This window comes from Megalopta genalis, unplaced genomic scaffold (assembly GCF_051020955.1).
Source record: "Megalopta genalis isolate 19385.01 unplaced genomic scaffold, iyMegGena1_principal scaffold0064, whole genome shotgun sequence".
NCBI classification, from domain to species: domain Eukaryota; kingdom Metazoa; phylum Arthropoda; class Insecta; order Hymenoptera; family Halictidae; genus Megalopta; species Megalopta genalis.
The window spans coordinates 753,790-825,878 of record NW_027476133.1 but is presented as its reverse complement, the minus strand read 5'-3'; the positions used below and the strand labels follow the sequence as shown (position 1 = coordinate 825,878).

General features: G+C 38.2%; 1 long non-coding RNA gene across 1 annotated transcript; it reads left to right on the top strand.

Moving 5' to 3' along the window:
* The first annotated feature begins 22,647 nt into the window (after nt 1-22,647).
* LOC143261731 (uncharacterized) lies at nt 22,648-33,637 on the top strand. Its single transcript, XR_013035795.1, has 2 exons — nt 22,648-22,931; nt 27,735-33,637. It is a non-coding gene; the product is annotated as an uncharacterized LOC143261731 (long non-coding RNA).
* Nucleotides 33,638-72,089: the final 38,452 nt, after the last annotated feature.

Here is a 72,089-nt window from a genome sequence, read left to right as displayed (position 1 = left end):
GCGGCCCAGCAGTGCCCACCGGTGTTAACCGCTGTACCCTCCAGATAGGGGGCGCACGCGGACACGAGGGAGTCCCCTCAAGACTCCCGGTCATTCCCTCCCCCGACGATCACTGCACCGCACTCCCAGACAGCAACCCTTCGAACTCGGAGACACATACATATTCCAGTGTACCTATTGACCAGGTACCCGGCCCATTCATAACCCGCCGGGGCATTCCCGTTTATAGGTAGGCCCCCTTCACTCAAGAGTAAACCCGTTTATAGAGTTCCTCAATTCACCCACTAGCTCCCCGGAAAAAGGGGAAAGCCTCCCATACATACACCCCGAGACGAAGGGCGCCCGGAAGCACGCGTAGAAAAGTGTGTGTAAGATGAGTATGAGTGGTTGTGCCCGTCGACAGCTACCACTATAGCTGCGTCATTCGAGAGCCTGAACCCCTTCGGCGAAAACAGCCGGTACCACGTGAAGGTGGGGAAGACTTGAACTGCAGAGGCAATGGCCAAAAAAGGCCTTAGTTGCGCATGACAGTCCCTTATCCGGCCGAAATAACCTTGAGATAACCTTGACATAACCTTGATATGTCCTTAACGTAACCTTAATATGTCAAGGTTACACACAAGGTGTCATGCACACTAGAAAATTAAAACGGCTAGACGTTCTAAAGTAAAGGTGAACAGCGTTTTTCTTAAAAATATCACTGTTACGTAGTAAGAGAAAATCCGGAATGTTCTCGCTTCGTGATTTGTTCAATACTTCGAACGCGGTTCGAGTCCGTCCCGACCATCTATCAAAGCCTCGTGCTCTGGGCTCTCGAACTTCGCACCGTCACCTCTCATTGGTCAGTGTTTTCCGTTAATAACTCGTAAACAAAGCCGCAGATTGCATTTTCGCAAAGGAAAAAGTTACTTCAAATGACCTCATCTACCCCTCATTTTCGGCTGTTAAAATAATTGTGGAACACCCTGTATACATAAATGTATAGTAGATACATATACACACACATATATATATATATATATATATATATATATATATATATATATATATATATATATATACCAATGTCATATTTACGAGACAAGGAATTAATTGTTCAATTAATTTCTTCTCAAGCGTCTATTAATTACAAATTTTTCGTCAATACAAAGCACTTACTTTTTCTTTTTCGTTTGATTTGTGAGAAGTCATACTGAGAATATAGTTTCTGGATGAATCAAACAGATACGAATAACTTAATTAAATCGTTACTTATCTCACATTCTTCGCAGGAAGACTATGCTAGAATTTTTAAGTAAGAAGCAAAAACAGTGCGTCGTATAATCGATATGTCGCGTAGACTAGAGTTGGATAAGAGGGGCATCGTTCCTGACATCCACTTGTCGGTAAACATGTTACTATGTCGGATAAACAGAGTCCCGATAAACGGAGGTCTACTGTAATAGCAAAATTGTATCGAAGTAATTTAGTTATTGTCTAGTATAGTAGTCTTTCTATCATCTAGAAAAAATTCAAACCGTTTGATCCAGTTTTAAAGAAGTTGTAGTAGTTTCTCTCGTCCTGGCATAATTTTAGTGTGTCATCACTATATTGCTATGTCCTTGTAATTTATCAATTTTCTCGCTACGCGAATACTAAGGTTCGACGGAGTCTGTGAATAATGTGTGTTGCGGCACGCGCTGCGCCTCCTTTGACTCGAATTCCCGGAAGACAACTCATAATACAATGACATAACTTCTTTTTAATTTTAACATTTTAATACTTATTTTTTAAACATATTCCTGATACTTATCTGATTAAAATGACACCAACCATGATATAGTTTGGACAAATATTTCTGTTTACAATAAAATCAAAGACGACATAATTTCGATCACATTTATTTATCAAATACTTAATGTGTAATTCATTTTATTTTATTATCGTTGTAGTTATCTAAGTAAAATGCATTGTTATACTTATTTTTAAAAACTGTACTTGAAAAGTTGCATTGATATCATGCATAATTAGATGAGTGCAAAATTATATTCTACGTTAAATTGTTTTGTTGCATGTCGTCCTTGAAACTGTCAAGTATCGTGGCCAAAGGTGATGGTTTCCCTCTATTCTTTAATAACACATAATGTAACAGAAAATTAATTTGTAAATAATTCATATTCAAATTGGCTGCGAATTTTTACCATTGTATGAATACGTATGTACTTACTTATTTGATGCTCCTTGCTGAAGAGATATGATTTTAATGCCTGCACGCGAGATATTTTATGTAAGATGGTGTTGCTGCAGTTTCAAATGTTATTCTCTCGATTAGAATACGTAATTTCTGTTCACAATTTCGTTACTGTGAAAGATCATTTCTTGCGGTTCTTCTTGAAGTTCTTTCGTTTCTTCATTTACGTTTCTTCTTTCTTCCTCCTGAGAGCCTAATAAAAATTGTGTGACATGTGTCGGGGTGCATCGTTCTCCTGTAATCGTACTTATAATGTCTAGTTAATCATGTTCAAGCTTTCTCGTGTCTGATTGAATGGGATGAGCATTTTTATATAATGATCCTTCCATTCCGAAAAGCGATGAAACGTATAAAAGAGCCTTAGAAATAGTAAGGAATTTAAAATTAGTTAATGACAGTGTAAGACGAGGCTTGAAGTTTATCACGGAATGTAATAACTTATTAACGAAAAATGAATATAATAAACAATTTATTTTACAAGTATTAGAAGATTACCGGTGACGTCATCCAGATGCCAGCAAATCAATCTGAATAAAAGCCGTATATTGACCAGTATTTGTAACATTTTATAAGATATTTCAATTAATTTTATTATAACGTATAATTTTAAATTAAGTCTCGATAATATTATATACATGTAAGATTATATTTTCATTATAAAAAATATTTAGTACTGCCTCTAAAACAGTGGTACACATTTATATTAAAATTAACGTAAATAATAGAAATTTGGAATCTTTGATCCCGATGCGACACGGGTTACCGTTGTTCAGTCCCTTTGAAATTTTGCGCACATTATTTTATCATCCTCAGAAATCATTTTTTACACCTGTAACTAAGGACCATCCTTGTGGTTACTTTTTCTTGTACCTCTGCCCTGTTTGGCGGGGGAAATGGCCATCGCTTTACCATATTTTTCTAATGCTAATTTTTGGGATTTTACGAGGCCGCGCTGACCGTGCGGCCGGGCAGCCCCGTAGCGGTACGCGGTTGGCGATGTTTTCATCAGCGAAATCTGCCGTGTACGTGAAAGTAGTAAAAGAATAAAATCATTTCCGGACTTGCAAACATTAATCCCTTCCCGTGCCATTTAGCTCGACAAAACTCGACTACCCAAGCGGTAGCCGTTAAAGCGCGCTAAACAGACCAGACCAGACTGATGCTCGAGGACAGTCGCAATACGAGCCGAAATGTAAATACTAGTAGTAGTATTGATGTAAATACTAGAAGTAAACTCTAATCCTTTTACTTTTATAGATATCATAATTTCATCATATTTTGTAATAGATAGCAGTTTCAAAATTATATTGCATAAATAAACAATACTTCAATGGAAATTCAAGCGTCTTTAAATGTAATTTCGTCCTGAGGAATGTGATAATACTACGCCTAAAAATGAATAGCATATTATAAACAAAAAAAAATCAATCATAAAAAATGTTTACCTTCAATGAATATCTAATAAGAAAATACGTACAACTCTAAAAATCCTCCACGGTGTGATATTTCTTAAAACATTCCGGCAGAAGCTATTTTACCTTTCGCGCATTCTCACTTCGTTTCGCTTCGTATTTTATGTTTATAACAAACTTTACACGTCCTTGTCGGATGCTTATTCCGAGGCGTCGGATCGATATTTTTTGTGAAATGAGCCCAATATTGAGCTTGGTGTCAAAGAGGTGTTTCAACTGATCTAGATTTTCCACGCATTTTGTAATCCGGTAATTCGACAATTTGTGAAATTGCTTCTGCTATATTTATATCGCAATCAACATAAGTTTCCCTCTTTCAACTGTGAATACCTTTATGCATAATGTAGGTATTGAACAGAGCCATATCTGACATGTAAAAGAAAAGTTTTCAGTATCCTTCGATGACTTTTTTCATGATTCGGAAACATCTGATCTTGATGATCAACTGCACCCATAACCTTGTTATATTCCAGGATACATTTAGGCTTCATTAGTTTCTGTAATTCTTTGTTTGATTGCTGGACCATCTCTGCAGTTTCGTGTTTCATTGATATCATATACACGTCGCGCTTGTCCTTCCATCTCACAGCTATCAAATTATTGCAACATCTCCATATACATTCTCCTTTCTTCAAAATATGCTTTTGATTGGCGTTTGGCATATTTTTCCTGTTCTTGCGTACTGTCCCGGTTACGTTTGTCTTTTTCTGGTGTAATTTTTAAAAAAAGATTTGGTGAAGAGTACCAGTTGTCCAGAGACAAAGTATATTCCTTGTTTATTATAAATTTTGACAGCTCTATCACAACGTTCTCTAACGCACTATCATTTCGATCAATTTTGTACTGGCCAGTATATATTTCAAATCCGTGACAGAAACCGGTACTTGCCTCGTACAATTTGTAAATTTTTAATACAAATCAGGCTCTTTTGGACGGATTGAATTGTTTGTACGCTAAACATTCATTAACATTCATTCATTTCATTCAGGATTCGTCTATACTGACATATTCATTGGGTGTGTAAATTTCTTTAAATTTTTCATTCCAAAGGTTGACGACAGCTTTTATCTTTCGAAGTCGGTCATTACTATCAGCAGTTTCATTATCAGAAAAATGTAAAAATCTCGAAATTTGCCGAAATCTCTTAAAAGGCATCGTTTGTCTAAATATTGGCGTTTCTACTACAGCTCTTCTAGTCCAATACAGTTGAATATTTGATTTTTTTCACTTGACCCATCAAAATACACAGTGCATAATGGGCCTTTATTTCATCTAAGGTAACAGGATACCAAGTGTCGTCCACATGCCGTCTTTTCGCTCGTCGTGAATTGTCTGATGTGCGAAGCGATTTGTTTTCATGGCCAGCATTTCCCAAAACTTGTTATCAAATGTAATAAAAAATAGGTCTAACATTGTTGGATTCTCGCTTAAATTATTTAAAATAGACGCTTTTATTCCATGATGTTCAGAATACTTCCAAACTATTGGTGTGTTTTTTACTTTCTGCCAAATCCATGATTGTCGTACCTTTCCCTTCACTACTCCCAACTATAATCATACGCCTTACACGCTTTGTGATTGGCGCCAACACGTTACTGTCACTGGATTCGTTATCATTGCTTTTATCTAACACTTTTGTATTTTGCATTTTGTAGGGATTTCTTAAATGTTAATAACTAAACTGCTTTGTAACAACAATTATAAGAATCGCGACTAACTCTCGTGGCATACTGATAGGAACTAACATTCATTTACTATCTTTTCGCGAGCCTGGCTCGTGATATTCATTTTTGATAAGTGATGGTAATATACAACGAATTTGTACAAGAAAACTGTTGTGAAAAAGACCAAGAATCTTTTTTTCAGGTTTAACGTCGCATCGACCTTCATGTTATTAGCGATGGTTTATTGTCCTGTTTCTTGTTTGTATTTCTTGGTAGATGTTGGTTTCCTCTAGGAATTTTACGACGGGTAGTATCTTGCATTTTTGTCTTGATATTTCATATTTTCTGCATTCGAAAAGGACGTGGTTGGTCGATATAGTTTGGTTGCACGTGTTGCAAAAGGGTGGTTCTGTTCGTTTGATTAATCTTTTTTAATGTTATTGGAGCAGAGATCTTGAAATTCAAGTCGCTAATTTTATTGGGTTGATATGGCTTTCTTCTGATGTTATATAGTAGATAGCGGTCTCTCTTATTCTCCGTTTTGTTTGTGTTGGATTCTTCTGTCTCTATTTCCATTGTATTTGTCCTGCCTTCTTGATATTCGACAATACGTTGACCGATATGAATATATCATTGATGATTGATACGTTAAAGCGTTCGGGGGGGGGGGGGGGGTATATTCGGATCGGTCTGGGAACCGTTTTCGTTCGTGTTTGTATTGTTAGGACATTGCTTATAGCCTGATTGATTACGATTGAAGCAGATCTGTTTCTCTGAAGTGGTGAATATTCAGAGACTTGTTATAAACAAGTTCGTAGATACTTGTCTTCTTCTGAAACTTAATATGTTTGCAAAATCTGGGTCTGTGATTACTGCTTTCAAGTACAGTGACTCGCATTAATATTCGGACACGATATTATTAGAAAAATTATTACTCCCTTTTATTGTTTATGGTAGTATTATTGAATCAATTGTTTTCTCATATAATAAAGCACTCCTTATAGTAATTTTGTTTATTTATTGCGCATATTCTTTTGTATAATAAGCAAATCTGTTTGTCGGTAGAGGCAAAAATTCTGTGTAGGGTATCGTCAAAATTAATTAAGAATGTGCTTGGAAATTTGTTCAGGACGTCGATATCGACGTATACTTGACGTCTGAAGCTGCACAAATTCAGGGTCGGATATCTCTGCTCTCAGGTGGGTTATTCTAGAGCAGAGTTTGATGTTATTGGTTCGAAATGCATTTTCAATTACTGAATTTGGGATGATCGGTGCTATATTTGACAGCTCGATATGTTGGGTCGGCGAAATCATAGGACGGATTTCAATATTTGTGTTGCTGATGGTAATTGATTTGAATTTTGCTGTTATGTTGCTGACAGTTTCTTTGTTATCTAGGTATGTGCATACCCTACCGTTTGAAATTCTCGATATGTATTTGATAGATCTGGGGCCTATTATCTTTCCTATGGCTAATGCATAGTCCCTGACGGTAATACCATTTACAGTATGCAGTATTATGGCTTGGTCCTTGGTTGGGGCGTATTCTCGTTTGGCATTTTCTTAGGAGGTGACTGATACAGTTTTGTTGTTGGCTCGGTTTCTTGGACTATTGGGGAGTTGGGAAGGATTCCTGTAGTCAGGATCTCGTCCCAGATCTGGTCGCTCTACATTTGTATCATGATACTGTAGGAAATGAATCGGCAAATTTATTATTCTGAGTTGAAGTTTTAAATTGTTTATTTCACAAAGGCTTGGCTCGAATAAACATCGTAATGTATTAAACAATCTTCTTATCGAAATTGTCTCTCTCATGACGTAGCCTAATAATATTATTTTCTAAACACGCGGGTACGTAAAATAACAATTTATCATTATTAATTTGAGTCGCTCGAGCGTCCCGGTGAAATGTCGGGTCGCACATTGTTGCTTTTAATCCTGAGCTCCTTAAACCGGTGGTACACGCAAACGTTCTTGAGTAATATCCTATCACTAAGCTTGTTCGACTACGGACCGTAAGTACACAATGTTGAATCCTTCGGCGATGATGGGTCGTGCACGTGATTTCTTCTGCATCCCTGCCTCGATGGTGAAATGCTTTCTGACGATGAATATGGGTTTGAGATTTTTCGGGCATTTCTTGCATAATCTTCATTTCGTCGACTCCTGCGTTGCGCATCATTTTTGCTCCTACAGCTTGTTTACTTCTGAAAAAATACAAACATGCAAAATATATAAACATGTATAATAAGAAAAGAACGATGGTGGTGGATTGTTGATATACTAATTGACCGCGAACTAATTCATAGCACACGATCCAGTTTTTTATTCGATTGGATTTCACACCTCGTACCCAATTCATAATCGATTCGATTTCATCAAAATTCAATTCATGGCCGATATAGGTGTACTCTATTATTATCACTTTTCTTTTACTCACTATATCATTACCAAGTGTATTCAGTTAATAGTACATATATTTATTAAAAGGACAACCAATAGTAGTAGTAGTTGTAATAGTTGTAATCTAAAATTGTTGAAAAAGTAACTGTAGCCTCGGACAAAAATTAATTTATAGTTTACTTGGGACTGAAGTTCGAAATTATCAGATTTCATTGCGCCGATGTCTTAAGCGCGCACAGGCGATAATATAAACTGTAACTTATAAATACACACCGCGATACACACATTATCGCCGGTGGTCGCTCAGTCGTTCGCGCATAACGTACATATATATCTTCTTTAAAATAAAAATTATAATAAAAGTTTTTGTAAAACTTTGTACAGTTTACTTTGTACGTTGTACAGTTTATTTGATAAATAATCCAAGCCATAATCCCAATAAAAATAAATAATTAAATAATGATTTTTTAAAAACAAAGTTGCAATTTTCTTCCTCTGTCATAATTCTTCGTCATCCTTATTATACAATAAATAATCATCTTTTCAAAAAATTTGTGTTTCCTTCTCTAACATAATCCTGCTTCATCCCTTGCATGTGTTATTCGTTTCTGTTCAGGGCTGGAACTATCCCAGAATGGGAGACTGTTAATCGAAATGGTTGAACCTAAATAAACGATTAAATACATGTAAACACGTCGAGTCTTTATTACAGAATCGCAGTCGCGATCAACAAATAAATGGTTTTAAGTATACTTGATGAGAAAAATTCTCGGTCTACGTGGATGGCACGAGGTGGAAAAGAATAATTGATCCCAAATGGTAGTCGCTACTTTAGCATAAACGAAGTACATATGGGGGGGGGATACTGGCCTAATTATTGGTACACGATTGGTACACAATCAGCGAATTATGCCTTGTATTTGCATGTTATTTGCGCTAATCGCGACGTCGCTATTGTCACGAGGAAATTATCCGTGTATATTTTAAAAAATAAAAATGCCGCACTTAAATAGGAACTTCGATTTAATTTATAAGACGGTTTTATTTAGTAATTTACGTATGTTAGCCGTGGCGTAATAATACGGAGTTGACAAGTAAGGTAAGAAATGTATTATGCTTGATTACCAATGAACGATTGTTTTATTACTCTTTTATACCTTTTGTCATTGTGGCGTACGTGATAGAATGCATGTACAATTATAACGGCGTACATGATAGCGCAGGTAAAAGGGATCGGATGATAGTTACACCCTCATCGCAAATAATTCAATCGATCGTAATTAGATCGTGTGACACTCTACCCGAACGAATTTTCCTGCGTCACGAATCGAATTCCCGAATATCGTGCATTATGTCGGGTGGTCTGCCTAGGAGCCTGTAAAATCCCGGAGTTGGCCTTATTTTCCAGCTTGACCACCGGTCAAAACGGGGACAACATCAAAGCATTTTTGTTTCATATTTAAAGTGCCTTATCATTTCGTCCACACAAAATTTCACTTTTTTGCATAAATAACAAATGAATCGAACGATTTATTTAATTTCATCATGTATTACGTCAAAAATACTACCATATTTTGTCGCGTATTCATTTTCCATGTATATGAACAAATAGATGTTCATACTCAAAAATCTTGAGGTTCCTTATCATTTTGTGCGCCAGAGTATTTGTAGGATTGGGATCGGCGTATTCGAAGTATGACTTTAATGACGAAATAATTTAATAAAAATGTAAAAATGTAAAGATATAAAAATGGTACAATGGTCATGTGTACATTCACGATCGAAACTGATACATACCTGCGGTGCCTCCGCGATCTTCTTTTATTCCTTCCTCGACACGTTTCTGGAATGCTGGAGAATGATCGCGGCGTTCTGTTTCTTTCGGTTCAATATTTCGAAAGCGCTCGATCCTCCGGAATGCTTCGTTGCAGCATCGGTATCGCCGGTCTCGTTAGCCAATATCGCCCGATTACGATGCATCTGAAACAATAGTGTAACAATAGCGTGAGGATGCCAAATGAAAGGTAACGTAACGACCGTTGAGGTCCATTTATACAAACGTCACCGCGGGAACATCGTAAAACTCACACCAACAGATCAGTACGGTCCACAGACATGGCCTCACCGTAAGACGGCCGGGCTGACGGAGAAGTGTTGTTCTGAACTACATCTGACCGTTACCAGACCGGATGACAAAGTCCTAACCTCGCTATTAAACTAAAAGAAGAATAGATTCTACTCAGCTACATCGGAAGCTAGGCTAACCCTCACGGCTTGTTTTTATAGTTGTTGACAATCGACGACTATAACTCCGTATCGGTACGCGGCTGGCGACGTTTTCATCAGCGAAGTTTGCTTTACACGTGAAAATAGTAAAAGAATAAAGTCATTTCCAGGCTTATGAACATCAGGGAAGATATTTCTCGCCTAATCCATGACATCTAAAAGCGCACAGTTCGAATGGATATTTGATCGCCGACCGTGTGTCGCTGCAAGGCATTCCTGTTTCTTATAAGTTTCTTGGTAAACTATTTTTCGCTTGGAGACATTTAAATTACAGACAGGCTGTGGATATTATTTCTCACAAACCAGGTATGTATTGTGAAAGGGATGACTGATATGCTATTTTTGAATGTATTACTTTACGAATGAAGTGGAGCCGTTCTTCATTGAATAAGAATTTCATTGGCAGAAGTTGACCTTCCCCATTACGACAGTTCTAGGTACTATGTACTTTTTTACAATAGCAGTTAATGGTTGCTGTATCATATGATTCTAGGTAACTCATATTTAACAGACAGTTATTTTTATATTTTTAGGTCAATAACTCGCGATGAATGCTCAGTCAAGTGTTTCAGTGCATCGTGTAACAATTAAATGTAGAGCTCGAAATGTCGACTGAAAAGTCGCTTATATGCTAAATGGCTACGACATTTTGAAGTCGGAAACGATTGTCCTCGATACTGCAACATAGCTACTTTGGGGTACTGCCGATCTTACGATAATTTCTTATGTTTAGTTTCAATTGATCTAATATATTCAAGATATAAAATAATGCTTCAGAAAACATAGTGTCACAGAACAAAGACCATTTTATTTGGCTAGGTCCCTTCACCTGTAATTTTCATAACCGGATCAAAAGTTTAACTTCTTAAGATTTATGAAATGCGGAAACTAGCTTCTTAAATTTTTAATAATGGTTTGATGTCATTTTGCCCTATGAATCAGGTTGCAAATAAAGACGAAAAAGATACAAAAATCATGCTTTCCAAAACAAAAGCATAAACTATTATATCTATAAAACTCGACAAAATTACAGAAAAATAATAAATAATCCACTGCCTAGATATATTTACGTCTTGTTTTAAGTTTTCATGTCTTTTTTTATATGTGCGTTGATTACAGAGCCCTCTTATGACAAACTGCGTATTGCATTTAACGTTATTTTCTTGATCTGTGAAATGTATGGACACTGCACGTAATTTTCTTTCCTTTTTTAAAATAATATTGCAAGTACTGAAATATGTATAATAAGTTATGATACCTAAAGCTCATACAATTTTCGAAATTTAGTATTTACCTAGAACTGATTACATCAAATTAGATCTAATTAGATCAGTGCACAGAAATCGACACACAGTAACTAGATGAGTGATCAGAAATTGGCACATGGTAATTAGGAAAGGCTCAGTAACTGACACATAGTAATGAACTTTTCATTTTTTAAGAGCGCAGTAATTCGATCGAAAACTGTTTTTTATATTAGATTTTGTTAATTATTTTGTGTTCTTTATATATTTCGGTTATCATACAATTTGTATTTATATTATATAATAGACATCAATGTTAGAGGTGTGCGAGTACGGATCAGGACGGGATCTTGAAACTTTCGGGTTTTCCGAAAATGTTTAGGACTTCTTAAAATACTGGGATTCAAGAGCGCGTCGTTTTTTTAATACGGTCCCAGTTACAAATTTTTGATTTCCATTGTTGCAGTTTACTTTGCAAAATTTTATATTTTTTAACAAACCAGAAAAGTAAGATATGTATAGTTTGATTTAAAATTCTCTACGTATGACAGTATGTAATAGCTTGGTTCTCTCGATTGCAACGATATTTCCAATTGTTGAAAACATCTTTTCGCTAGTCAATTTTGTACTAGGTACGGCGATGTGTCGTTTTGTAATAATTGGTAGCATAGGAAATTGAATGTTTTCAGGAATCTTGAATATTGTCGTCCCGATCTCGTCCCGACCCGATACACATCTACTCATACCGTTCCAAGCATCGGGTTTCGGGAATATATTTTAAATATTTTAAGAATTGCGATATAGGTTAAAAAAACTATTTAATTTGTCGAAAACTTCGGACGACACTTTAATGAACACAGTAAATAACCCACTTACTCTAGTAAATAAATATAGAAAAGAAAGAATATTGCACCGAGTGGCAGACCAAAAGAATTAACAGTACAAAAACATGAAATTCTTAGGATTATTAAAAAGAAGCCAGATATAAGTGCGTCTGAGATTGTATCAAAAGTCCAGGAACGAAATAAAAATCAAATGCATACAAGAACGATTCAAATTACATTGGGCAGGATTTAAAAGCAAAATTGTGTGAGGAAGAAACCGTACATCAGTGAAGTGAATAAAACAAAGAGAGTGGAATTTGCGAAGCAAATCTCTCTCTGAGTCGGAGCATTAGTGTTTATAGACGAAATAATGGGCAAACACTTGAATTTTGACATATGAAAAGAAAATTAGCAAAAAAGTGTGGATTAATTAGGAATGGGAATGACATACTATTTTTAATGGGATAACGATTCGAAACTTGCGGCTGATATGGTACGTCAATGACTTTTATGTAATACTATATGACTCCTATCGCGATCCATCCATGTAAATCAGGGATTGAAATTATCGAGCATGCAGCATTGTTAGTAGGCGTAGCCTCGCGCTACACTTGCGTCTACTTGAACATACTCGAACGACAGTGCTCGACAAGACATTCTGCAAGTCAGACGTTTGTTTCATGTCACCACACTCCTATATATGTACTTGTTGTTTGTAAGGAATTTATATGTTACGACCAACCTATTCACGAAAAAGGCTACGCAAGGAGTGAGGACAAGCGACGCATGTACGAGAGTCCCGCACAGCGACGTGGCGCGTCTAGCAGGTGAAAAAGTTATAATGTTCAAAATTATAATGTTCACGCGGTGGACGCGCCACACCGCTGTGCGGGACTCTCTTTCTTCGTCACGACCCTTACAGCATAATTGTATAGCTTTGGAAGTTGAGTTGAGAAAGTTAAGGAACCAACCTACAGCGGGCTTTCTTCAGATGGAAAAGTACTTGAGCGATTTGTGGAATGCTTTTTAGAAATTGCGGTCTTTTGCCTTATCGGTTAAGGATAAGGATCTGGCGAACATTTGAATTTCTCAAGGAATTATAATTACAAAGTAATTCAATTACAATGTAATTCGAAATTTAGATCGCCATTAAAATACAAGGTGATTTGTAATTCAATAGGAGTATAATGACAAAATACTAAGTAATTCAATTACATTAATTACGAATTACAATGTACTTAATAAATAAATTAAAATATTATTAATAACTACGACGTGTTTATTATTTATTGGACACGGTATACCGCATGAATAATAAATACTTAACAATTAAATGATAATTACTAAGTAACAATTGAAATCGTATTCGTAATTAATAAACAAATTCTATTATTTCAAATAATTTGTTTATATCTATATAAATAATAAGTAATTATTTTTCTCTTTCATTTAAACTTTCAAACAACAAATAATTATACATATATATATATATATATTGTATTTCAATTACACTCGTGATTAAAATAATTCGTAATTGAATCAACATTCTAAATACATTCGAGGCCAATCATTCCCACGTTGTCGCGATTGTGAACACTCTCCACTCATACAGGATTGTATACGCCTATCTTGAAATGTGATTGGTTTCTTGAAAATTCGTTCAATTCCTTCTTGAGTGGTACCACTTATTACGTTTGCATAGGTCATTTTGCTTAGAACACGTAATTTTTGTTTGCATAAGTGCATGGTATAGTTCTAGGTAGCTTTTCACTTACTACTGAGCGGGGTTGGGGGCTCCCCTTGACATACCGAAAAAATTCAAAGTCGAACGAGTCACATGGATCGTAATCTAATCCGGGCTTGAATATGGGACAACAGGTACAAAATACATAATGCAAAGACGAAACATCCTTCTTTTTGTTTATTTTTAAATAAAATTTGCATAAATGTGTTTGTAAGATTTTTCTGATTAAAATAAGAACAAACATGATATGTATAAATCGGCTCATCTCAATACTAATTTTTTACCTTAAATTACAAAAACAAAAATGTTTATGTTGTCGTTTCATTGGTTGGAATAAAAAAAATTAAGTAAGTATTAATATGAAAAGTATATTTATATTTTTTATAAAATTTGTAATTTTATAAGATATAATCTTACAAAAATTATATTGTATTTGATCTTAATTTAATCACAAAAACCTCACAATTACAGTGGGAAAAATCTTACAATTACCGTTAAGAAAAGATAAGAAATAAAAAAGTGTCGCATTACATTATAATTATATCCATCCTTTATTTGCTGTCTACTTTTGCGTTTGTCGAAGTTGTATTAATATTTTTATTAATAATAAGGTAAAATAACTGTGGAAAATGATTAAATTAATCGATTAATCATAAACACGTCATTCGGTGCAAACCGAGCCACATTAGAGAGCAGACGAAAAATACGTCGACGTAGTATGCAGTGATTTAACCTAAAAATTTTTAACTTCTTAACAACAGATTGCTAACCTCAAAATATGTAATTAAATATAATTACTTAAAACAGATTCAAAGTTTTGTTCATATTTACCAACTGATGAACGATGGCATTTTAAAATTTTTAAAAAGATTTGATCCATTTTGTATAACAGGCCACATGTTAGAGAATTTTTTCAGATTTTTCGATCGTAAAATGTGATCACAAAAAATAGAGAACGTAAAAACAAAACGGAAAGTTGCAAATTTTTCGGAAATGACAAATCTTGTCTTCGCCATTTTAATTCTATCGGAGGATATTGCCAAAAGCAGCAATCTCTGATGTTGTCAGCAATCTTTGCCAGATTTTTTGTGGGGGTGAAACAATGTTATAAAAAATAAAAACCAAACTTTCGACATTTTTTCCATACTTAACTTGGTTAAGTATAATATTGTCCACTTAATAAGTATATTATGCAGTATTAAACGGTTTTACATTTAAAGAAACCATTATTTAACTAGGAACACGAAATTCAAGATATGAAACTATGATATGCGTGATATACAAAATCTTCGTTATGATTACAACGTCGTTGGTTGATGGAGCGAGCGAGATACGAGTCTTTTGAACGTTGTGCGAGCGCCGATGAGGCTAATTTTTTTCATAAGTATTGCTCTTTCTCGATTTTTTTCAAAATTAAGTTCTTAATGTTTTAAATATATTTCGGATAAAGATATAGGCAAAAGTAATTTTTGAGCATTTTTTATTCCATCGTTTACCCGAATGTATATACTTCTTATTACAGTTTTATTTCACATTCTTTATATTAAATAGATACACGTGACTCCCATTAATATTCGGACACGATATTATTAGAAAAATTATTGCTCCCTTTTATTGTTTATGTTCTTTTGCATAATAAGCGATAAACAAGATTGTGACAAAATGTAACGTCGCAAAAATATTCGGACACAACATCTTAGATGCCAGAGTAAAATATTGTATTACATTGACGACGTCGCTAACACATATTGTTTATAAATAAATAAAAATTCGTTGTAAGAACTCGGTACCACAGAAATTATTGGTGATATCAGACGCTTTACTTGTGAAAATGGGATGAAAAGGAAGAAATACGTCTTTTGAAATCCGACAATTGGTTATTTATCACAAGGGAATGGGATCTTTTAACAATAAAGCAAAATTAATGGAAACAATCACGAAAATATGGTCAGAAATTCCGACTGAGTTTTGTGTTCGATTAATTGAATTTATGCCACACACAGATGCAATGCAGTCCTCAAATCCAAGGGTTATCCAACATCTTATTAGACTGTTATGAAAACTACAGTCAATGTTTTTCATTAAAAGTGATTATATAACTTAAGCGGCGTATGTTTCTATGCATTCGTAGGTACCGAACAATTCTATCAGAAGCTTATACTATTTCTTTCGTCCTTTCCTAATTCGATGGGATCTCGATGTTGCGAGCCATCCTTGTCCTGCTCGCCTCTAGCGTTCACATGTTCGTATCTATTGTCTCGAGTCATGTGTAAGTCATTCCTCTGACGGCTTGATTCTTCTCGTCGGAGACCCTAAACGAGAAAGCCACTTGAAGGTGCCATAAAATAGTATTCCCTGCAATTGCTGTCAAGGACGGAAGGACTGTCCTGAAACTATGCTTATCGTAAACGAGAATTTCGAAGCATTGCACAGCATATGGTGTATCTCGACGTATTTCGTTTCTTTTTTATGAAACCATTTCTAAATAAACCATAGACCTTTCCTAATATATTAAAGAATTTTGTCAGCTTCTTCTTTGTTGAAAATTGTGGTTCAAAATAATGAGGAAGAAAAATAATTGATATATTTCTTTTTCGCAGGAATAGAGAAAAGACTGTCCCTCAATACATAATCTATTGCAATCAGTGTTTAAAATTTTTCAGATTTTCTGGTAGGGTTTGATCGTATATTTATTAGTCTACTTGGACTAAATGATATTAACGAAACTAAGGGAATCGTGAAAATAATATAAAATTTCGAGTTACTGCAGTAGCTGTGTGTGTGTGCAATGTAATTTAAGTTATAATTTTTTCCATAATTTAAATATTTAATCTTTTTAACTTACTTCTAATAAACGAATTTTATTATGTCTGACGGTGCATTATTTTTTTATACAATATTAATCGATCTCGTAGTAATATGACTGAAACTTTTGGAACGATTAAATATATGTACTACTCGATTAAAAACATCTAGCATTTAACATTTTCAACTATTTCATCATAAATACTGTACGATATTTTTGCAGTATAATTTATGCTGAAATTCATTTGCATCTTGTAATTGCGAAACAAATGACAACCTAGCAGAGTTGTACATTATTTAGATAATAAATTATAGAAACGTTACGAACAAAAGATACTTCTTCATCTTTATGCAATATTGGAGGGTCCTAATAAAATAAGTATCTTTATTCGATGTGTTTGAAATAAATAATTTTATTAGTCGAGAATTTGTCCGACAAATAAAAATACCACTTAATTATCAACACGTAACTACATTGTTCCAGAACAAAAACAAATCAATATTCATAGAATCGTTTTTCAAATAAAGATAGGAAAGTGTCGAATATGTGGATGCTTGGTCTCAAGTCTCCGATTATGCTCTCTAGTTTTCATTTCGGGATAATACAGTATCTAACAAAAAGATAGCATACTTTAAAACTAATGTAATTTTTATTTATGTAACATTACAACTAAAATACTGTTTCTATATAAATTTGCAAAATACCACTATAAACATACACAAATGAAATAAAATTGCATTTCGCAAGTGTAAACAATTTTATTTAAAAAAAGAGAATTTTTATGGAAATACAGTCGGACAAAATGTTAGCACACTTAACTAAAAATTATGTATGTCAATAAATCAAGCAATACTATTGAATGCCTAATGTTTTGCGGCTTCATCTTTCCACTTATTAACAGTCGTCATTATCTACGAAGTTTCTTTATTAGTTTTTTGTTCTAATTGTTTCTTATCATCTTAAATACATTTTTATCATTCGGCAATCTTTTGAAATTATCTGCCATTTGCATAATGCATGGTTATGATTTTCGCAACAATTTTCAACGATATGATCTTGCTGATTAATCCTCGAGAAAAAAATTCGCGGCATCACCCTGTTGAAAAATATGTACAGGGTATTCCTGAAACTATATACAAGCGGTCACCGGGTTATTCTTCATAAAAAAGAAATGAAAAAGATATAGAGTGACTTCTTTTTTTTTAGGATTTCGTTTTTGAGAAAACCAGGTTTGAATCCTTGCTTCGTACATACGCTTTTCCGGCTATAAGCGATGTACAGCGCTTAGCAAATTTTCAATCTCGATTTTCTCGAAAACTAAATCCTAAACAAAAAAATATTATTTTACACTTTTTTCATGTTTTTTTTTATTTGGAATTACATGGAGTCGCAACATAATTCTTAGTGAAATATGCCATCATTATTTTCCACCGTATTTCCATAAAAATTCTTTTTTTCTAAGTAAAATTGTTTAAACTGGCGTAACGTAATTTTATTTTATTTGTGTATGTTCATAACAGTAATTTACAAATCTGGATAGTATTAGAATCTCGGTTATTACCTTAAATAAATCTAAATTACGTTAATTTTAAAGTGTGCTATCTATTCGTCCGGCACTGTAGCTCGTTGAGTTTCTTCTTCTTTGAGCTTCTTCACATGTCGCGAAGTAAAGATATTTTTCTACCAGAAAGTATCAGTGCACATTTCTTTTTACATCCATTTCCAATACATACATTTTTTATTCAAAGCGTATTTATTCGTGGCGTTGAATATAATTTTCATCTTTTATCTTTATCTTTATATGAAGGCTACGAATAGATTTGCGGATAACTTTTGCCAGAATTTTGAAGATTCAAACTTTTACATTCTTGAATATACCTTCATAAAGCAGAGATTGAAAACAATTATGACATCGGTTTCAGTTCGTGAAAGAATTATGGAGAATCCAAAAATTCTCATCAAACAGTTTCCATTGTTTAATGATGAAAATAAACAAAAAGCAATACCGCGTATCCAATTAAATAATGATATTTTATTCGAAGTATGCACACGTGCTATTTTATGTCCTTTATATCCGTTTATGTAACTGCGACAGGCTGACTAGAACGCGCTGTTTGACCCATCAATTGAAACAAAAAACTCAACGCACACAAAATAACTGCCGAGTAGCGACGATGTCTTCGAGCACCAAGGAGAAATGTGATAGTTGAATGCCGACATTTGAAATCGATATTATGTATATAGGTCCATAACTGTTAATTTTCAGTTCTGTATGATAGCCAGATAGGATTAGTATGTCACTTACTGTGCCCATTAAAGTGGCGTCTGAAGTTTTCGATAAATTATATGGTTTTCTATGTTGATGTCTTTTATGTTGTTGATGTCATATATGTTGATGTCTTTTACATAACTACTAATTTTATTATGATTGAAATATATAAGGAACATAAAATATTTAACAAAATATAAATAGTAGTTTTCGATCGAGTTACTGTGCCTTGTAAGAATGAAAAGTTTACTACTGCGTGCTATTTGAGCCGTTCAGTGCATACATCGATTAACTCCACTTTTTGAAAAATCTTAAATTTATGTGTCAAAGCACTTGCTATAGTCATAACTTTTTATATTTATAATAACTTCCCTGAATAATAAAAATTAACACCATTAAACGGCAACATTTTTTAGGCCATTGAAAAATAAGTAATTTATTTCAGAAGTCATTTTGATTAACTCCATACCCTAATGTAATCGTTGCTTTATTGTCATGCATCAACGCTTTGTTTTAAACAGCCGAAGATGCTTTCCCCCCTCTCAATAATATTGGTAATAAAATCGCATCGACAAACAGATTAAAAAAAAGCGCAACGCAATCGGTAGTTAGTATAACAGTGATTTCGCACGCTGAATGTTACTGTCTACTTCACCATTATTGCACGGCCTACATATTTTCTTGGTCTTTTCATCATTACTCCCAGATTGTTTTTAAAGAAATAAATATTATACCGTTATAACCAAGATGGGTGAGGCTAATAACAATGTGGATGACGAAAACAGTGATGGTTCTTCAATACGATTTATTAACAGAAAGTGTGGTTCAAGAAGACGTTTATCGTTTTCCTCGGATTCATCTGATTGCAACAGTACAAATTTTGCAACAAACACGTTGATTGGGAGGAAAAGAAGTTGTAATCCTGATAAATGGACACGAAATTTACAAAAGCATAACAGAACAAAAGGTTTGGCATATAGGAATAGGGGAGGAAATTTAATACCTGCAAAAACATTTGTCGATATAAAATGCAGATGCCGCCAAAAGTGCAACCAAAAAATTTTTTCAAATGAGAGAAAGACTGCCATGAAGGCATTTTATAGTTTACATAGTCAGCTTGACCAAAATATTTTCTTAAGAGGTTGTATTAAAGTCAACGAAATAAAAAGAATATATTACTTTCGAAAAGACACACGTGATATTCCCGTTTGCAAAAAATATTTTAGAGACACTTATCAGGTGAGCGATGGGCGGATATACAAATGTTGTCCTAAAGAACAAGTTACATCTTTGGTTGATCTGCGCAAAGGCCATGTTGCAAGCAATAAAATAGATGACACAAGTGTTATAAAACATATAAAGTTATTTCCAGCCTACCGTAGTCACTACACTAGAGCTCATAATCCAAGATGACAATATTTAGATCTTGACTTAAATATTAAGAAGATGTATGAACTATATGTCACAGAATGTGAAAAGGAAAATGTAGTACCAGTGAAAGAAAAGTATTACTATAATGTGTTCTCCACAAAATTTAATTTACATTTTAAACAACCATCAAAGGATACGTGTCAAAATTGTGATGCTTTGCAAATAAAAATTCAATCCTCAGACGGTGAGGGAAAGAAGATGGCAGAAATTGAAAAGGAAACTCACTTAGAAGAGGCTGAACGGGCTCGCAGTCAAATGGCTGCCGACCGAATGGCAACATCAGAAAAAGTTTTCTTATTTTCTTTCGACTTGGAAGAAGCTTTGGCCTTTCCCAAGCTGACCACATCCGTAGCTTATTATAAGCGTAATTTATATGTTTATAATTTCGGATATCATGAATTCAGTAAAAATATAAGCCACATGTTTGTTTGGCCAGAAACTGAAGGATCTCGTGGGTCTCAAGAAATTTCATCTTGTCTAATAAAGTACATAAAGACTTACGCTACAAACTTTGAAAAAATAATAACATATTCGGATTCGTGTACCGGGCAAAACAGAAATATTAAAACTGTCTTAAGTTTATTGAAACTTGTTCAGAGTATGGAAATAAGAGCTGAGTCAATTGAAATGAAATTTTTGGTAAGTGGGCACAGCTATTTGCCTAATGACTCAGATTTTGCCATTATTGAGTCACGTGCGAAAAAAAATCAAAACATTTTTTCACCAGATGATTGGTACAATATAATCAAAACATGTAAAAAGAAAGCTCCATTTCATCTAATCCAAATGACCCACCAAGATATTTTTTCAACAAAACCATTAACAGAAAAGTAACCGTCACAGGCTTTCCAGTAAATTGGCTTAAAATACGCTGGATAAAATTAGAAAGGTCCAAACCCCATCTTATACAATTCAAATGTGATTATAATGAAGATACAGAATTTAAAGCCATTAATTTAAGAAAATCTGTATCAGGTAGACCGCAAAGTTTGAAAAATATATATCAGCCTTTATTATATCCTAAAGGCAGAACTGTGACAAGGGAAAAATGGAGAGACATGATGGACCTGCTAAAATACATTCCTCCTGTTGAACATGATTACTATAAAAACTTGACAACAAATCGAAATGACGAATCCTCACATCCAGCTGATGAAGAAGACATTATTTATAATATTTCTGATGAATTAATTACAAATAATATAATATAACAGAACTGTGAACATTCATTTTTATGCAAAAGCTGTAATAAAAATATATAATAACTAACTTTTTCTGTAATAAAAAACTTAAAAATTTAAAGACTGAATTTAACTTTACTACTTTTTTTCAGTTGCCAAATTGATTAACTCCACCAGTCACATAAAAGCTGTAACATTACTGACGATTATTTTTTGGCTATTCTTTCTTATTAATTTTATACAGCGTCAGATGAAAGCTATATCTGTATTTATGCATTCTACATTATATGTGTGAATCTATATTATGACAGGAATTTTAGAAAACAATGTACATCGTTTCATCGCGTTTCTCAACTTTTTCTTTTATGGAGTTAAGCGATGTGTGCACTGAACGGCTCATTTACTGAGCCTTTTCTAGTTATCATCTGCACACTCATCTAATTACTATGTGTCAATCTCTGTGCACTGATCTAATCACTATAAAGAGTGATAGGTAAATACTAAACTTCGAAAATTGTATGAGCTTTGGGTATCATAATTTATTACACATGTTCAGTACAATCACGTATAGCGTATACACATTTCACGGACAAAAAAAGTAATCTTAAATGTAACACGTAGTTTGCTATAAGAGGGCTCAGTCTAGACTGTTTTTCTGCAATTTGGTAGAGTTTTTTGAATATAATAATTTATTTTTTTGTTTTGTGGAAAGCATGATTTTTGTATTTTTTTTATCTTTATTTGCAAAGTGATTCGTAAATCTTTTAACAAAATCAGGAAAGAAGGAAATTCTGCGGCTGGAAGAAAAAACACTGCATGTCACATGTTTTCACTTTCGAGATGTTTGTCCTTTAAAGTTCTGGCCACCAATTCCTTTCTTGGTTTTCCATTTATTGAGCTTATCGTATTTGCATAAACTGAAATTTCTTGAAATTGTAACATGTTGCGGATTCTCTACAGTCACTGAATTATGCCGCGAGATCTAGGACGCTCGGAGCGTGGGCTGAGTCGAATGGTGCCGGCCCTGAGCAACGGCGAGTGCGCGTAGGGTTTGTGCGTCGTGCCGAGCCGTGAGTCTGGGGAGTGGGGAATGCCTCGTTTCTGGCTGAGGAAGCGATCTGCCGAGAACGAGGATCTTTGTCGTGTAGACCGTAGCGTTGGGTGTTTGGAAGAAATAAGTATAACTGTGACAATTCGAGCCGAGATTAATTCATATGAAATGAAGGAAGATAGCCGCTAAAGACCATAGAGCAGCAGGCGAAATAATAAAGGACAGTGCTGGCAACAACTGGCAGCGACCGTTCCAATGATATGTCAAGACTAGTGACCGGTCAGAAGCCGCATTCGTAACTTGGAATTTCTGATCGGTTTTTCGGTAAGTCTCATTATCAGTACGAATTTCTTCATTTACATTTCGATGGCTCGGACACCTTCTCTCGGCTGGGCTAATTATTCGCCAGTGCGAATTATTACACGCCACGTGCGTTACGCATATGGCGTCTCGAGAAAGCTTGTGAAACTGAAAGCACGTGTCTTCCACGTGGGCAATCGGTTCTTGCGGATATATGGCGTCGCGGCCATATTTATTTATATTAATATTCGGACAACTTTTAAAACGCCATAACTTGCTTAGAACTGGACTGAACAACTTGAATTTTGTTATTGCTTAGAATGATTAAAGAAAATAATATATGACGAAATATATATAACGAAGATTTAAGAAATGCATTTCATAGATCTCGGTAATTTATATGCATGTTGAAAATTTCAGTGGAATCGGTTGACTTTGGTATAAGCGGTAAACAGTTAAAGATCGCAAAAATCGCAGTTTTGTCCTGATTTTTAATATTTCTGTCCAATAATTGTGAGAAAGTTGCTGTTTTAAAATTTGTTTAATGCTCGTAACTATGACCTTGCGTTAACTGATTTCGATGAAATTTTCGGCATGCATGTAACTTATCGAGATCTACAATACGTATTTTTTAAAATTTTCGTTATTATTTTCGTCTTAAAACTTAGATAGAAAAGTTAAAAACTAGAGTTTTTCAGTTTGTAACTGGTAGGTTTATTTGAAGTGCTCACCTTTTCCCACCTCTTTATACACTACGTTCCACTCTCTTTTCTTACGATGTTCCTAATATATTTTCTTTGCAATATGTAAGCTTATTTTCTAATAAAATGTCGCTTTATGGGCATGTCTTGTATTTATTTCTTTATTTCTAGATATCTGAAACTGTTTCTTAAGTTGTTTAACGTAAGTATTGTATAACATACTGTATAGCGTACCTGATTATACATTCACTTCAGATTGATCCTCTATAACTTGAGATATTATTTTATTGTCGTTAAGAATATGAAATCCTTTATCATTTCCATCATTTTTAATCACATTTTCTACATCGTACTCTACGCAGTGCGAAATGCACCTTGCGACATTATACATATAACTTTGTGATTACGGTTTGTTCGCTATCTGATCTTTCATGCAAAGATGAATTACTTTCACCCACTTTTAGAAGCTGTTATTCATTTTTATTCCTCTATTCGTGTTTGCTGCATCATCTTCTTTGCATTTTAATATGTTATCTTTATAATTTTTTTATGATGTATACAGTAAATCTACCAATGTTATATTTACGAGACAAGAAATTAATTGTTTCTGAAGCGTCTATTAATTTCAAATTTTTCTTCAATACAAAGCACCACTCATTTTCTCTTTTCGTTTGATTTGTGTGAAGACGTAATGAGAATATAGTTTCTGGACGAATCACATACATACAAGTAACTGAATTAAATCGTTACTTATCTTACATTCTATGCAGGAAGACTATGTTAGAATTTCTAACTAAGAAACAAAAACAGTGTGTTGTATAATGGGTATGTCGCGTAGACTGAAGTTGGATAAGAGGAGCATCGTTCCTGACATCCAATTGTTGGTAACGGGTTACTATGTTGGATAAACACAGTCCAGATAAACGGTGTTTTACTAGTTCTTGTACTAGTTGTTCTATCATTAGTATTTATTTAAGATTGATGTCGTTTTTAAATCTCTATTTTATACGATTTTAAGATTTGTTTATAGTATGTATTTTTTTTTGTTGCAACTTGAATGTCCGAATTATATATAATATATATTATATATTATCAAATATTTCAAGATTTAATGAAAAGTATTTGTTTAATATAATGTTTTACAAGTAGTGTATAAACAAGGATTCGGACCTGGTCAAACTAATCTAAATTGGAATCGAAATTGCGTAGGAACCGTATTTTATTAGGCTTCCCTCAATTTATTTTCTTTATTACATCACCGCCCAATGCTTCATCCTGTAAAAAATGATAAAATGTCATGGTTAATAATAAATCAAAGACCTATACGTATAAACTATGAATCATTTAATAGAGTTCGATGATGTACCTGCGCTGTTGTCTGTTTTTGAGTTGAAGTAAATTACCTCTCAGATGTTATACCAACAGAACTTTTATGATTTTCATTATTTTTATCGGTTTCTTTGCTTTTGTTACATGCTCCACTGCCATTAGCTTTATCTGTTTTTTCCGCTTCTTCTTCATCGTTACTACTACTGACAATAACTATTATCTCGTCATTATTGAAGGGTTTTACCGGTCTATTAGCAAATAATATTTGCATCTATAAAATAGCATGCGATTATCCAATCTGTCAAATCTGATAGTATATTATCATTTTTAAATGAGTTTGTTTGCAAGTATACATATACTTCTGTCTTTTCTTTTTGTGCTTCCTCCTTTCTCTTATCACAATAATTTTTAATTTCTTTCCTGATATTTCCAATATCTGCAGTTGTTTCAGTAGTTTCCAAACATAGCACAAGTTCTTTTATTTCACGACTATATGTAAAGAATTAATAGTAACAATACAATCGAGCTTATAATGGCAAATCAATATTTTGAAATATTACATTGTATATGCTTGACCTCTGTAGGTTATTAAAAGCGTTAGTGTTATTTTTGTTAACAAATTTACCTAATGCTTTATTTAGATCATTCACTGTTAGTATTGTTCATAGGTTTTTATTTTCAACCAAACTGGTGTCCTTTTAGTTTTGCTTGTATGTGGTTTCCACAAAACCTTAATTCTCCTAGTTAAAAAACCAAACACAAATTTTACCTTCGAGCACCTTGTAGAATATCGCAATTTTTGTTTACCTCAGTATAGCTCATGTCAGTCGTATCCTGGAGTACTTACCGGAACTTCTTGTTTTACAGAATACAATTGAGAATTAGCAACTTTATCACAATATTTCTGTGCCAATCTAAAATACACATATTATTTATTTCCATTTATTACTTGTATTCGTTAATATACTAATAGAATCTTACCTGGTCGAATCGAACCGTTCTTTATCTTTCAAGTAAATTACTTTCAATCGAAAGTCGGTCGACGATATTAAAAACTGATTCTGATAGCAATCTATCATTGTTACTTTTTATATTTGTATCATTAAGGACCAGAGTGTCAAACACAAATGGTCTAACGGTTTTTAATTTCAATTTTTTCAACTTAAACTTATTACCGTTTACGCTAAGTATGACAATGTGTTTGGCATTTGATTCGCCTTCGCATAAAGAAATCGCAATCTGTAAGTGCGTTTCTTAAGCAGTAGTTTCTTATTTTTCATGCATCATAATTAATAAATAAATCTAAAAATATACCTGTTTGAGAAATGTAGTATTGTCTTTTAGAGTTAAACACGTGTGTGATACAACATTCCTGTTCCCCTCCCCACACGACAAAGTCAACAAAAGAGGGAAGGTGGGCTTCCGAAGTATATCCACGTTTAAGACATGGTGCACGTTTTTTATGTAAAACAAACAAATTAAAGCATTTCACCTATGAATGAAAATCATGTGCAATAAAAAAAAATGGAAAGACCTCTCAATACATATATGGATCTCATAAGTTCACCTTAAAATCGTTCAACATCCGTATTAATTTATCATCGTTCATGCAGCTTAAACCAAAAATTGCAACATGGGTATTACCCATTTTTATCATCAGTGGAGGAATGATCATTTTAGGGGTGGCTGTCCATTTTCCAAAATAATTTATGAAACCAGACACAGACAACAAGTCCATTTGGCCCATTTATTCCACAACCTATAATTTTGATTATAATTACTAATGGCTGAATCAATGTTGAAAAATCACTGTACTTAAACTATTGATATTATATTTCTTACTTGGATGGTCATTTTTCCCGTGAATGGAAAATATTAGCATGTCAATATTAAAATTTGGATCCTAAAAATTTACAGTTTTAAAAGTACAGTGTGGGAATGTTAATTCTGGCTCGCTCAAAAATTGGATGTTAATTGCTCTGATGAAAAGACAATAATTAATATTTGTCGTGTTGGGACCCATATAGTATTTATTTAACAATTCCATACATTTTAATTCATCAGAAGTTGTTGGTTTCGCATCGTAAAATGAATCTCCACAATGAAGTATAAGGTCGACATTTTTTTCCTTGCTACACACATTGAAGTATTTCTTCAAAAGTATTAAAGCTTTCATCCGATGACTCTCCTGCTTGTATAAATTAATTATTTGCAGTATATATGTGCGTGTGTTGCTGTCAATGGTCATGATGCTACCACTGAGTAACCACATCAATGGCCTTGCCATTTTTTAATTACTGTAATGTCTCCAGTTACATTTCGAAATATGTATTCTTCGATGCATTCTCGGCATCGACTAGCATTTGATGTTTCCAGGATTACAGAACCATATCCTTCACAATGACAATCTGCCTTACTTCTGTGGTTTCCTGCGATGGTATGCCAGCAGCCTTCAGGAAATAATTCTCTTTCTTCTGCTGCCACTCGAGACCAACATTTTTCACACAATTTGTATTCTTCAGCTTCAAACACGAGTTGCATTTTCTTTATACATTGGCATATTAAGAGATCCTCGTGCACCTCTGGATAATCAGCGGGATTTACTTCATCCTGAAAGTGATTCCAATTTTTAATTTGTGTCGGACGAACTATCGAAGACGAAGGAGTGTTTTAATTTATCCTGATGTTTCGCGATTAGGTGTCCGGTCGCATCTGTTTTTAAAATTGCATTATTTATATCTGACATCTATTATCTCGTATGGCCCGATGTAACGTGGATCGAATTTACTTGTTTCAGGTTCTTTTTACACATGGACGTATTACTCCACCATAAGTTATGTCGGATTAGCTCACTTATCGTAATTCCCGAAGATTAATTCGTGGGGTGTGAAATTCGTAGCTTCGTGGACGGAGGTATTTATATGAAATCATGGCAAATGGTAAGTAGAGGTCCCATTCTTCATATGACTCGATGTATTGTTTTAGATGTTCTGTTAATACAATATATGGCTCCTTTTTAACGATCCATCTCGGCAACATGTAGCATTAGTTTCCCAAGAAACTAGTGTTTTCATCTATCAGGCATGGCGCTTAACGTTTTAAAATCATATCTTTTTCTTTACAGTACATTAATTAAAGTAAGTGGCATTGATATAAATAATATGGTCCAATATTACAAAATTAAAATAAATAACAAAATTAATAGTGTAACATAATAAATAATAAAACTAATAGTGAAATATAATCAACGACAAAACTAATAGTGTAACTTGGTGTGATAGTTTTCGAAACAAGGGGAAACGCGCAAGCCCACATTACATTGTTCGCACTGATACTTGGATTCACGTCTCACACCACCAGCCGCACATACAACACATCTTCGTTTTCGATCTTTTTTCCCCGACTGATATATCGAAGGAAAATGTCCCCCTGTGAGCCTTGTGGGATAATGAATTCCAGACTTGCTGCACCGATGATATTCATGATTCTTGTGTTATTTTTCTAATATTTCCTTAATCAACTGAAGGTGAAATTTCGCCATTGAGATTTGTTTTTTTGTGGTGTGCTTATATAGGCAGTATGCATTCCACACGCAAATGTCGATCAAGTGGAAAAAGAGAGAGAGTATTTGCGATACCACTTTAAACTTTTGCGAGTTGCATCGATAGTAATTATCACCATATCTGATTTATCGATTGTACCCATTGAAGAGGGACAGAATGATTCGCTAAATGCTTTTCGGAGCATATCAATGATGTTCCTTATTTTATATATCCGATCATTGGTGGCTCTAACATCATGGCTGAAATGTAGCATCTCTAACAGTTTCAAATATCGATCTCTAGCCATAATTTCTCCGAAGACATCATTACGCAGAAGTATGTCTTTACTCCAATATTCCACCAGGGATAATTTCTTATTACGTGTCATAAGAAATGAAAGAGCGAAAAAACAGTACAATTCGGATACTGTTGTTCCGTTTACATCCTTCATATCGTTGTTTTCTTTTTTTGACCAATAATCATTCGTTTCATGTGCAATATATTGTACGAATTCTTCTGAGACGAAAAGTTCAAAATAATCAATGATTTTTGCCGATCTGCTGATATATGGTATAATTCCTGCATGTTTTGCCGTAAACGGATGTATGAGGAGTGTGAGGTATCACATATAGTCCTTTTTTTTCTCTGTACAATGAAATTGTTTTCGTTTTCATTTTCGGAATCGTACTCTGTATCAGTCAATCCATTGAAAAATAGATTTCTCTTTGAATTCCACCGTGACATTCTAACAAGGGCGCAAAAAACATATAAAACAAATTTTTAACAAAGCTTCAAACAAAATGTTCAAATATGATCAAATGTTTATCGAATGTTTCTAACTTGAAAATTGACCTCAAAACTGTAAAATTAGATACTAATCTTTCCAATTTCTCTCGCTTTCTTTCAATTACTTATAACGGTTCAAGAGGGATTTTGTACTATAATCCTGGTTTCATATAGTCGCGTCTTGTATCGTACAAATATTCCAGTATCCAGTAGAAAAAAACAAAAGCTTCTTTCGTATGTAGAATATATTTCTATTAGGATTTAATCCAATATGGGTCAATAGAATCAAGAGATACTCTATCGGTATAGTACATTTCTTTTTACCAGCGTGAGTCGGCACAGGTGGTCTCATACACGTCGATTATAGTCAACAGCCGTACACACAGATCGTCGCGCGGTCGTCGCATATAGTCGGCACCCGTACACACAGGTCGCCGCGCGGCCGCCGCCTATAGGCGGCACCCGTAATGAAAGGGTTAAAGCTACTATGTACAATATTTACAATGATGTAGGTTGATCGGAAGGTTGCGTCGTCGTCGTCGCGTTCGTCGTCGGGGTCACCAGTTTGGCGGCGGTTCGATTGTGTCTTGTTCGTGAGTGGAAAGGAGAGGGGAGACGTTTCGTTCGGGGCCCGCTAGAGGACTCATCAGTAAGGCTATCCTAGCGGGTCCTTGCCTTAGACGTGGGGGTAGGAAAGGACGAAGTCTCCGTATATATAGGGATCGAGGCGGATCGGCTACTAGCGGGAAGAGGAGCCCTCTGCTGGCGCGTCTGGAGGTAGTCGCCACAGGGCTTTAGAATAATTTCATTTTTTCTTGACTTCTTAGGTACTTCTGCAGATTCTGCGGTATGAATAGTGAAAAGCATATAAAATTTCTTTCTATCAAACCATTTCATTGCAAACAGATTTTCAGATGAGCGGAACACTGCCTCTCCTTTTTTCAATTTATCAGTTATTTTAAGCATCTCTTTCTGTCTTCTTTGCACAGTGCCACAAGCGTTCGTACTTTTTTCGTGAAGTAGGTTGAATAATATGGGGCTGGAAAACCAGTTGTCCAAATAATTAGTATGACCTTTGTTTAGAAAAGGTTGCAAAAACGACATTACAATGTTCCCTGGCTTTCCAATATATTGATATTCGGTAGCTACAGTAGTACTAGCCCCACAATAAATTATTATATCTTGGATATAACCCGTCGTGCAGTCACAAAGTAGGAATGATTTTATACCAAACCTACTTCTTTTCGAGGGAATATATTGTTTAAACAAGAGACGGCCTTTGTAGAGGAGTAGACTTTCGTCTATACACATAACCGCTGGTATGGCTGAAATGCATTGATAAAAAGATGTTCGTAGCATTTCCACTACTTCATTTATTTTGTGTAAACGATCAGCAGTGTGGCCGACTATGTCCGTAAAATGCAACATTTTCAATCATGAAAAGTAGCGATCTCTACTCATAATTTTACTGAAAATATCGCTTCGGAGAATCTTATCTTTAGACCAATATTCATTTAAGGATAGCTTTTTTGGTTCGCGTCATTAATAACGATGCAGCAATAAAACAATATAATTCATCCACTTCCATCCCTTCTGAAGCGTTCAAGAGATCTCTTTTGAGCTGTCGACACCGGTAATAGTTAGTTTTTTCCACAATAAATTTAACTAAATCTTTAGAAAAAAACAGTCTGAAGTAATCCAAAATTCTCGACGAACGATTTAAATTGTTCCCTACTACTCCCGAATGATGTGGCGTAAAATCATGAATTTTTGGACTAAGCTTCTGTTAATGCTCGTGGTGCTCCTTGTGAGCTTCGAGCCTTGTTGTAATTTGCACGCTTTGTGTGCCGACTAAGACTCTATTTTTTGGCTAACCGGGCGCTGCAACAATTGGCTTCCCGGGAGACCTCTGTATCCACTGATGATGGATCAGGGTGGATGGACAGATCAGGACTGTCGAATAATCGTGTGGCATCCACGATGTCACCTCGGTTATCCCTACCTTTACTTCAGGGTGGGCGGCGAGGAAAAACTGCCCAATCACGGCAGGCTCAAAAAACGAACGCTAATTGGTTGGAATGAAGATGGTTGGGACCTTTGGAAAGGGTACCGCGAACGCCTCCAGATGAGCTTCTTCCTCAAGGGAAAATTTGGAAATCTACCACATCTGGAAGCAATCACGCCGAGTGGCCCAAGTCCCAACTCCGCTAACGGCCTGGTCGTAAATCAGGGATAAGTCCTTTACGGAGGACCACCATAAAACTGTCGACGGGGCCCATGAGTTTTACGAGGCTCGAAAACTAACATTTCTGCCACGGGGTGACAGGCCCACCCCCCTAGCCATCAAGGACCTTTGTGCCTGGCCCCCGCCGTGAAGCCCAGATGGGGAATCCCTAACACTCTTGTTAAGAAATCAGAACAAAGGTCTCATTGTGACTTTTATAAACCCTAACAGCTTCTTTGATGTCCATTTGATGCTAGAAGGAGTATCAATTCGTACTTCAGGTTCTTCTGCTTCTTCAGATACCGAGGTGCTAAGTACACGTGCTCGATTGTTCCTCCTTTTGCGAAATGTTAAATTATATTGATTTTCTTCATCAGAATCTCTTTTGGAATCAATGATTTCCTTTATCCATTGTTCTCCTTTCAAGCGTTTTACACTCATCCTGAAGGGAACTAAATTCAAATTGTAAGTTATACATTAAAAAAATTAACGATATAAGCAAACATGCCAATTTGTTTTTCGTAGCTCATCTATATATTATAAAACATATATAATTAAGGCACGCTGTTGACTGTAACTAATTATATATTATAATGGAACGATTAGAACAGCCGGGAATTTTAAACTCAGAATAGTAAAGTAATGTGTACTATAGAGAGTAATCAAACCCACATAACTTTCCGTTGGTGCTGTTAACGGTGCCCACATAAAGTGCCCACATAACTTTCCATGGATACCGCCAATTTCCGTTACACCCTTGTGACCTGCGATTAATCTACTACGAGCTTCTTCTATTAACTTTCATCGAATTTCATCTGCTGGTGTGGCAATGTTATCCGTGTTCGTAGGTTGTGGCAAAACTGGGATAATATCTGGTTCGTCTCCATCAGTTGAACTGTTGTTCTCCTGGGATTTAGATTCGTAATCAGGTATAGACTAAGTTATACTTGGTTCACTGATCTTGGCAGGTGAGATTATTGGTAGATGTAATGGCGTAGATGAGGCTCCTGGGAGATTGTAGATGAGTGGTGTTTGCATCATTGTTTCTTCTAATCTTGGCTTCGCTGTTATCACAGTTTCATCTATGGAATTGCGTTTGCAAAAGATGCTTGGGTCGTCGATTTGGTTATATATATATTTGGCTATTTGGACGTTTAGCTCTCATCGAGAGTGTGGGTTGTGGATGTCTTAAATGAATTTAACGCTGTCTTAAATTCCCACGTTTTCGACGTTATGTTCGACGTTCTTTTCCTGTGGCTGAATAATTATTCTTGAGCGAATTTAAAGTACGTGAAAGATAAGCTATAAAAAATATGTCAGGAATGTTCTTCGTATGTCACACTTCCAGTGAGCATTTTCTATGACTTTGTAGCAGCCATTGTACTGCAACTACGCGCTCGCCTAGAGAAACTCTCAATTTTATAGCTGTACACGGCCGGCGACGGTAATAACAGTTAGAGGATTCGCTTGCAGAGGCCAAGGACGAAGTAATAAACTTTCCCTGGTCGTTGCAAGTCGAAAATGACTTTATTGACTTTTTTGACAACCCCACGTGGACAGCAAATGTTGCTGAAAAATAATTACCGGCCGCCTACCGCTACAGGGCTACCTGGCCGCGCGTTTAGCGAGGCCGGGGAAAACCCTCAGGAGTAACCGTCATCTTGGACAAAGGAAGACGATGTTTCCGCCGGACGAATATAAACGGCAAAAGTAGGCTGCCGCGGGTCAGTTCGAGCAGTTCGGTCAGGACAGTTCGGTCAGGACAGTTCGGTCAGGACAGTTCGGTCAGGACAGTTCGGTCAGGACAGTTCGGTCAGGACAGTTCGGTCAGGACAGTTCGGTCAGGACAGTTCGGTCAGGACAGTTCGGTCAGGACAGTTCGGTCAGGATAGTTCGGTCAGGACGGCACGGTTACGTCGAGTATCGGTAAAATTATAAGTTCGTATATAAGTCCATATTGTTATAATTGAGGGTACGGAACATTTAGAATACACAACCCCCTCAACTTCAATCAACTTTCTACTTGACATTATTAAAACCCCAGAGTAACCATGAGAAGAAAATAAAATAAAACATTTGTCTACAAACTCCTATTAAAATTTGGACGAAACACGCAATAGAAATTACAAAAATATTAGTTTGCATAATTGCCTAAGTATTCTGCACGTTTTCTATTATGTTGACTTATATGACTAGACATTTTTTTTTTTCAGAATAATAGAGAATGTTACCTTTCATCTTTTGTAATACACTGGTTTATATACACTTGACTAAACCAATTTAACACTAATCGATGATTTTCGAAAAAGGATTTCATAATTTTGGTATTTTAAATAATATTGTACACATAATAAATCTCATAGGTGTACTTTAAAAGTAGCTGAAAAAATTCTTTTTAATGATAATATAATAATTTAAATCTCTGTAGTTTCGGGAAAATACTCTTTATATTATACTATGTTGTAATACCACATAGTGTTTGTTTTAATTAGTTTTATTTAATCTGATCTTATTTTTATTAATACATATTTAGCGTTATTTATAAAACTTACATTTGTAGGATAGTAATGCATAAATGCCAGCTATAAATGTGATCATTTTTTTATATCATTATACTCGAGGTAGGAAAGTTAATTCTTAATTCTATCAATTCAAATGAATTCTGCAGTATTTATGGAGTATTTTTTGTTTTCAATAGGTCATGTTGGACATATGTTGCACAATGTAGTCATCGAGACAAGTTTTTCTATTTTTTCGATCCGATGTACAATGTACACATTTTTGACCCGATGTCGCGTTCAGTGATGGTTCGTGAAAGAAATTATTCGTAATGAGACTTAATTCTGTTTGTACTATGCACAGTATTGAACTATAAGAATTATACATATATCTGTTTGAACTGTTCAAACGAACACGGTAACATACAGTGTATTTGTATGTATGATAATAAGTTTGCTCGAAAAAATTTGAACGCAAATTGTTATATTAAGTTTAATGTACAATTCATAACTCCTACTATCGTATAGTTTAATGCTAACGAGAAGACTTTTGCGACGAATATGCCCGCACTGTTTATAGTCATCTCCTCGTCAAGTCTGAATAGTGCATATAGCGGCTTGAGTACGAATCATGCATAATTAAAGTGTGGATAGTAAAGTATTACTATAGTACTTTCATGCATACTATAGCGAAGACAACCTGCAAAATTGACATCACTTTTTTCATCACTTTTTTAAATCGTGGGTTTAAACATCAATGTAGAATATTATCAGAATCTGAATCATAATGTTTTATGTGAAATATTATATAATAGAATGAACCATCTACATCTCACAGTTGTATGTATTTACGTAACCGGTGGATGAAGTTTTGGAAATATGTAGTACCCGGGAAGGCTCATAAAGTGCAGAAATAAGTAAAATGTTCGACAATTTCCAAAATTACTAGTTTGTTATTCTTCCCAAATTTCCAAATATGTTGCAAATGTATCTTTTCGTTGGGAAGGATGAATTGGAGGAAGGATTGGAAGGATGAATTGGATAGTGGACTGTATGGTAAAAAAACGCTGGTGTAATAACACTAAATATGTTTTAACCAATATGATTCGTACAGAGGAGGTTATAGATGATATACAATAGAATGATGAAATGTGATGATGTGTCGTGAAGGTCATGAATGATACGATTAAGCGACCAATTTATGGCTACAAAGCTGTATCGAAATTTGCAAGCGCAATCGATTGTAGCGAAGCTAGGCTGCAAGCGCAAAAGTATTACAAGCGTAACGTGAATTGCGTGCACAAGAGCAGAGAAGAATTACAAGCGTAACTATATGTATCTACGTAACAGTAGCTGATAACTGATGACAAATGAAAACTAGCCACGGTCGCGGTGTGAGGGCCTATTTATTTCGTTGTGAATATTGAAAACTAAGCAGCACTGAACGTTCGTTACAGTGCACGAGGGCAATGCCCTAACGAACAACGTTGCATGGGAAATGACGGAAAATAAATAATGGTCGCGCTAGAATTCTTATGCATCGATCCAAGTGATACCAGTAAAGAGGAGGTAATCGACTGGCGATCTAAAATTGATCGATTTGATTTTAGTCACACGGGGCTATTTGCTTCAGCGTACTGGATCTGTATTGGAAAATTTATAGTTGGGTCGGGTTGTTGCTTGACAAATTTCCAATATTCGGAATCAGCAGCGGAATCGCCAACATCTAATTTTACCACAAATGAAGAGTTGCATTAAATGGAACATTCAGATTGAGAATACTCCATTTTTTATTACTGCAGAACTGTGCATTCTTGGTAGTTTGCAGGACATTTCTTGTACTCTACGCGCCCGAAATAACTAAATGTGTTTCTGTAATGGTTATAATATGGAGGAAGAAAAGCAGTGCAACACCCAATGTTATGTTATTCATCCAAACCAAATTATTCGAAATGCATTAATGATACTACTGCAGCTTGGTTTCAGTAGTCGAAGACAACTCTATGGCTGGGATATTAATTATTTCATATCTTTCGATATTGGAGCGATGCTTCTCTAAGTATTAATTATAGGTAAATATAGCCATTTTCAAAGCATGGTCACAACTATCAACCTCAATTTCCAAATTATTTGGAAATTTGGTTCCACAAAATTTCAAATAGTGTGATATACATAACAAGAAATGTATCCTGCAGTGGATACATTCTCAATAAACTGGCAACAAATATTAATCACATAATGAAAAATACCAAGATTGCACGATTCCTACTAAACATTCAAGTGGAAATATAGAAAGCAGGATTTTGCTTGCTTGAAGATTTACGGCTTTTATCGTCAGCAAAAACCGATTGGATCAATATGGAGATTGAGTGACGCAGTTTTCATGTCAAGATTCACGTCAGTGTTCAGCAGATATCTAGAAGACTGGTTCTTCTGCTTGAGACTTTGTATGGCGCAATTGCGGAAGTAATCAACAAGAAAAGGAAGACTACATTGATCTGAATTTCGATGTACTTTTGGTGCAAGGATTTGAGATTTGATTTTAGATCTTTCATACCGAACTTTCCTGAATTTTGTGCAGTAATGGCACTAAAAGTCATGTAGAAGCAAACTTGAAATCTGAATCGGTAATTTTTATTTACACGTCATTATTTGCTGTTGCTTTCCATTAGTTAAAAACTTGCAACCATATTTGGATAACAAGCAATACAGCTTCAGAGGATTGATTGTCTTGCTACTTATTCCTACATTCAAATCCTACTGCCACTAGAGATATTGCTTTCTTGAGTACGTTGATCAATTTACTATGTGCTTCCGATTCTGACACGGTTAAATCAAATACTCTAGATTTATAAAAAACCATGTTTATATGATCAATTTGGAACATTCATTCGATGAAATTGATAATGCCAATTTTCTAGTTGTAGCAACTTTTGCAAGGATATAACCTTGTTGTTGTCTATTAAGTAAGCTGCAAAGTTAAAAAGTAGGTATGTTGAATTTTTTCGAGAAAACTCAAGCATTTATAGTATTACAGAGTTAATGCAATTAATAAACTTATTTCTGAGGTTTTTCATAGTAGTGTTACTGGTTTAAACAGATCTATGATTTATATCGGACAGTATTTATCGCAGTTATTCTTGTGAAATGGAATCGCGTTGTATATTATGTGCTCGAGTACGAACGCTGTGTATTTCGAACCTGCAATTTGGTACTATCACTGATTGTGAGACACTGCATTGGTTTAGGTTGAAGTACGGAAAAGACTCGGTCAGGAAAGTAAATTTTCATTCTTATTGGAGAGGTTTTGTAAATGTTTTTAAAAAAGACAGAAATGGTAAATATTTATATTGTTTACATAACAGTGCAATATATTTCTCGCAATATTTTGGGTCGTAACATTCCAATTTCAAAAAATCCTTCTCGCTAACATTGTTTCTATGTGAAATGAAGTTATTTGCATAATTTGGGCTTGATCGAGTTTCGGAAATGCGTTCGAGACTAGTTTCGGAATGACAATATTTTTTAAGTAATTTTGACATTTCCGAATTTTGTGAACCCTATAGATTATTAAAAACATTATATTTTATTTAGGACAGTAATTTAAATAGTTGGAATATTCAAAAATCTATTATCTTTGATATAATTAATCAAGTTAATGCGAATGAACTCCTAGGGCGAATTTTACTTCTCTATTATATCGTATTCTATAGATGCTATTTTTATCGTTGCTATATAGGATGCTCTTTTCTACTGGTACGTTTCGAAATGTGGTCCTGATGTCTCCATGACACTCAGCAACTATCTGCTACCATCACGGAAGTTGTCGACTTGTCTTCCATCGGATACAGATAACGGCTTTGATTGTGGTACGCTTCAGCGAGTTTCTTCGTGATATGGTAGAATGACATCATCCATTGGTTCGTTGAATTCCAAGAAATTTCTGAGAATTTACCTTGTCTTGGTACTGGAATTTTAAAGTCTAATGAACATTCGTTGATACGTAATACATATGTGGCATTATTGTTAATTGTACCGTTATTTGTTAATTAAATTTAGATCTTACATGTGCAATTTTCAATTTGTTAGTGTGTACTATTCGTAGATTACCTCCAATTAGTATTTCTATTCGGCAAGATTTCTACAACTTTGTGTGGACCACTATATTGGTTACAAAATTTTCCTATTTTAGATTCTTTCATAAGATAAATTAAATCTAATGGTTCATAAACTTCTTTAATTTGCAAATTTGAATTTTGTCGTCGTTTTATATTTAACATTTCATCATAATTTTTAGGACTAGAATTTATTATATCGTTCGTCGATAATTGTTCGACAGGGATTTCAGGTTGTGACGGCGCTTCTTGAGCTTCGGAAGTTGGGATGCGTAGATTATCTTCTCTTTGAAGCCAAGGACGTTTCTTCCATCCTTGTCCTTTTTCATACTGGATCGAATATCTGCGAGATGTCTGACGAGACAGAAGATGCTTACCTTTTTCCTAATAACGGGTTGTATCTCGAATATCCATCGTTCGTTGTCTCTAGGTCCATGTAGTCGTTGATTAGAAGGATGAGGGGGTTGTCCGGTGGCAGATAGACACGGCTGACTAAAGGGTTCGACCTGAGGAGCATGATGCAGGCGTGGGTCCCCAATATATGCCATACCGGGAACGACATCCACTTTCTTCCTTGATAATTTCCATCAAGTTGATCCATTTAGGGATGGCTTCATATGATTTCGAACAATCTTTGGAGAGGTGAGGCCTTGCGCATTTAACACGTGCCGGGGGCCGATTGCAATTAGAAGAATAATTGCCAAAAGCTTGGCATCTGTAGTAACTGAGTGTGCTTCATCCTGGACATGTACTTGTCCCTGGCCCTGAATAGGAATTCAATTTTGTAAATATCCTGATTTGAGGTGCCCATTGAGAAATTGACGCTGTAGGCGGTTGAGTCTTTAATGAGATAGCAGGCTGTGGGATTTATTCCTTGCAAAATAATTTGTTGGATTATTTCCTCGAGAGTGCAGTTTAGAAGACCTTTGAGGACCATTGCCATTGCTCTTTCGTTCTCGATTGTGAATATGTAGAAGGTGATATTTTTAGTTTGAAGACCTAATTTTAGTTTTTTGAAATCTTTGATGGTTGAAAGTTAAATGTGGACATTCTTTCTGTTATATTTTAGTGAAAAACTGTTGCCATAATAGGCAGTTAATTCTTTTTCGAATTTATCAGCTGAATATTTGAGAAGTTGTAAATATAAATGGGAGGTGGTTTTTGTGTTGTAGCATCCGGATTTGCAACAATTTTTTGTCTAGAATCGTTTGATTTTTTGCAATGTGTTGTCGAGCCGTGTGGCTTGGCAACAGCAGATGTATTGACTACGGGCTTGTTGTTGAAAGAACTAGCGTTACTGGAGTCGTTTGGATTGTCGAGCGCGGTGAAAAACGCGAAACGGTTATGAACAGGAATGTTAGGAAGAACGGGGAAGTTAATGTTGAAATCATTTGAATCTTGATCGGTATTATTACGTGCTGGTTTGAATTTAGTACTGGATTCAGCTATAATATGTGTTTTTTTTAGAATTTTTGAGTTTCGTGTTAGCAGGAGATTTTTTAGTAAAAGTCTAGATTGGTCTGATTTTTACTATCTCAGAGTTTAGGGATATCTGAGAATTAGGAGATTTGTAGACTAGAGGTTGAGTTAAATTTTGTAGAGCACGACTGCTCTTGAGGCGATGATTCTAGTTGTGGCATACTGGGTTCATTGGTATGCAGATTAGTGAGATTGTTAAGAAATACGGTCGTATCGAGAAAAAATCGAAGTGTTAACATTGATACAGAACAATGTATCAAGTTACAGTGTTAACCATTATGCGACAGGAATTTTGTTCCTCCCGAAGTAATTTCGAGGTCCTAATTAATTCTTTCATATTATTTGTAATGGGTTCGAGTGCTTTATTGAAATTTTCACCGTTAAATATTTCATTGAATAATTCTTTCAACCTTTTGTTCTCGACAAATGGCCAACAAAGATCTTCTTGCTGGCAAAACATAACGCAATCCGATTATGGTTTCCAAACACCCGCGGTTAACACTGTAACTTCTTGATACACTGTTCTGTGTCAATGTTAACACTTCGATTGTTTCTTCTACCATTAACGAGTCTACTCACGATATTATCGAAAGTCTTAAATTTTAATTCATTAATTCTTCTAGAGCATTCCAATATTCTAGATATTGCAAGAATACTACCTATATTCTCCACTGTTGCGGCCTTTACAACAGCTCGGACCTGTACAAAAATAAGAATGCCAATGAAATGAACAGCAATCAAGTATATAGCATGATAGGAAACAATTTTACCGAGGATGCCATTGTCAAAGTCGGATCTCGTACAAAGAATTTTTCATGATTCGATGAGGGAGGAAATTCCCCACAAACAGCATATCTCAATGCCTCGATGATGGTCGTCTACCCTGTACCATTTCGACCATAAATAAGTGTCACCGGTCGAGGAAATGTAATCGTAACTTCTTCATCTTCTTCGCCGAAATTTGGAATACCCCGCAGACAAAGTTTACTTACACTTAACATTCTGTCCGGTATATGCTACTGCAGTTCTAATGAAAATAATTCGACACTTCAAATAGATTATTTGCGAAAAATACAATATATATATAGTAGCCAGATTTACCGCAGTTCAACGTGTGCGATGTTCCGTTACAATTTTGAATAAGTGACAAAATGAATATGAACAGGGAGAATATAACCTTGAAACAATTGAACTCGGGTGAACACAAAACAACTCTATACGGAACTTTCGGGACAGTATTTTAGTCTCCACCACGAGGAGACGGGGTTGGTCTTTTGAGACTGGAGATAGGGACATTTGACTGTCTACTTAACCTTTTGCGCTCTGAATACTCCTGGCCGAAACGGTTCGTAGGGACGGAGTGCGGCTATCGCTGACCATTGCTGAGGGCGGAATACTTTTTTGCCACACTGAAGTGACTATTCAAGGCGCAAACAGTAATAAGTTATAGTTAAAATTATGTATTATAAACATTAACAATTTAAAACATTAAATTTTACAGTCAACTAAAAAACTTAATTTGATATTTACAACACACACACACACACACACACACAGGAATTAATAATTTAATTGTGTGTGAAAAATTTCAAAACAATTATCAATACATAGACCGACATCGCATTTTTTACATTCGTATTGCGTATCGCTCCTTCTGTTACTTTTTACGCAAACAACACACTTTCTTCTGGTCAACTGTTTTGCGCCCGCACGATTCTCACATTTCGACAGAAAATGCCTTTCAGTTAATCTAAACGGTAAATCCTCAGATTTTCTTTTTCCTCCTCCTGCCACGCTTCTACTCTTTGCGGATATTTTCGTAAAATGTCTTTCATTAGCGCTAAATGGAATTCAATAAATTTTTGTTTCGTACCAGTACAATTTTGATGCAAAATATATGCATTATATACGACTAAATCTAACACGTGGAAAAACAATTTCTTATACCATTTTAGCGTTTTCCTTACTGAATTAAGTGTACTTAAGGTCATATTCACTCTGTCTACAGCACCCATCTTGGAATTATAATCCGTAATACACTCAATATAGCTTCATGTGCAGAAGACAACATCCAAACCTCTTTCTTGTCATGCCATTTCATTGCCAATAAAATGTCAGTTGACCGGTAGCAAGTTTCTCCTCTCTTCAATTTGTCGCCCACGCGGGGCATTTGTCTTCTATTTTTTCGAACTGTCCCAAATGCGTTGGTTTCCTTCTCGTGTAACAAAGTATACAATAGTGGGCTTGTGTACCAATTGTCTGTAATCACTGTATGGCCTATTCCAAGATATGGCTGAAGCAGCGTCGTTACAACATCTCCAGAGATTCCAATGGCTGTGTCACTTCTCTTGATGTTTGTTTTTTGGCCGGTATAAATTATAAAGTCCAGTACATAATTAGTTTTGCAGTCACAAAGAACAAACGATTTAATGCCAAACCTACTTCTTTTGGATGGTATGAACTGTTTAAAATAACATCTGCCTTTGTAAAGTAAAAGACTTTCGCCGATGCACAGATTTTCGTACGGTACGAATGACTGCGAAAACGAAGTTTTTATCTTATGGATGACTGGCCGTATTTTGACTAACGGATCGTCCGTGGCTGTACTGTTATCATTGAAGTGCAACATTTGTAACAACATCATGTACCGATCCCGTGACATAATTTTGCGGAAAATACCGCTTTTCAGCAGCTCGTCCGTCGACCAGTACTCCTTCAACGAAAGTTTCTTCGAACGCGGCATTAGCATTGAAATGCACAAAAATCCGTACATTTCGCAGACTGAAGTATCCTTCCAATTCTTCAAACGGGAACTCTTGTTATAGTCCGTACACTGTTGTACGCATTTGTAATAATTGTATGTCTGCTCGGTGATTTCACACACTAATTCTTCCGGGAACATCATCATAAAGGCTTAGACGCCTTGGGTGTTGATTTTGGATTCAATTTTCCCTTTACTCCTGAATTTTGGTCGTCGAAGATATGTATTGCAGGAGTTAAGTTCCTTTTTGACCAGAATAATGTTCCATATTGGTGAGAAGTCTCGACATTTTCGCCCCCTTCTGAATTTTCCTCTTCCGATGATGTGCTTAACTTCCTGGGCCGTTTTCTATTTGTTCTTTTTTCATCAATTAATTCTTCTGATTCAATGTCTGATGATAGTGATTCACTATATTCTATTTCACTGTCGTCCCTTGTGAAATATTCCTCAAGATTTGACATTTTGTAGGGTGTCACGAATAAAAAAAAATCGAACAAGTTATATTCCGCACTATCGTTGTTGACGCGAGCGAGACCGTAAGGTTCTTACATTTACAAGACGATACTGCTGACTGAGTCGTTTTGAGTGCTTTGAGTCGCGAGAAAGTGACAGTGCAGGTAATTATTTTGAATTCTAATTGGTTAGAGAGTGGGACATAAAATGGGATTTCCGTTTCGGAAATTCTCGGGGATTTTTATGACTCTAATATTGCCCAACCGCTAGCTAAAGAAGGCAAATTACTAACGAGTGCCCCTGTATTAATTTTACACGAAAATAACTGCATATTGATTGAAAAAATCAACGAACGCATATATGCGCCCTTAGTTCAGGCCGATAACTTAGAGAACACACATAAATGCAGCCTTAGGCTACACGGATGACTTTCGCCAAACGCATATATGCGTCCATAGAGCTCTAAGGGTTAACACTTTATCGACCGGTTGTGGTTGAGGCTGCCACTCAGTAAGTACCGGCTAGGTCGCGCCCGAATTTACTCCCAGTACCGGCTAAATTTTCACTATGCATTGTGTAGTGCTTATTCCTTTTGTTTTAAAGTAATGGAATTTTATTGATATTTATAATTTATTTTGTATTTGTTTCATACAATTTATTGCCTGTTTAACTTACATTCATGAAATAAATTCAAGGTAACAGTAATTAAATTTTTTAATATCTATTTAGAGTCTGGTATCTCTCGTAACAGTCTCCCTTATGTAAGGGAATATTACAAAATTTACATACGAAACATGTTCGACTTCTTATCTTTTTCGATGCACATACTCTACATTGTTTTTGGGGGTTTTTGCATTTACCACTTGTCACTATTCTTATAAGTTTGTGCTTCTTTATGCATGATAATCTTTCTGGATGATCTGATTTTGGTGCTCTTCTTGTAGGCTCTGAAGTATTTTGGTGGTTATTTGAGTCTGTTTTGTCACTTTGAGAATCAGTTGATGATACATCAGATATCCACGAAATTGCCACTTGGTGTAAGAATTTCTTGTATGTCATTTTCTTTCCGTTCAATGTTGTGTACGTTTTAAATGAATTAAAAAGCGCACAATTGATTAAAAACATTACAACTCGTTTGGTCCACTTCTTAGTTTTTCTAAAAATGGAGTAATACGACAGATATTGATCTGCGCGATCTACGCCCTTCATATACTTGTTGTAACTAATTATCGACTCAGGCTTTTGAATTGATATATGTGATTTTCTATTTACACTTCCGGATTCCATTATTCGCGCCGAATGTATCGTCGATATCATGTTTACATTTCGTTTACCGTTATTCCATATTTGTAATAGAATATCGTTTTTTCTACGAAATGTAGCTTGACCATTTGAAAGGGTTATGTTTTGAAGACATTGTGGAAGACCTCTATTTTTCCGAATGGTCCCACATACCCGTACTTTGTTTTGCAGGAGTACTTCAGCTATATGGACACTGTTATAATAATTGTCCTGATAAACGTGATGCCAAAGATTTTTATACGGATCAATAACTTCTAGAATAGTGTTTTCCAGTTTCATTCCTTGGCCAGCATACACTTGAAAATTACAAATGTATCCTGTGTGTGCTTCACAGACTGCTCTCACAAGTATGCCGTACTTTACAATTTTCGCAGGATTGTAGGTTCTGAATGATAGTCTTCCTCGCCACGGAATAATACATTCATCTAATGATAATTGTTGACAAGGTTTATATACATCAACAAACCTTTTCTTTACATAATTTATAACTGGCTGAACTTTTACAAGTCTGTTTGAATTTGTGGATACATCTTCATTATTACAAAAGTGCCAGCTCTGCCATATCTGCATAAATCTATTTCTGCTCATTACTTTTGCAAAAGACGGAGTTTCGATGCTTTGATCAGTCGACCAATAATCATGAAGTCTATCTTTTTTTACTTGGCCCATTAGAACAATTAGACCTAAAAATCGTTTCATTTCTGGAAACGTAATATCCACCCATTTTTTCGTCTTTGAGATATTTTTATATTTATTGATTACTTGATAGTGATATCTATTCGATTCTGTAACCAAATATTCCAAAAGGTCATCTCCAATAAATAAATTGACAATGTCCCTTACACTTGCTTCAGATTTTGGTAGAATTTTTATGCCTGGGTTGCCTTCGAAAGGTTCCAAAATAATTGATTTGTCATTTGTTGACCATGTATCGATGTTTACTTCATCAGTGTCATCATTATCTTCTGAATCAATATATTGCAGCGGCAATAATTTTCGCGGCTTCCGAGTGTTGATAGAAGAATCACTGCTATCATTATCATCATCACTGCTATCACCATCACTGTCGCTTTCTGAATAACTGCTATAGTCTGACAAAGCATCTAAGCAAAACTCTTCATCTGCACTTTCTTTATCCATTAGAAACGGTAAAAAACTATTATAATTGATAAAAAATTGGAGAGGTCAGTACAAAGCTGCAAATAATTAACGACGTTGGCGCTGCGAAGTTATAAAAAGAGCAACCCACTGACAAAAACCGTCGATAACCAAAAGCCGATTAATAGGCTACCGGCCAATAAGCGCTGGCAATCGAAAAGCCGATAAATAGGCTACCGGTCGATAAAGTGTTAAGTGAGCTGTATGGGGCGGTAGCCGGCTCTGCCATTCCAAAGCTGCCATGTGCAGCTTATACTGGCGGTGTTAAGGTAGCATAGACCAATACGAGGGGAGTCGTGCTTGGAATAACCTTTCCTTCATCTTTGGTGGGGATCATCAGAAAGATGGACTGTCCTTTTCAGGAGGCAACCCACTTGGCCACCGTTCCACTGTGCAGGCCCCACTTGGAGGTGAGTGGAGCGGTGTTTCCAGCGGGGGCCACGAGGAGGCGGGGTTGTCAGCATATGCACGGGCATATGCTCAGTCCCTTGCAGGCTCATGCGTTGGGTGCAATGCATGAGTGTTTTAGTGGACGGTTCGGCACATCTCACCTGTCGTTGGGATGCCTGCGTTGCCGTGTACCGACCAATGCAAGCCATGCGGGCCGACTGCCCGCCTACTCGCGCGCTTTCATGGCTTTTGTGGCGAACTTTATCAAGGAATTGATTATTGGCGGCTCGGTAAGCCTTCTCAGGTCACACGGCCACGGGAGGTGGTGTTTGGTGGCGTGGGTAAGTAGTGTTGTGCGGTGTGTGTCATGGAGTGTGCATTCGAAGATGAGGTGCGTCACCGTGTCGGACTCCTCGCTTCTGCAGGCGTCAGACTCGGCTAGGTTCAGCGCCATTAGTTTGGCGTTGAACCTGCCGTGTCCCGACAGCAGCTGCGAGCTGTAGAAGTCCGGCTCCAGCTTCATACCCATCCTCGCCCTGATATCTGGGAAGAATTGATGGGTGACTCTTCCCTTGGGGGAGGAGTCCCATCTCTCTTGCCAGATGCCCAGAGTGTGGTTTTTGATGTTCTGTGTGATTTGTGTTATTGTGTCGTCATTGCCAGAGGGTTGTGTATGTGTGTCAGATGAGAAGATCGTATCTCCAATTTTTGCCTCTTCACCCTTCCTGAGGCGGTATATTGCCATTCTCTCTTGTAGGACGAGATCAATGGGTTTGGCAGAGGCCAGTACCATCAGGGCCTCGTTGGATATTGTACGGTACGCCCTGGTGACTCTAAGGAGGGCGTTTCTTTGCGCACTTTGTAGCCTCCGCAGGTGGTGGACATTGGTTTTGTCCGCCCAGCCTGCAGCGGCGTACGTTATTATTGGCACAAAGACGCCTCGATAGAGCCTGAGGGTGGTACCGTAATTCAGTCCCCAATATGACTTACATATCCTTGCAAGGCCCTGAAATACGGCCTTGCTTTTCCTCGTGATTTCTTGAATGTGCGGTGTGACATTGAACCTGGGACCAAAGTTAATTCCTAGGTACCTGACAACCTTTTTCATCTTTATGGATGTATTTCCGACCTTGATTGTAGGTGGTCGTTTGATATCCAGTATCCCTTTTAGGAGTATCATTTCAGTTTTTGGTTCGGAGATTTGGAGCTTGTGCTTCTGGCACCAGTCGGCGACAAGTTTAGTTGCAGTGTTGCCTCTGACCTCAAGCTCCCTCCTGGAATTCCCAGGGATTAGGATTATGAGGTCATCAGCATATGCAACGCACTTGAGACCCTTCAGTGTGATTTTGTTTAACCCTTAAATGCATGAATTAATGAATTTTATTTAAAAAATAGGGTTATAATTTTTCAAATGAGTGGAAATCGGGAAAAATATTTAAAAATATTATAAGTCATATCTTATAGGGTTTTTATTGAAAAATATTAATGATTCATTTTTGGTACACTATGCAAAATAGACATAAAAATTCTTTAGTTAGTATGAAAGAGATTGAAGCAGTCGTTTCCTTTCTTGGAACAAAGAAATACATTGCACTTTGTGCATTTTATGAAACTTTGCAGCTTACATCCAGGCCTCATGCATCTCATGCGACTTTCAGTTTTTACTTGGTTGTGACCAAGATTATCACGACGAACGTCAACAGCCGGTAAAACTTGGCATGCTTTTTTTCTTTTTGCTTGAGGTCCTGCGGCATCGATACTACTGTTACTTGGACGACCTCTAGTGGGTTGACTCACGGCACCATAAGTACATAGTACATCAGCAAGCTCTGTCCTAAACTCTGCCAGATTCATGAGTTTTCTCGGTTCCAATCCCTTTTTGGTCTCAACAGATTTGTATAGAACCCATGAGTTTATTATTGCGACGTCTAGAAGATGGTAGAAAATTCTCATATACCACTTTCTGGTTTTTACTTTTATTCTGTATCTGCCCAAAAATGAATCCATGAGATCAACGCCCCCCATATGGGCGTTGTACTCCTTGACGATTTTTGGGCAGTCTATAGAGATCTTTTTCTTTTCGGCTTTGTCATACCGTTCTATACTCTCGACTGGTTCAGCGCCTACATAAGTGGAGAGCAGTACCACCTGCTTCTTATCTTTCCAGCTAACAGACGCAATATCTACTCCATCGACATGTGTAGTAAATTCCACATACGACCCTCTAGGCACTTGTTTCTTCATCACGTCCTGTTTTGAAGGTAACTTACAATTTTTACCGAGTCGGTTTCTTTGCACAGTGCCTACACATTGAATACCTTCCTTGGCAAAATAGTACATCAAGGGCAGTGAAGTATAGAAATTATCATGGTAAATAATGTGATTGCAATTTCGGGGAATTATTCTTGCAAGTTTTATGACTGTGTGTGACACAACTCCTATATCGAGCTCATTAGGCAAACGATCTTTTTTTTCTTTACCAGAATAAATAATAAAGCGATATGCAAAACCTGTCAGTGAACATAACACAAATAACTTGAAGCCCCATTTGTGAGGCTTGTTGGGTAAGTATTGTTTCAAGAAATGACCCATTTTGGTGGAACACATCTGTTCATCAATGGACAAACGTTGGGTAAGTGGAATACTGGAGAATTTTTCATTCAAATGGTCTATTATTGGACGAAGTTTATGAAGTCGGTCATGCTGGGGATGGTCTATTGGTAAATGATTATTATTATCATTGAAGTGAAGAACACGTCTTATTTTCTCAAATTTATTGACAGGCATCGCTTTTATTATCGCCTCAAACCCATGCTTGTTAGCCCAATAACTACGTACACTAGGATAATGGTAAACGCTCATGTAAATCAATATTCCTAAATACTTCCTCACTTCTCCTAGTGTAATAACTTCGGGCCGATCAGGTTTAGTTTGTACAGCGTACCTGTTTGTCTCGCTTACAATATGTACTAAAAACTCTTCAGTGAAAAAGTATGAAAAATACTGAAACGGTGTCTGAAGATTCATCACACATTCAGGATAATATTCTAAGCCACGAAATGTAGTTAGATTTTCATTATATATCATCGGCTGTCTTTTCCATATCAGTCTCTGAATATCTAAGGTTTGCATGGGTATAATACAACTGTTTGATGGTAGAGCATCGTCTACAATCAAAGGAGGATCGGGAAGAACTTCGTCGTTTTGAGTATTATTATTGCCAGCAGCGCCGTCATCATCACTTTCCAAAACATCTAACAAATCTTGTTGGGTAGGACAAAAATCGAGATCATCGCCATCTGATTCCAAATCATCTTCAGAAATAGCGCCATCTTCCAACTGCCGCAACCAAAATTCAATGTTGTCGTCTCTCCGATTATTTCCAGACATATCTATAACAAAATTATAAACCACATGCATACCACACCAAAACAAAACCAACAAACCAATAAAGGAAGCATAGTACTAAATACATGTCGTAATTATTACCATTAGTGCATGTTGTCCCATTTTTGCATCAACACGAAATAAGCCCTCCATACACATGATAGTTACGGAATATAGACAAAAGTACTAGCAAATTAATAAATAAGAGCCTTACCTTTAGAAAATATTGTTTGTTTAACGAATACACCAAAATATTTCTAAATAATCCACTTCCAAAAGTACGTAAATGAACCCGCTATCAAAAATGCGCGCCAATTGGTATAACGTCAGAAAGATACAAATATTGAAGTCAAATGTCATTATTTTAGTTAATTTTTGATAAGTCAATGGACAAAGGAATCACTGCCATTCAGCCAAATGTATCGATATCAAAACTGTTGTCGGGTATCCGCGCAAAAAGTTATTGATTCATTTTTGGGACTCTATGCATTTAAGGGTTAAAAGGTCGTCAAATAGTAGGTTCCAGAACTTTGGACCCAGTACAGATCCCTGTGGGCAACCTTTTGTCACATCCTTTCTGACAGTGGAACTATTGTTTTGAATCTGTACAGATCTCTTCGAGAGGTAACTCTGGATGAGCCTGTACAGATTTGCAGGGCAATCTCGTCGCTTCAGGCCGTCTAGGATAGAAGGCCACCATACGTTGTCGAATGCGCCAGCTATATCAAATAGTATACCTATCACATATCTCTCTTGGCTTTGCGCTGTTATAGATCTGACTTTAACAATAGCTTCCTCCGTGGATCTGGCTGGTCGGAAGCCGCATTGTTGGTCAGCCGTTTGTACATGTGTTTCGAAAAGGGGTTTTAATTTAGAAGCAATTAATTTTTCCAGAATTTTGCTCAATACTGGAAGGAGACAGATGGGTCTGTATGACTTCGGATTCGCGGGGTCTTTGCTTTCGTTCTTTAGCAGAACTTTAATGACCCCCTGCTTCCATCTGTCCGGGAATGTAGCTGTCGAGAGACATGTGTTATACAATTGTGTTATCTCCGTGTGTAGCAGGGGCCATGCCCTCTTGACTACCTCGGGTTCCATTACGTCCGCGCCTGGGGCCTTCTTTCCTTTAAGCTTACGAATGGCAATCTCCACCTCAGTTGTTGTGAAGGGGGCAGAGTCGCGCGTGTCGGGGGGTGTTATTGTGTTATTGTGTAGTCGCCTGTGACATTGTGTTTCAGCGCTCTTATCATCATCCGGTATAAGGCTGTGAAGGAGTAACTCAGAAGTGTCATTCCAAGTGGTTGTGTGTGTGTTATTTTGTGCGATGTTGTTGAAGGCTTTGGCAGTGTTGATTTTCCTGGCTTGTAGTTTATAAACTACGCCCCAGGGACCTTTGTTCCCCTCAGCTGTCACAAATGAGCGCCAGCTGAGGAGTTTTGCCTTTTTGATGTGTGCATTGTATTTGTTTCTAATTTGCTTGTATTGTTTCGTTGTTTGTTCGTGCTGTGCAGTGTTTCTGTTTTGCTGAGTTAACCTTCTAAGCCTTCGGACTTCCTTCTTCAATCTGTCCAAGTCTTTATTCCACCAAAGGACAGACCTGGGGAAGCAGGTCTTCCTTGGGATTGCAGCATTGCTGGCATGAATTATCACATCCTCGAGCGCAACTGCAAGTCCGTTTGCGTCTTTGTGATTGGTTGAGGGTGCGTTGAGAACCTGCAAGGACTTGGTTCTAAGGGTTTTCTCAAACTTCTTCCAGTTCGCTCTTTTCAGATTGAACCGGTTGGAGGAGAGTTTTGGGCTATCTGAGAATGCATGCTGGATGTTAAATGTGATTAGGTTGTGATCACTTGCAGTTTCTTTATCGTGTATCCGCCATCGATCTATCCTATTCGCTATTGGGCCGGCGACCAGTGATACATCGATGTTGGATTTGCCTCTTGTGTTATCGAAGGTATGTGTGCTAGAGGGTTTGTTGACAACTAAGAGGTTATGCTGCGAGATTAGGTCCTCGACAGCTTCACCTCTGTTGTCTGTGTCAGTGTTGTGCCATAAGGTGGACTTGGCATTTACGTCTGCGAGGCCTATGACATTCTTTCCCCGGAGGTTGGACAAGATTGAATCAAGGTGGTCTATGTATTTGGTGATTGGATCTGAGCACTGAAAGTAGGCGTTCACGACATAGAAGCAGAGGTCGCCTGTGCTTATTTCAGCGCAAGAGAAGTGTGTGTTGCACAGGTGCTCCAGCTTCAGTGTCGTGAGCGCCGGGTTACAAATTACTAGGGCGCTTTTGATGATGTTTTTAGAAGCGTTGTCTGAGAAGTGTTTGTTGTCTGTAATTGTTTGTGTCGTGATTCCGAGAACGTTAGTGTATTTTGTGTTCGGGTGTATGTATGGCTCTTGGATTGCTAACACGTCAAGCCCCTTTCTTGAGGCTATTAGTCTTAGCTCGTCCACTGCCGTTCTACAGTTGTTTGTGTTGATTTGCGCGACCTTTATAGTGGGGATACGATCTCTCCTGTGTGGCATTGTGTTTCTCCCGGTGGTTCCCGCGTTTACAAGAGGTGAAGGTTTACTTACCATAATCAATCTTGCTAGAGTTAACCTCCATGGCGTAGCGGAAGGCAGGGCAGTCTTTGCTCCTGGAGGAGTGGTCGCATGGCTTGTTCACCCTTTTGCAGTTGATGCACGTGGGGTGGTTGCTCTTCTCTGGGCACTTGTCAAAAGAGTGCCCATCCTTGGCACAGTGACCACAGGTTTCGATGGTTGCCCTGCAGTGTTTCGAGATGTGGCCGAAAGATTGGCACTTATAGCACCTGCTGACTATATTGTAGTCCCTGATCGCGCAGGAATTCCAGCCGACGAAGACTCGCCCAGTGGCGAATAGGGTTTCTCTGACATCCGGAGACAGTTCAAAGACCCAGTTCGTGGTGTCCCTGGATTTGTCCCCGGTTTTGTAGAGGACCTTCACCTTCTGTGCGAAGTCCTCGTCGGTTAAGTGCTCTAGATTTTGGCACTTCAGGGCACCTATAAGGTCGTCTTCGGTCACTGTGCAGGAGACTCCGTAGATGATGGCCCGGGGCTTCTTTTTTGTCGGCAGGTCAGCTTTCAGGCCAGCCTTCGGCAGGGTTTTGTTTTTGAGGATCTTGTCAAGATCCTCTTTGGTTTCCGTCTCTATTAGGATCCCATTGTTGTGTATCTTGCGGACGTTTCTTATTTTTATATTCTCTTTTGTTGGGGCTATGGTGTCGATTATTGTTTTCTTCGTGGTCTCACTGCTGGAAGAAGGTGTGGCTTCGGTAGGATACACCGTAGCAACGTATCTCTTCGGTAATGTTATTGTTTTTGTCCCTGATTTGGTGATGTTGGCATAGGTGTTGGTTGGCGTGTTTGTTGTTGTTATTGTTGTTGGGTTTCACTGTATTGTCTTCCCCAGGGTGTTGACCGTGTTGACAACACTGCTTACAATTTTTGTAAGGTTGTCCAGCCTCGCCTCAATGGGATCCTTTTTTTCTGTTTCGTTTCTGAGGGCTTTGTTTTCAGCCAGGATGCGTTCGGTGTATGTGTAGGCCCTCTTAATTAAGCTCTTGAAGTGCCTAGAGTCCTCCTCCGGCAAGCTCTCGGCGAGTTCCTCGTCATCGGATGCAGCCTTGCGCTTCATTTTCTTCCCTAGCTTTTTCGCTTCCCTCGTCTGCACCGTCTTCCAGTCACTTCCCATGGTGACTTTCTTGTTGTTCTTATTTGTGAAAAAGTCCGAAAATTGTCAATAGTTGTTAAAAATTGTTTAAACAATTTGTTTAAACAATTTTGTTAATAATTGTTCACTGTCTGTTAGTTTTTGTCCACTACGTTTTAAATTTCCCGCACTGCAGTTTTTGTAAGTCTGTGGCGGAAACTCGAACTTTGTTTCTGGCCCCCGGAGGTAGCTGCTGCCAACCGCCGAAAAATTTTAAAAGTTGGCAGCAATGAACACTTTTTTCAGAAGAGAGTTTCCTCTCTACTCGGCGGGAGCCAATCACGGAGCAGAACACCGCGAGAGCAGCGCCAGCCCACGCCGACGGTGGCGTCTCGAAGCTCGAGGTGAGAGCACGTGTTTTTTCGAACTATTGGTGAATTTTTAAACTTCCACAGTTTTTACACAATTCACTCATGCGATAGGTCAAATTATTCGGTTTTTAATGTGAGGCGTCTGTAGTTACATTGAATTCCTTCGTAAAATCGGGATATTGTAGCAGGGGCTCGGTAGTTAGTAACTCACGAAGAACGCAGAAGGCGTTCTCTTGTTCCTGATTCCACACGAACGGTTTATCCTTCTTCAGCAGGATTGTCAGTGGTTTCGTTATGTGTGAAAATTTAGGGATAAATCGCCGATAGTAGCCCGACAGTCCTAAGAATTCGCGCAGGTTCCGAATATTCTGGGGCCGCGGGAATTCCTTTACAGCTTAAAACTTTAAGGGACATGGTTTCACACCATCTTCGCCGATGATGTGTCCCAGATATGCCACTTCCTTGTGTAAGAAACCGCATTTCGAGGATTGTAGCTTTAAGTTTGCATTGCGCAGTCGTCGAGCTAACTTATCGAATTTCGCCCTATGTTCCGAAAGTCTGCGGGAATAAGTAACAATATGGTCTAGATAAACAAACAATTCTGTTCCCTGTAGACCTGAGAGAACGCTGTCCATGAGGTGCTGAAAGGTCGCAGGAGCGTTGCGGAGACCGAAAGGCATGCGTTTAAATTTCATAATATCCGAATGGTGTCGAGAACGCGGTTTTCTGTACGTCTTCCAGGTCCATACCGATTTGGTGAAACCCATTGGCTAAATCGAACACGCTAAAGTACTTGGCGCTACCGAGCTGGTCGAGTATTTCCAGAATGCTCGGAAGGGGATATGCGTCTGGGACCGACTTCTCATTTAACGCACGGAAATCGATTACCATACGCCAACGTTTATTACCGTTAGCGTCGGCCTTCTTGGGGACGATCCATAAGGGGCTATTATACGGAGATTTGGACGGCTCTACTATCTTCTGTTCGAGAAGTTCTTTCATCTGCCTGTCGATTTCCTCCTTATGAATCGGTGGGTAACGATACTGCTTGACGTGCACGGGTATCGGATCTGTGGTAACGATTTTGTGTTTGACCTCGCTGGTTTGTCCGAGGTGTTCCCCGGGGAGATGGAAGATATCGTGATATTCTCGTAAGATATTTTCGACGCTCTCTCTCTCCTCGCTACTGAGATGGTTGGTGCTAATTATGCCCATTATTTCCTCATAACGGGAGGCAGAGAGGCGCGAGAGGTTGAAGATAGATTTAGTAGATTTTGAATTTGAATTGCGGCCTTCTTTCGGCGCGGAAGTAGTACTCGGGGTTGGTATGTTAGATTCTGGCAGGGTATCTGTTATCTCTTCCACCTCCTCCAGCTCCATGATCGGCATGGGGAGGTCGATTGCTTTATCCGTGGTGTTTACGCAATTGATACAGATTTTACCGCCGGATATACGCGCCAAACAATGAGGTATTAATACTCCCGGTGCTATCTCGCGACGGCTGAGATAACCGAACTTCGGGCCAGTGGCGCTTATCGCAATGCAAGCTGACTCTCGTGGCCCTATCTTAATACGGTCCTTGGTTACGAACGGGAACTCGTTATCGTGCCAAGATAATTTATGGTGCTTGTATGAGATCTCGGCGCCCTGTGAGAGAAACGCCGAGCCTATGATTCCGTCCGCGGGGATGGGAAAGGTGTCGCTGACTACGTGGAATTCGACTTCTACTGCCGCGATCGTTAAGATGGTGGATCCCATGGTTGAAACTGCGCCCTCCGTGATTCCCGTGATTTTTATCGTATTGAGCGTATCTATGATCACGTCCGGCTTAAGCAGAGTTGCTTTTATAATGTTGGGCTCTGCTCCGGTGTCTATCATAACTCTCATTGTCCTAACGGTTTCCGGGGGCTCGATCAAGACATGGGGTACGGCGGTATCGGGTCTTAGTGCGATTCGGGAGACTCGCTGTGCTCCAGATCCTCCTGATCTGGTTGCTGGGCGATCGCGCGGATGTTTCTCGATCTTCGCGGGTCCTCCCGACGGCCGCTCGATTGGGTCGGGAGGTTTCGTCCGTTTCCCGACATTTGTTCGCGCGCTCGGTTGTTGAATTCTCTTTTCCTACACTCGTGGATATCATGACCCAGATTTTTACAGTAAGTGCATTGTTTGTCCACGCGCGAGGCATTGTACGTCGATCTGGTTGGTTCGATGCGGTGAGGGGCCGAGCGATAATTGTCTTGGTGTTGCGGCGCGGCACGTGTGGCGAAGTCGCGCCTGGATTCGTAGTTATTGGTCGGCGCGCGTCTATTTGTCGGCGCGTACGTGACGTCACGGTATAGTGGTCTCGGAGACTCGTATCTTTGGTACGATTGATTACGTTGGAATCCCACGCGATACGGTGACGGCGAGCGATAACGCCTTTCCGGTACGTTAGATTGCGGTTCGGAGAATCGAACTTCTCGCGGGTTGTAAGATTGTCTATCTGCTTCCGCTTCTTTGTAGCACGCGATCGCAGTGTCGAACAATTTCTGGAGCGAATATGATTCTAGATGTCGAATCATATATTTCAATGTAGGGATTACGCCTCGGAGAAAGTTCCTGTTTGTTAATTCATCTATGTCGGCGAGATCTGGGTGCGCGTGATTGCAGTCGATTATTGCCGAGCGAAGGTCTTTAGTACGGCCGATAAAATCCAGGATGTGCTCGATTGGCCTCATTTTGATGTTGGCCATTTCTCCGCGATAATGATCGATGGTGTCGGAGGGTCCGAACACGTCTTTCAACCGGTTGCAAATGTCCGCGACCGTTAAAATATTCATATCCTCGATGGCGGTATACGCACGTCCTTGCAACTTGTTCACGACTAGTTTAGCCAACGTTTGTTCCGAACGGCTGGGTACTAAATCGCGGGCCCGACGGCAAGCTCGCGTAAATCTCCAGACGGGGAGATTTGTGCCGTCGAATTCCGGGACTGTGTTACACGCGGCATGCATGGTGATGTTCGTCATTTCTGTGTTCATTTCGCTTCGCGTGGTTCTAGCAGGGTAAAAGGAGCGACGCATGTCGACGTCATCGTCGGTGGTGAAATCCGATGCTTCGATCACGGTATTGTCGAGTGGGGAACCGTGACGGATTTTAAATGCCTCGACCTCTTGTACTAGCGCGGCGTTCTGTCTTTGAAGGAGCTCGCGGTCTTTATCGAATTTCTCTCTCGCGTTGTCGAAATCGATAGTGAGTTTCAACTTCTTTTCTTCGAATTTTGTTATTTGATTACGTAATCTAGCTTCCTCTGCTATTAATTGAGCCTCATATTCGCACAACTGTTCTTGGGATTTCACGGAGGGGGCGGGCCCCTGGGAGCGCGTGTTTCCTGCGGGAGTGGCCATCGTGGTGATTGCTCAGAATCCCACCGCTGCCACCAATTTTGTTACGTCCCGGGGTCGAAAACCGCGTTAATAATAAACGCGTCGAATTCCACGGAGTTTAGACGTAAATAGCAATCCTTTTCGTTCACGCGGCACGGCACGTCCGCGTCTAACTGGGATAACCACGAGGCGCTTGCAGGCGATTTACACTTAGCACTCACCGGAGCAGGTTATTCTAATCGGCATGCTGTTGGTGCGTTGCGCGAGGACGATGTAGAGGAGTCGTCTCGGGTCGGCTCTGGGGATCCTGGCGACGTCGAGGATGGAGATCGGAACGTCGAGAGTCCTTGGCGTTGTCCAGGGAGTCCGGGCCGTCTGCAGCAGCTGTCGCAGTTTGGCTTCGATGACGGCGTTAACTGTTAGCGTAGGATCACGCGAACGTTGTGGTCGTTCCGCGTGAGATCTGCGCAGCTTCCTTAGTTGATAGGATCGACCGGCGTGTTTCGGCATGGACGTTAAATACAAGCGTGATGCTAATGCAACGTGCAAATAGTGGAAATGGTACGACTCTCTACTAGTGCGGCGCTTACGGGGCGAGCGTCCAACACACACTGGTAGAAAGGGCTATTTCTCTAAGAGAATATACGTTCGTGCCGAGCATACGGGGCGTGCTCCAAGGCGCACGAAAGCGTATTCACAAATTAAGAAAATTATTAAGTAAGCAATTGTCCAGCCGATACTAGACAGTAACCACCAAGCCGATATTGAATTATGTTAACGTCGAAGTTAGTTTAAGGAACTGGTAGTTGATAATAACATTCACTGAATTTATGTATATGAAATAAAGGTAGTATATTCTTGAATTAAAGTTACACTTGTAGACTTATACTTTAAGAGACTTAAAATTGTTAAGTACGAACTAAGATTCAGAGTCGAAATGGAAATAGTAACGCGTAGCACTATGCGGAGTGCTGGCGCTGGGCGTCTAGTCCAGGAGGCGGCGGAGGTAGAACTGATGTTCCGAGTCGCTGCTCGGAGCTCCTCTGGTACGGCGAGGGGTGGGGGTCGCTGCGTGCGCGCCCTCGGTGCGGCGGGGAGTGGGGCTGCCTATGTCAGAGGTACGGGGCGCCGGCGTAGGCGTCGAGACGGCGGCCGGGAAAGTGAAGCAGGTATGCAAAGATTGAGAGGGTCGTGAAGGGTAGGCGAGGGCAAGATAAGTGAAAGTTTGTGTAATGGTAAGGGATCCTAAGAGGGTAGGCGAGAGGAAAAGTGCAAGTGGAGATCTATGTATCGATAAGGGATCTTAAAAGGGTAGGCGAGAGGAAAAGTGCGAGTGGAGATCTATGTAATGATAAGGAGTCCTAAAAGGGTAGGCGAGAGGAAAGGTGCAAGTGGAGATCTATGTAGCGATAAGGAGTCCTAAAAGGGTAGGCGAGAGGAAAAGTGGTTGTACGAGGAAAACGGAGACAGATTGGCGCGACAGGTTGGCGCCCGTATTATGTCCGACTTAAAGTGTATTATGCGTGGTGCTATGCATGCGAACGGATATAGTTATTATTACTTAATATAGGCGTAATGTCTAAAGGCTAACCTATGCTTATCGGCTATTCGTATATAAGGTCTTATTGTTAAGTTACGCGCTACGCAATACGTCGCGAGACGTAACAAAGCCAAATCGTTTCTTTAAAATCGCTATTTTGCACGAATTTCAATCGAAATCGTGGTTTTCGCATGATATTGAAGCTAAATCGTATGTTTCGCGTTGATTTAAAGCTAATTCGTGTATTTCGCATGAATCTGAAGTTAAATTGTCCATTTCGCATGAATTTGAAGCCAAATCGTTTGTTTAAAATCGCTATTTCGCACGAATTGGAATCGAAATCGTGTGTTTCGCATGATATTGATGCTAAATCGTATGTTTCTCGTTGATTTAAAGCTAATTCGTGTATTTCGCTTGAATCTGAAGCTAAATTGATCATTTCGCATGAATTTGTAGCTAAATCGTTTGTTTAAAATCGTTATTATGCACGAATTTGAAGCGAAATCGTGAGTTTCGCATGATATTGAAGCTAAATCGTATGTTTCGCGTGAATTTGAAGCTGATTCGTGTATTTCGCATGAATCTGAAGCTAAATTGATCATTTCGCATGAATCTGAAGCTAAATTGATCATTTCGCATGAATTTGAAGCTAAATCGTTTGTTTAAAATCGCTATTTCGCACGAATTTGAATCGAAATCGTGAGTTTCGCATGATATTGAAGTTAAATCGTTTGTTTCGTGCGAATTTGAAGCTAATTCGTGTATTTCTCATGAATCTGAAGTTAAATTGTCCATATCGCATGAATTTGAAGCCAAATCGTTTGTTTAAAATCGCTATTTCGCACGAATTGGAATCGAAATCGTGTGTTTCGCATGATATTGATGCTAAATCGTATGTTTCTCGTTGATTTAAAGCTAATTCGTGTATTTCGCATGAATCTGAAGCTAAATTGATCATTTCGCATGAATTTGTAGCTAAATCGTTTGTTTAAAATCGTTATTTTGCACGAATTTGAAGCGAAATCGTGAGTTTCGCATGATATTGAAGTTAAATCGTTTGTTTCGTGCGAATTTGAAGCTAATTCGTGTATTTCTCATGAATCTGAAGTTAAATTGTCCATTTCGCATGAATTTGAAGCCAAATCGTTTGTTTAAAATCGCTATTTCGCACGAATTGGAATCGAAATCGTGTGTTTCGCATGATATTGATGCTAAATCGTATGTTTCTCGTGGATTTAAAGCTAATTCGTGTATTTCGCATGAATCTGAAGCTAAATTGATCATTTCGCATGAATTTGTAGCTAAATCGTTTGTTTAAAATCGTTATTTTGCACGAATTTGAAGCGAAATCGTGAGTTTCGCATGATATTGAAGCTAAATCGTATGTTTCGCGTGAATTTGAAGCTGATTCGTGTATTTCGCATGAATCTGAAGCTAAATTGATCATTTCGCATGAATTTGTAGCTAAATCGTTTGTTTAAAATCGTTATTTTGCACGAATTTGAAGCGAAATCGTGAGTTTCGCATGATATTGAAGTTAAATCGTTTGTTTCGTGCGAATTTGAAGCTAATTCGTGTATTTCTCATGAATCTGAAGTTAAATTGTCCATTTCGCATGAATTTGAAGCCAAATCGTTTGTTTAAAATCGCTATTTCGCACGAATTGGAATCGAAATCGTGTGTTTCGCATGATATTGATGCTAAATCGTATGTTTCTCGTTGATTTAAAGCTAATTCGTGTATTTCGCTTGAATCTGAAGCTAAATTGATCATTTCGCATGAATTTGTAGCTAAATCGTTTGTTTAAAATCGTTATTATGCACGAATTTGAAGCGAAATCGTGAGTTTCGCATGATATTGAAGCTAAATCGTATGTTTCGCGTGAATTTGAAGCTGATTCGTGTATTTCGCATGAATCTGAAGCTAAATTGATCATTTCGCATGAATCTGAAGCTAAATTGATCATTTCGCATGAATTTGAAGCTAAATCGTTTGTTTAAAATCGCTATTTCGCACGAATTTGAATCGAAATCGTGAGTTTCGCATGATATTGAAGTTAAATCGTTTGTTTCGTGCGAATTTGAAGCTAATTCGTGTATTTCTCATGAATCTGAAGTTAAATTGTCCATATCGCATGAATTTGAAGCCAAATCGTTTGTTTAAAATCGCTATTTCGCACGAATTGGAATCGAAATCGTGTGTTTCGCATGATATTGATGCTAAATCGTATGTTTCTCGTTGATTTAAAGCTAATTCGTGTATTTCGCATGAATCTGAAGCTAAATTGATCATTTCGCATGAATTTGTAGCTAAATCGTTTGTTTAAAATCGTTATTTTGCACGAATTTGAAGCGAAATCGTGAGTTTCGCATGATATTGAAGTTAAATCGTTTGTTTCGTGCGAATTTGAAGCTAATTCGTGTATTTCTCATGAATCTGAAGTTAAATTGTCCATTCGCATGAATTTGAAGCCAAATCGTTTGTTTAAAATCGCTATTTCGCACGAATTGGAATCGAAATCGTGTGTTTCGCATGATATTGATGCTAAATCGTATGTTTCTCGTGGATTTAAAGCTAATTCGTGTATTTCGCATGAATCTGAAGCTAAATTGATCATTTCGCATGAATTTGTAGCTAAATCGTTTGTTTAAAATCGTTATTTTGCACGAATTTGAAGCGAAATCGTGAGTTTCGCATGATATTGAAGCTAAATCGTATGTTTCGCGTGAATTTGAAGCTGATTCGTGTATTTCGCATGAATCTGAAGCTAAATTGATCATTTCGCATGAATTTGAAGCTAAATCGTTTGTTTAAAATCGCTATTTCGCACGAATTTGAATCGAAATCGTGTGTTTCGCATGATATTGAAGTTAAATCGTTTGTTTCGTGCGAATTTGAAGCTAATTCGCGTATTTCTCATGAATCTGAAGTTAAATTGTCCATATCGCATGAATTTGAAGCCAAATCGTTTGTTTAAAATCGCTATTTCGCACGAATTGGAATCGAAATCGTGTGTTTCGCATGATATTGATGCTAAATCGTATGTTTCTCGTTGATTTAAAGCTAATTCGTGTATTTCGCATGAATCTGAAGCTAAATTGATCATTTCGCATGAATTTGTAGCTAAATCGTTTGTTTAAAATCGTTATTTTGCACGAATTTGAAGCGAAATCGTGAGTTTCGCATGATATTGAAGCTAAATCGTATGTTTCGCGTGAATTTGAAGCTGATTCGTGTATTTCGCATGAATCTGAAGCTAAATTGATCATTTCGCATGAATTTGAAGCTAAATCGTTTGTTTAAAATCGCTATCTCGCACGAATTTGAATCGAAATCGTGTGTTTCGCATGATATTGAAGCTAAATCGTATGTTTCGCTTGAATTTGAAGCTGATTCGTGTATTTCTCATGAATCTGAAGTTAAATTGTTCATATCGCGTGAATTTGAAGCTGATTCGTGTATTTCACATGAATCTGAAGCTAAATTGATCATTTCGCATGAATTTGTAGCTAAATCGTTTGTTTAAAATCGTTATTTTGCACGAATTTGAATCGAAATCGTGTGTTTCGCATGATATTGATGCTAAATCGTATGTTTCGCGTTGATTTAAAGCTAATTCGTGTATTTCGCATGAATCTGAAGCTAAATTGATCATTTCGCATGAATTTGTAGCTAAATCGTTTGTTTAAAATCGTTATTTTGCACGAATTTGAAGCGAAATCGTGAGTTTCGCATGATATTGAAGCTAAATCGTATGTTTCGCGTGAATTTGAAGCTGATTCGTGTATTTCGCATGAATCTGAAGCTAAATTGATCATTTCGCATGAATTTGTAGCTAAATCGTTTAAAATCGTTATTTTGCACGAATTTGAAGCGAAATCGTGAGTTTCGCATGATATTGAAGCTAAATCGTATGTTTCGCGTGAATTTGAAGCTGATTCGTGTATTTCGCATGAATCTGAAGCTAAATTGATCATTTCGCATGAATTTGAAGCTAAATCGTTTGTTTAAAATCGCTATTTCGCACGAATTTGAATCGAAATCGTGAGTTTCGCATGATATTGATGCTAAATCGTATGTTTCTCGTTGATGTAAAGCTAATTCGTGTATTTCGCATGAATCTGAAGCTAAATTGACCATTTCGCATGAATTTGTAGCTAAATCGTTTGTTTAAAATCGTTATTTTGCACGAATTTGAATCGAAATCGTGTGTTTCGCATGATATTGATGCTAAATCGTATGTTTCGCGTTGATTTAAAGCTAATTCGTGTATTTCGCATGAATCTGAAGCTAAATTGATCATTTCGCATGAATTTGTAGCTAAATCGTTTGTTTAAAATCGTTATTTCGCACGAATTTGAATCGAAATCGTGTGTTTCGCATGATATTGAAGCTAAATCGTATGTTTCGCTTGAATTTGAAGCTGATTCGTGTATTTCTCATGAATCTGAAGTTAAATTGTTCATATCGCGTGAATTTGAAGCTGATTCGTGTATTTCACATGAATCTGAAGCTAAATTGATCATTTCGCATGAATTTGAAGCCAAATCGTTTCTTTAAAATCGCTATTTCGCACGAATTTCAATCGAAATCGTGTTTTTCGCATGATATTGAAGCTAAATCGTATGTTTCGCGTTGATTTAAAGCTAATTCGTGTATTTCGCATGAATCTGAAGTTAAATTGATCTTTTCGCATGAATTTGTAGCTAAATCGTTTGTTTAAAATCGCTATTTCGCACGAGTTTGAATCGAAATCGTGTGTTTCGCATGATATTGAAGCTAAATCGTATGTTTCGCGTGAATTTCAAGCTGATTCGTGTATTTCGCATGAATCTGAAGCTAAATTGATCATTTCGCATGAATTTGTAGCTAAATCGTTTGTTTAAAATCGTTATTTTGCACGAATTTGAAGCGAAATCGTGAGTTTCGCATGATATTGAAGTTAAATCGTTTGTTTCGTGCGAATTTGAAGCTAATTCGTGTATTTCTCATGAATCTGAAGTTAAATTGTCCATATCGCATGAATTTGAAGCCAAATCGTTTGTTTAAAATCGCTATTTCGCACGAATTGGAATCGAAATCGTGTGTTTCGCATGATATTGATGCTAAATCGTATGTTTCTCGTTGATTTAAAGCTAATTCGTGTATTTCGCTTGAATCTGAAGCTAAATTGATCATTTCGCATGAATTTGTAGCTAAATCGTTTGTTTAAAATCGTTATTATGCACGAATTTGATGCGAAATCGTGAGTTTCGCATGATATTGAAGCTAAATCGTATGTTTCGCTTGAATTTGAAGCTGATTCGTGTATTTCTCATGAATCTGAAGTTAAATTGTTCATATCGCGTGAATTTGAAGCTGATTCGTGTATTTCACATGATTCTGAAGCTAAATTGATCATTTCGCATGAATTTGAAGCCAAATCGTTTCTTTAAAATCGCTATTTCGCACGAATTTCAATCGAAATCGTGTTTTTCGCATGATATTGAAGCTAAATCGTATGTTTCGCGTTGATTTAAAGCTAATTCGTGTATTTCGCATGAATCTGAAGTTAAATTGATCTTTTCGCATGAATTTGTAGCTAAATCGTTTGTTTAAAATCGCTATTTCGCACGAGTTTGAATCGAAATCGTGTGTTTCGCATGATATTGAAGCTAAATCGTATGTTTCGCGTGAATTTCAAGCTGATTCGTGTATTTCGCATGAATCTGAAGCTAAATTGATCATTTCGCATGAATTTGTAGCTAAATCGTTTGTTTAAAATCGTTATTTTGCACGAATTTGAAGCGAAATCGTGAGTTTCGCATGATATTGAAGTTAAATCGTTTGTTTCGTGCGAATTTGAAGCTAATTCGTGTATTTCTCATGAATCTGAAGTTAAATTGTCCATATCGCATGAATTTGAAGCCAAATCGTTTGTTTAAAATCGCTATTTCGCACGAATTGGAATCGAAATCGTGTGTTTCGCATGATATTGATGCTAAATCGTATGTTTCTCGTTGATTTAAAGCTAATTCGTGTATTTCGCTTGAATCTGAAGCTAAATTGATCATTTCGCATGAATTTGTAGCTAAATCGTTTGTTTAAAATCGTTATTATGCACGAATTTGATGCGAAATCGTGAGTTTCGCATGATATTGAAGCTAAATCGTATGTTTCGCGTGAATTTGAAGCTGATTCGTGTATTTCGCATGAATCTGAAGCTAAATTGATCATTTCGCATGAATTTGAAGCTAAATCGTTTGTTTAAAATCGTTATTTTGCACGAATTTGAATCGAAATCGTGTGTTCCGCATGATATTGAAGTTAAATCGTTTGTTTCGTGTGAATTTGAAGCTAATTCGTGTATTTCTCATGAATCTGAAGTTAAATTGTTCATATCGCATGAATTTGAAGCCAAATCGTTTCTTTAAAATCGCTATTTCGCACGAATTTCAATCGAAATCGTGTGTTTCGCATGATATTGATGCTAAATCGTATGTTTCTCGTTGATTTAAAGCTAATTCGTGTATTTCGCATGAATCTGAAGCTAAATTGATCATTTCGCATGAATTTGTAGCTAAATCGTTTGTTTAAAATCGTTATTTTGCACGAATTTGAATCGAAATCGTGTGTTTCGCATGATATTGAAGTTAAATCGTTTGTTTCGTGTGAATTTGAAGCTAATTCGTGTATTTCTCATGAATCTGAAGTTAAATTGTTCATATCGCATGAATTTGAAGCCAAATCGTTTCTTTAAAATCGCTATTTCGCACGAATTTCAATCGAAATCGTGTGTTTCGCATGATATTGAAGCTAAATCGTATGTTTCGCGTTGATTTAAAGCTAATTCGTGTATTTCGCATGAATCTGAAGTTAAATTGATCATTTCGCATGAATTTGTAGCTAAATCGTTTGTTTAAAATCGTTATTTCGCACGAATTTGAGTCGAAATCGTGTGTTTCGCATGATATTGAAGCTAAATCGTATGTTTCGCTTGAATTTGAAGCTGATTCGTGTATTTCTCATGAATCTGAAGTTAAATTGTTCATATCGCGTGAATTTGAAGCTGATTCGTGTATTTCACATGAATCTGAAGCTAAATTGATCATTTCGCATGAATTTGTAGCTAAATCGTTTGTTTAAAATCGTTATTTTGCACGAATTTGAATCGAAATCGTGTGTTTCGCATGATATTGAAGTTAAATCGTTTGTTTCGTGTGAATTTGAAGCTAATTCGTGTATTTCTCATGAATCTGAAGTTAAATTGTTCATATCGCATGAATTTGAAGCCAAATCGTTTCTTTAAAATCGCTATTTCGCACGAATTTCAATCGAAATCGTGTGTTTCGCATGATATTGATGCTAAATCGTATGTTTCTCGTTGATTTAAAGCTAATTCGTGTATTTCGCATGAATCTGAAGCTAAATTGATCATTTCGCATGAATTTGTAGCTAAATCGTTTGTTTAAAATCGTTATTTTGCACGAATTTGAATCGAAATCGTGTGTTTCGCATGATATTGAAGTTAAATCGTTTGTTTCGTGTGAATTTGAAGCTAATTCGTGTATTTCTCATGAATCTGAAGTTAAATTGTTCATATCGCATGAATTTGAAGCCATATCGTTTCTTTAAAATCGCTATTTCGCACGAATTTCAATCGAAATCGTGTGTTTCGCATGATATTGAAGCTAAATCGTATGTTTCGCGTTGATTTAAAGCTAATTCGTGTATTTCGCATGAATCTGAAGTTAAATTGATCATTTCGCATGAATTTGTAGCTAAATCGTTTGTTTAAAATCGCTATTTCGCACGAATTTGAGTCGAAATCGTGTGTTTCGCATGATATTGAAGCTAAATCGTATGTTTCGCTTGAATTTGAAGCTGATTCGTGTATTTCTCATGAATCTGAAGTTAAATTGTTCATATCGCGTGAATTTGAAGCTGATTCGTGTATTTCACATGAATCTGAAGCTAAATTGATCATTTCGCATGAATTTGTAGCTAAATCGTTTGTTTAAAATCGTTATTTTGCACGAATTTGAATCGAAATCGTGTGTTTCGCATGATATTGAAGTTAAGTCGTTTGTTTCGTGTGAATTTGAAGCTAATTCGTGTATTTCTCCTGAATCTGAAGTTAAATTGTTCATATCGCATGAATTTGAAGCCAAATCGTTTCTTTAAAATCGTCGTCCGAAAAGAGGTTCGACTTCTTGGATCGTTTATATGTAACATACTTGCTAGTTGGTTTGACGTGTACTTCAAAAGTGTCTTTTACTATTGGTGAGGGGTTCACTTAGGGTGGGTTTGTCTGTGTTTATGCACTCTAAGGGGCTCACTTGGGTGTTCACTTCACTTAGTTCACTATGATTGTTTTTGCCTTTCAAGTAGAGGCAGAAGTGTGTGAGTGTGCTCCAGGTTGCCGCCAGAAGTTGTAGACTGCAGCCGTATGCGGCGTGGAGCGCGATGCCGTTCAAGACGGTGTTGATTGCTGCCTTGATGCAGCGAATTACCAGGTAGATGCCCATTAGTCCCGCCATGACGGAACCGAATTCCATAAACCCGTTCCATATCTTCTTCCCCGTTGATTCGGCAATCCGTTCCAGCGTTGTTTCGTCCAAGAGGTTATATAACCTTATTGAATCAGGCGCGAAGGCGCGGCCGGAGGCTCCTTGTGCTAGAGCGTTGATGACCGGTGCTTTTTCCGCCGGGAACATTATGTGATCATTTAGTTTCTGGATGTCTTCTTGCGTGTAAATTCCGCCGTTTGCTAGGTTAGTGGGATTGGTGTATTTCCAAGCGGCTTCTGTTATGGGTTGGAGTGGCGGTGGTGGTACGCTTTCCACTGGTCGCGGCGTCATTCGGAACCACGTCCCGTGGATTTTGAATGCCGGCGAGATCAATTCATTGCACTCCCTCCTGGTTCCTGTTTTTTACTAGGATTCTTGTTCTCGGTGTTAGGAAAAAGGATTGATTTTGATGTTGCACCGGCAATTCGTCGAAGCAATCCGTAGTTTTTCGGAGTGAGCATTGTACCGGGATGCATTTTATCACATGGATAGCCTCGCCTGACTGAATGGCCATGAATCCTGGTTCTTTCACCAGAGTGGTGGCGACCTCTGCCGGCGCTATGTGTATCAGCGAGATTACGTTTCTTAGGATTTGCTATTCCAAGCGGCATTTCTGTCTCGTGATGTCGAGGTAGAGCGACAAAATTTGTGACCTTATGTGCTTGTCCATGTATACGAATTTGGTGTTTACGTACGTGAAGATGTCTAGGTTGTTAACGTTCTTCTTCTGTGCTGCCTTGAACCTGCCGTCTTTTCGGGTGTCCACGATAAGGAGTTTGGGGTGCTCCGTTTTCGTGAGCGTGTAGCCGCAGATCTGGGCGTGGCCGGTGCTGGTGAGTGCGAAGGCTGTGTCACCCGAAGTGACGGTATATACCGCCATATTGGAGGATTTGGTTCCAACCTTCGTAGCCTTGCCTTCATATAGTACGTTGTATTGTTTTAGGTGGCAGCTGTCATCTGGGAGGCTGTTCCAGTATGAGAATCCGTCCTCTGGGTCCATGCAATATTCCCTGTTGAGAGGGCAATGGTGTCCCGAGGGTAGAAAGACTTCTCCCGAGGAGAGTTTTACTGCCGAGTTGAAACTTCTGAGTGTTATTCTTACTACTGCTTGCACCACGACTCCTGTCCACGTGCCGAAGGGATCGCTATACGTTGTGCCACTGCAGGTTCCATCCTGGAGGATTTCCCCAGCCAGCGTCAGGCTTCTGGTTGTGGTGCTGTTCCGGACTAGGCCTGCGATCTGACCCGTCGGTGGAAGCATGAGTGTCCCCGAGTCTTGCATCGTTCGGCATATGTCCTGTGGTGTATTTAGTATGTATTGTTGCCTTCCATTGTTGACAACGGAGGTGTGCGAGTGCATGCCACAGTGATATATAGTGCGGTCGACTTCAACCTTGCACTGTATCGTTCGAGTTTCGTCGAAATCCACCAGCTGGAGGAGCTGCACCTCTGTATTTTCGACGTGTGGTTTGGCGTCGGTACCCTCGCATTTGGGCTTATCGACCGTGGAAAACGTAGTGACGTTGAGTGTAGTGCCGCTGCAGTCGTACCCGATGAGCGCAGTGGATGTTCGGAAGATGGCGAAGACCGCTAGAATGGCTACGTAGTTTTTCATGCTGCTGCTGGATGGTGACTGTGCCTGGATCGCCTCGAGCACCGTCTTATATCGCTGTTGTTGGGTGGGGGTCTCGTGGGAGGGGGTTTTGACGAGGGTGCAGCCGACGCTGCTTACATGTACGAGTGGTTTGGGCGCGTGTTTCAATTTGTCGGAATGTACCACGCGGGAACCGGTCTTAAAATTAATTCGTACATTCTGGTTGCTTAAGCATTCTAGTATGGTATACGGTCCGGTGTATTCGTCGTCGAATTTCCCCTTCCGAGGTTCCTTCAATAGGAAGACCTTGTCCCCGACAGCGAAGGTTCGGACATTCGTTCGTTTATCGTAAAATCTTTTTGATCTTACCTTTGCCGTGGTCAGGTTCTCTCTTGCCTTCTGGGTGGTACCTGATAATTTTTCCTGCAGCCTTTCTAAATAGTGCGCGTACGATACGTCGGTCGAGTCGTGGGCCGCGCTGTTTGCGGATGGTGTACGAGCCACCGTGCCGAACACGAGTTCGTGGGGTGTGAATAGGGTTCCTTCGTGCGTACTAGTGTTATACGAGAATGTCGCGAATGGGAGCCACTCGTCCCAGTCGTTATTCTTCACGTATTGCTTTAAATATTCGGTGAGTACGTGATGTGACCGCTCGATAGAACCATTGCTTTGCGGCCTGAACGCGGTGGTTTTAAATTGAGCTATCTTAAAACGCTTAGCGACATTCCTCATCAGGGAACTCAGAAAATTCGTCCCCTGATCGGTCAAAATCCCTTTGGGAGCGCCGAACCGGCAAATGAAATGCTTCGTGAACGCGTCGGCTATCTCTATCGCGTTAGTGTTTGCAAGGGGGATCGCGAGGGAGTACTTTGTGAGGAGGTCCTGGATAGTAAGGATGTAGAAGAAGTTGTTTAATGATGTAGGGAGTGGGCCTACGATGTCCATGGAAACCTTCTCGAAGGCTTTCCCTGGAGTGTCGGTGATCGTCATTGGTTGCCGGGATTTTACACGCGTTAGTTTCTTCTTTTGACAGTTATTGCAAGTATTGGCGAATTCCTGAACCTCGCGTTTCAACGCGGGCCAAAAGTACTTTTCTCTGATGCGTCTGTACGTCTTAGTCACCCCTTTGTGTCCCGCGAAAGCGGAGCAGTGATTTTCCGCGATAATTTCTAATCGTTCGCTCGCGGGCGGAATTTTTACGTTATGTCCGCACGCGAAGATCTGTGCGTCTGTTGTGGAAAATAAGTCGATCAAAGTTTTATAGATAAATGTCCAGTTTACGTCGTCCAGGGAAGTCTTTGAAAGGCTTACAGAATCCAATTGGAGTTCTGTTACAACGTCTAGGAGTGACCTCAGGGCTTCTACCACCCCTTCGGAATTGGTTGTGTGGAGTTGCGTGTCCTTTATAGGAAGTAGGATTAAATTTTTAGCCCCGTGGGTTAGTACTCGAGCCCGAAATAATGTGAGACCGGAGATGCGTTGGAATTTGCCTATAGTAAAAACGTCGACTGCTCCTTCGTCTATTGGTTGACCGTCCGCTGTTACGAATATTGCTAGGTTGTCGTTCCTCATAGATAGTCTGTCCCGCGTATGTATGATAGTACGTCTGTTATTTGTGTACTGCGTGTTGTAATTGTCGAAAATCTGATCGTCTGAGGATGAAGAGGAGTCGAGATTTTCGTTTGCGTGGGAAGGTGTAGGAGAGGGGGAGTCGAGGGTCGATTGCGTGGGAACTGTCGAGGTTGTAGGCTGACGAGGCCCAGATGGCATAGGGGGGTGGCGGGACTGCGGTCGTGTTATCTCTGTGGAATTTGTCGGCGGCGCGTTCGGTGTCTGTCGACTGTTTTTACGACGAATGGCCCCGACTTGTTTAGATGGGGTTGGTTTGATTGTGATAAGGAGATCTGGTACAGGATTGCGCGACAGGGCGTCTGCGTTCAAATTAGTCTTCCCGGTTTTGTAAGTGATCTTATAGTCGAACTCGGCTAGTTTAAGGCGCCAGCGGAGCAATTGCGACGTCGGATCTTTAACGTTATTCATCCAGACCAGGGGCTGATGGTCCGTGATGAGATTAAACTTATGGCCGTAGATGTATGGCCGGAAATACTGTGTACAGTATACTATCGCTAAACATTCCTTCTCGATAGTTGAGTAATTCAACTCTGCACCGTGTAACAGCCTGGAAGCGTAGGCTATCGGGCGGTCTTTGCTGGGGGGCCCTGACTCAATACTCCGCCTATCGCGTAACCTGAGGCGTCTGTGGTTACGTTGAATTCCTTCGTAAAATCGGGGTATTGCAACAGAGGTTCGGTAGTGAGTAATTCGCGGAGAACGCAGAAGGCGTTCTCTTGTTCTCGATTCCATACGAAAGGTTTATCCTTTTTCAACAGGGTTGTCATAGGTTTCGTTATATGTGAGAATTTAGGGATAAATCGCCGGTAATAGCCTGACAGTCCCAGGAACTCGCGCAGGCTTCGAATATTCTGGGGCCGCGGAAATTTTTTCACAGCTTGGATTTTTAAACGACACGGTTTCACACCGTTTTCGCCGATGATGTGTCCTAGATATGCGACTTCCTTGTGCAAGAAGCCGCATTTCGAGGGTTGTAGCTTTAAGTTCGCGTTGCGCAGACGTCGAGCCAACTTATCGAATTTCGCCCTATGTTCCGAAAGGCTGCGGGAGTATATGACAATATCATCTAGGTAAACGAACAGTTCCGTTCCTTGTAGGCCTGAGAGAACGCTATCCATGAGGCGCTGAAATGTCTCGGGGGCGTTGCGGAGGCCGAATGGCATACGTTTAAACTCGTAATGACCGAACGGTGTTGAAAACGCGGTTTTCTGCGCGTCTTCCGGGTCCATGCCGATTTGGTGGAACCCATTGGCTAAATCGAACACGCTAAAGTACTTGGCGCTACCGAGCTGGTCGAGTATTTCCAGAATGCTCGGAAGGGGATATGCGTCTGGGACCGACTTCTCATTTAACGCACGGAAATCGATTACCATACGCCAACGTTTATTACCGTTAGCGTCGGCCTTCTTGGGGACGATCCATAAGGGGCTATTATACGGAGATTTGGACGGCTCTACTATCTTCTGTTCGAGAAGTTCTTTCATCTGCCTGTCGATTTCCTCCTTATGAATCGGTGGGTAACGATACTGCTTGACGTGCACGGGTATCGGATCTGTGGTAACGATTTTGTGTTTGACCTCGCTGGTTTGTCCGAGGTGTTCCCCGGGGAGATGGAAGATATCGTGATATTCTCGTAAGATATTTTCGACGCTCTCTCTCTCCTCGCTACTGAGATGGTTGGTGCTAATTATGCCCATTATTTCCTCATAACGGGAGGCAGAGAGGCGCGAGAGGTTGAAGATAGATTTAGTAGATTTTGAATTTGAATTGCGGCCTTCTTTCGGCTTGGGAATAATAGTTGGAATTGGTATGCTAGGTTCTGGCAGGGTATCTGTTATCTCTTCCACCTCCTCCAGCTCCATGATCAGCATGGGGAGGTCGATTGCTTTGTCCGTGGTGTTCACGCAATTGATACAGATCTTCCCGTCGGATGTACACACAAAACAATGGGGTATTAATACTCCCGGTGCTATCTCACGGCGGCTGAGATAATCGAATTTCGGGCAAGTGGCGCTTATCGTAATGCAAGCGGATTCTCGTGGCCCTATCTTAATGTGGTCCTTGGTGACGAACGGGAATTTGTTCTCGTGCCAAGATAACTTACGGTGTTTATATAAGATCTCGGCGCCCTGTGAGAGAAACGCCGAGCCTATGATTCCGTCCGCGGGGATGGGAAAAGCGTCGCTGACTACGTGGATTTCGATTTCTACTGCCGCGATCGTTAGGACTGTGGATCCTATGGTTGAAACCGCGCCCTTCGTGATTCCCGTGATTTTTAACGTGTTGAGCGTATCTACAATCACATCCGGCTTAAGCAGAGTCGCTTTTATAAT